Source organism: Carassius carassius, chromosome 29 (assembly GCF_963082965.1).
Source record: "Carassius carassius chromosome 29, fCarCar2.1, whole genome shotgun sequence".
Classification (NCBI taxonomy): Eukaryota; Metazoa; Chordata; class Actinopteri; order Cypriniformes; family Cyprinidae; genus Carassius; species Carassius carassius.
The window spans coordinates 20,628,634-20,700,722 of record NC_081783.1 but is presented as its reverse complement, the minus strand read 5'-3'; the positions used below and the strand labels follow the sequence as shown (position 1 = coordinate 20,700,722).

The window sequence follows — 72,089 nt, the reverse complement described above, 5'->3', positions numbered from 1 at the left end:
GTGCCAAATGGTGCCCCATCTCTGAGTCAGTAGATCCTTCGTCAGAGGAATTGGCCAAGGAGGGGCTGTCGCAAGGAGCACTAGTTCGGGGAACCAGGTCCGCGTGGGCCAATACAGCGCTACTAGCAAGACTTGCTCCTCTTCCTCCCGGACTTTGCACAGTGTCTGTGCGAGAAGGCTCACTGGGGTAAACGCATACTTGCGTAGGTCCCGCGGCCAGCTGTGTGCCAGTACGTCCATGCCGAGAGTTCCCTCGGTCAGGGAGTAGAACAACTGGCAGTGAGAGGTCTCTGGAGAAGCAAACAGGTCTACCTGAGCGGCTCTGAACCGCCTCCAAATCAGCTCGACCATCAGGGGATGGAGTCGCCATTCTCCCGGGAGCATTGCTCGAGTCAGCTCGTCGGCTGTACGACTGAGCAGGCCTGGAATGTGAACGGCACCAAGTGACCTCAGAACCTTCTGACTCCAAAGGAGGAGGTGGTGGGCGAGTTGCGACATGCGACGAGAGCGCAGACCACCTTGTCAGTTGATGTACGCAACAGTCGCAGTGTTGTCCATTCGGACCAGCACATGCTTGCCTCGTAAGAGACCTTTGAGATGGTTTAAGGCAAGGTGCGCTGCTAACAACTCTAGGCAATTGATGTGCCACTGCAGCTGCGGGCCTATCCAAACCCCTGAGACTGCATGCCCATTGTACGTGGCCCCCCAGCCGGTGGTGGAGGCATTCGGTAAACCACAGAATGCCTGGAGATCTGCTCTAGGGGCACCCCTGCCCAGAGAAATGCAAGATCTGACCACGGAGTGAGGGTTTGGCGACAGGCCGGTGTAACTTGGACCCGGTGAGTGCTGCGCTTCCACGCCCACCTCGGGACTCGGCCATAAAGCCAGTGCTGGAGCGGTCTCATATGTAATAGGCCGAGCGGTGTAAGTGCCGCCGCAGCCGCCATATGCCCCAGGAGCCTCTGAAAGATTTTCAGTGGGACCGCTGTCCTGCACTTGAACATATTCAAGCAGGCTAGCACCGACTGCGCAGAGAGTTTGCTCTTTTCCCAGCTGACCTGAAGGCCCAACAGGCTCAGGTGCCGGAGCACCACATCCCTGTGCTCGCACTCGAGCCCTACCCTCTCGGCTGCCCGAGAAAGCATAGCTGCCACTTTGGGATCCGACTCAGGCTTTGCCACCGTCCCAGAGGGCGGTAGCGCTGCCGAATCGTCATCCGACTGCTCTCCCTCCGATGCTGAGATCGACATCTGGTCGGGGGGAGTCCCACTGGATACCGCTGGTATGCTCCTTGAAGAGGGCCCAGCGCTGGATCAGAGGTGCAAAAGGAGTGGTGGTCCCCAGAGGGTTGGTTCCCTGCGGGGTTTGCCACCACTGTGACCCTCACACCACCCGCGCTACTGCCGGCTCACCGACGTGGCGTCGAGAGTGACCGAATGAAAGGGGAACACATTTATGAAATACAATCATGGCTGTCCTATTAAGGATTTTTTTTTGTCAATGACAAGATTTGTTTAAAATGCTTTGTATTGAGGAAAGTGATTTGTTGACTTTCCTGATCAGCATCAGCATCTGTGGCTAAAACTTAAAATTACATGTTTTATACAAAGCAGTTGTTCAGCACTACTGTTATTATTATAGTTATCACAATTTATACCATTCAAAAAAAATAAATACTAATAATACAAATGACAAAATCACACAACAAAATTATACAGACTTCACACTAAATGCAAACAGAACATATTTGTTTTAAATCAAATAAAAAATATTAATAAAAACTATAATAATGTCTACATGCATCACTTGCTAAATGATACTAAAGTAACTCTTTAGTATCGCTCTCTAAAGTCTGATGATTTAAGCAATTTCAAATGAAAAAAAAGTATTCTTTTTTTTAAATAACCAATGCTTAACAGATGAATATTTGAAGAATATCATATATATATATTTAAACTAAGATTTGTTTAAAAAGTATTCTTTTTTTTAAATAACCAATGCTTAACAGATGAATATGGTGATTTGAGAAATATCATATATATTTTTTTTTAACTAAAATTTGTTAATTTAATAAAATTACTCTGCTTCACAAATGAATAAGACGATTTGAGGAATTTAATTTGTTTTAAAAATCTATACATTTTATTTTATAAAAAAGAGCTTTTTTTGCACAATTAATTATGTCTTTAAGTAGCCTACTTTGTTTCTCCACATTAAAGAATTGCTGTTTTATTTAATTTTATTTTACCAAGTAGAAAACACTATAGCCTGATAAAAAATTATTATTGCAATTCTTCTGCTAAGTGACATGACCTTTAAACATATCATCTCTTAAAAGTAATGATATTGCACAGAGAGAGGAAAAATTGCACTTAAACTGTCCAGAGTCATTACAGATGTCTGACCTACCATTGCAAACACATTCAGGCCATGCGGCATGACCTATAAACAACAATTGTTGCCACGGAAATCTCTTATTCCATCATTCGTTGCTTTGTTTATCCTTGTTTACCGTGAGTGTTACATTACCTTACCTAATTACATCTGATGCTCACACATGAGTGACTGACTCAATATGCTAGAACTAATGTTCTGTCATTCTCATCCAGCAGATAAAACAACACACATTCCTCAACAGTCCCACATTCCTTAGAGTGCGGTTAACTTTGTTCAGGGTCAGGTACTCTGAAAAGCGATAACATAATGTCTAATTTCCTCCCTCATGTCTTGAAGATGTCCTCTAAATGCCTCCCTCAGAATGCTCTTTTGAACCTTTATATATACCATGATGATCTGGTAAATTGCATTGCAGTAAATGTCCAGGGAATACAAAGTATACAGCAGTAACATTTAAATATTTATTGACATCAGTAATAGGGCAGAAAAAAATAAGTGTTTGTGAATAAGTGTCTGAATCTTCTGAAAGTGTAACTTTGGCAAGTTAACTTCTGGTCAGGGTTAGAAGAAAATACTCCTCTCTCTTATCCTGTGTGAAAATTGCCTATTATAATGGTCCTTTGAATCGGCTTCTGAATTATTTATAAAATCTGCATAAAATCTTTTAGTACAGCCTATATTCTGATGATTTGCAAAATTGTTCCATGATGTAGTAACTACTTTCTTCTTTGACCTCTGCCCCAACTCTTAGACATTATAATATCTATAGAAAATGTTCATGCATGGTCGAATCTCCAATCATCTCCAGATGCTTAATTATGTTTAATTTTCTACAAAAAACAAAAACAAATAAGCACATATTTGCAAAGACCATTTTTTTTTTTCAAGTTTTAGGGGGTTTGTTTTCTGAAATCAGCATGCTAACGGGTGCATTATCCCTCTTATTGTTGTGCTATACTTACCAAATAAATGGCATGACATTGATTTGAGCTGCAATTATTTGACATGATCACGCAGAAAGTCTTCCTGCTTGTTCAAGTTGTGAGCGTGCATGTTTGTGCATGTGTTAATTTTTTCAGTCTTCAAACATCCTCAGACACTCAGTTCTCTGTGGGCCCCGCCATGATGCCAACTGCACAAATCTCACATCACTGCCAGACTGATGAATCACAGTCCCTTCTTGCAGATTTACATGTTCATACATACACAAACAGATGCAAGAATTATGCAAACACACAGAAACAATTACAGAGGCTGCTTTATTTACTTTGGAAACCTGCTTTTCCATATACAAAAAATCGAGTCAGCTATTCTGCATCCTTTTTCACACAGAAAAGAGCTGCGTTCCAGATGTTGTCGAGTCTTGTTTATTTTCTATAATGGAGAAATTATAATAATAATGAATTTTGCCGTAGCTGTGATAAGCTCTCGGTGCCTTGCTCAAGGGCACCTCAGTCATGGTATTGCTAGCCCGAGACTCAAACCCACAACCTTAGGAGTCATACTCTAACCATTAGGTCACGACTTCTCCAGTGTAAGTTACTTTGGATAAAAGTGCCTGCTAAATGCATAAATGTAAAATTCTAATATTCTGATTTGCTCCTTAAGAAACATTTCTGATTATTATCAATGTTGAAAACAGTTTTGCTGCTTAATATTATTTTTTTATTATTAATAGAAAAGTAAAAAGAATAAATACTTTTGAACGATACAGTATAAAATATAGGCCTTTTTCTGTTTTCTGATTCTCTATTAGATAAATATTTTATGTCCTTATGAACTTGTCTTGTATCTTCTGTGTCCTTCATGGCATAGGAGTCTTTTTTAAATATTTCTTTTTAAATTCCCCATAGAGAAACATGGATCTAAGACCACTTTAAATGTCACTTATGTGTGCTTTTGGACTCAAAGGACTTAAACATAAAACAGTTGTTTGTGCCTTGACGTTTGTCTAAACAGATGCTATATTTCTGCAGGAAACTGAGCTGCAGTTGCAGGCTCTTGACTGGAGATCTGAGACGGAGATGTGCTTGAGAACTGCCTGTAGTTCTGGACAGGTTTAGCTCCATCTGTTACCCATCAGACCACCAAACAAAACCAGCCGAGCCAGTCAGAGGAAGAGTCTGACGGCTAGTCATCTAAACCAGCAGTAAGGTGAGAGACTGTGCTATACTGGGAGTATGATCATGGTAAAAGCTGCTAAGTCATGGAATTAATTGCTTTAATAAATGACTACACATTAAAAAAAATCACCAGAACCATCCACTTGTAATGTTTTCAAACCAGGTTGTCTGACATGCATGTGGAGGATGGAAAGTGTAATAATAATAATAATAATAATAATAATAATAATAATAATATATATATATATATATATATATATATATATATATATATATATATATATATATATATATATATATATATATATATATATATATATATATATATATATATATATATATATATACAGTACAGACCAAAAGTTTGGAAACATTACTATTTTTAATGTTTTTGAAAGAAGTTTCTTCTGCTCATCAAGCCTGCATTTATTTGATCAAAAATACAGAAAAAACAGTAATATTGTGAAATATTATTACAACTTAAAGTAATAGTTTTCTATTTGAATATACTTTAAAAAATAATTTATTCCTGTGATGCAAAGCTGAATTTTCAGCATCATTACTCCAGCCTTCAGTGTCACATGTAACATCCAGTCTATCACATGATCCTTTAGAAATCATTCTAATATTCTGATTTATTATGAGTGTTGGAAACAGTTCTGCTGTCTAATATATTTGATGAATAAAAGGTTAAAAAGAACTGCATTTATTCAAAATAAAAAAAAATCTAATAATATATTTTTTCTTTACTATCACTTTTTATCAATTTAACACATCCTTGCTGAATAAAAGTATTGATTTTATTTAAAAAAAGAAAGAAAAAACAATTATTTTAAATTGTAATAATATATCACAATATTACATTTTTTTCTGTATTTTTGATCAAATAAATGCAGGCTTGATGAGCAGAAGAAACTTCTTTCAAAAACATTAAAAATAGTAATGTTTCCAAACTTTTGGTCTGTACTATATATATATATATATATATACATATATATATAATATAATAATTTTTAAGAGAAGTTCAGTTCTTTATTTGTGAAACAAAATGTCTAGTTGTTATTTTCTTCCCTGATGGCTAGACTGAGGGATTTAATAATTTTTTACTTGAAAACAAAAGTATATTTTTTCTGTGAACGATTTTAGATAGTTGGCCATGAGTCAGAAACCGTGTTTTGCGAACCAAAAAAAAAAAAAAAGAAATCCAATAAATTGATTCCAAAAGTCAGTTGTTAATTCATCACAGCTAGTGTTCTGGAATCTGATGATCCTGTGTGCAGCAGTCTGTAACTTTCACAAGTATTGGGTTACACTCTGATTATGTCACATTTATGGCTTTTTATTTAAACTAATGCATTAGTAGTTATATAAATTAAAGTTGTGAATGTCAATGCAGTAGAAAATCAAATTTAAAAGCAATTTGGCAGTAACAAAGCTTTACTCTTCCCCGACTTTTTTTTTTGATGATGTTTTTGAAAACTTTGTATTGCTAGCATTTTTTTATGTCATTGTCTTCTTAAGATGAATCACTTATATCGCTCTGGATAAAAGCGTCTGCCAAATGAACAAATGTAAATGTTCTGCATTATTGTTTTTCAGTGTTTTTTAATCAACAGGTTTAAAACTCTTTTGTGAATTTTTTGGGCTTTGAAAGTGTTTTTCTTTTTTAAATGCCACTTTCTTTCTGCTTTCTGATTTATTACATATATTATAATATTTGTAAAATGCGAGATCATCTTGAAGGCCATTTAATTTTACAAGAAAATAATATTTTAGCTTCTTTTTTTTAAGTTTGATGTGTAATTCAACACACGCTAGATTTTCAAACTGCTTGAAATACTGGTTAAACTGTATGATTTATTCCTTGAAATTTGGTAAATATTTTTCCTTTAGAGTTATAAATGTGCATGACATATATGTGTGTTTTGAAAAGGCTGTACAAAAATTGTTAGGACTTTTGTGTTGGGGTCATATTGACTTCCCAATTGATTTCAGACTTAATATAAGACTCAAAGTTTACTTGAAAGTGAGACTCATAACCCTAATGCAACAGAAGAAATACAACAAATTTCTCATATATATTTCTGACATGCTACAGTAGAGGTTTTCTGTTTTTGCATGAATCTTAAGTAGGTTTCATTGTGTTGATTTTTGGTAAATTGCAGCTGTACCCAGTTTTTGAACACAACAGGAGGGTTTTATTTCGATCTGTTACTTGCTGTGTAATTGTTTGTGAAATTTACCAGCAATATCTGAGAGAAAACCTATAACCTATAAATCCTACACCATTTGTTCAATGTATTTTCAGACATTTTCAGAAATGAAATGAATATCTAACCCCAAAATTACATTTCTGTCATTATTTCCAAAGTCATTGCAAACCAGTTTTACTTTGGAGCATAAAAGGAGACACAGTACATTGAAAACCAATGTTTGGTTCCTTTTTGTCTTCAAAATATCTTGTTTTTTTTTCAGCAGAAGAAATAAAACATGAGAGTGAGTAAAGGGAGTTTGTGTGGACTAGCACTAGCACAATTAAGTTTTTTTTTTTATATTGTTACCATTATCTGCAGGGATCTCCAGTCACACGGTATATTTTTGTCACATCGCCCACACCTACTTCTGCTTCAAGCACTTCCTGTTGTTAAAGTTGATCTTCCTGTGTCAACTGAAATCCCCAGCTATCCCTCATCTGCATTTTATATCTTGATGTTTTTTTTTCACCATACAAACAAGTGTGTGTCTTTCCTTTGTTTATGGTAGCCCTTTATTTTTGGCGTCTGGAATTCTTTTACTCCTTTTCCTTTTACGTCTGGATCTCTCATTAGTTGTATGAGAGTGAGAAGGACAGACGGGTTAAGGGTGAACACAACTGGTCCCAATTCCCTCTCTCTTTGTTTACAGCTGATATGAGAATGACTTTTAAGACCGAGGCTCTTGAGAAAGTGAAATGAATCACGCCGGCCGAGGCCAAAAGCTCAATGGGTTTTGGGAGAGATTGAGAAAAAACCCACGAGATGCGAACAATGTGAACACGCACTGGATGATTGATCTCCATATAAGAGAACAAAGCTAAATCACAAAACCTAATTGAAAGTGTTGTATCTCTTTTCAAGGCAATGAAGCAGCTGATTAGAAAGATAATTGAGCTGGGAGACGAGATCTGGCGGGGGACTTTGGCGCTCGCAGTGCATTTGACAGTATCGAAAACCATAGAGCTGGCATGACACGCAAACAGATTGCATGAGAGGACTTCATTAGGGACTTCAGCGTAAGATTCTGAGCTGTCCATGTGAATTTGCATATTCTTCCTTAGCTGGAAGCACATTCTGCTGTCTTGCATGCCATTTCAATGATCCGACACATGACTCTTTGTGTCAAAGAACAGTGCTCCATAAAGCATCTTCCAAGATCTACGCAGTCTTTAATTAGTTTCTAGCATCCTTTGAGAGCTTTATAAGTCACGTGTTGATTAATGAGCTGTTTTATGCATCATTCCATCTATATAATATGGCTTATTTGAAACTTGATTAATTATGGAAGCTTATTTTCACCAATGAATTTAAAGAATATAATTGGGACTTTTTGTCTTTAATTGTTTTTCTTGTAATTCCTAGTTTATATCTCACAATTCATTTTGAGATGTTAATTCGCAGTTTCTGAGAAGACAAGTTGAATTGTGAAATTTAAACTGGCAATTGTCAGAATAATGAGGTAAAAAGATGCAATTATTATTTATTTATTCATACTTAGTTGGGGGGGGGGATCCATGAATTCCATGAAAAATGTTGGAATTCCATAAATTTTGGAGGAAAGAAAGTCTATATTGAAAGATATAAGGTCATTCACAATTACCTTTAGTTAATAATTTTCACACTAAAACTAATAACAGATTTTTGACTGGTAGAGAACGAATGGTGTTTTTAAAGAATTAGTCACTGCTGATTCAAACGTGAGTTTTAAGGTTGGCGGTGTGATATGCAACACAACACGTAAAAAGACAGTATAAGTCATTATAATCAGTAATTATTACCCCACTGGATGCAACAAATGCCTCATTTGTAATGGGTTTTTATAGTTTTTGTCCTGTCGCACTAGGACACACATCACAGTATTGTGAGGGGCGTATCATTTCCGTCACACGCTTGAGGTATTTGGCCAATCACAATGTGCTGGATAGCTGGCCAATGAGCTATGTAAAAAATGATGCGTTTCAGAAAGGTGGGGCATAGAGGAGATAAAGTTATGTACATTATGTGGAAAATTATGTGTTTTTGTAACTTTAGCATAAACAAATTTCATTACACCAAATACACAAAATAATGTTCTTTTTAGCAATGTCATATGACCCCTTTAAATGTCAATGAAATCAAACTTATGGCAGTCTGTAAATATTAGCTACATTTCAAGAAACTGTGATAATTATCAGTACACAAACTCCTCCACAGTGTTACATAGATGCAGAAGTATTGTAGCAGTAAATGATGTCAAATTCTGGCTGCATTTCAGAGACAATCAGATCGGAATCATAAGGGTGCATGAGGAAACCACAAGCATTTAGAGGTCCTGTTTTTCTCATGCATTGAACTGTGTGGTGTGGGATTTCTAGCCCAGCACGGCTGGATCTGGGCCAAATCCATCCACAGAAGAAGGACATTAGACAAATTCCACAGCAGATAAAAATAGAGCATTAATTGTAAGCCCGCTGCCAGGTCTCAGACAATAGTCCTCATTACAGTCTCTGCCTTGACCTCTGAACTCTGTTTCCAGCCCTGACCTTCACCAGAGGACTTCCAGACACCATGCTGTGGCTTCTATTTGTGATTCGCTGATCATGGGAAATAGGAGAATCAGAATATTCTTTGGGATTTTTGCTTGTTTGTTTATTTATTTACTTGCTTATTAATTCATTAGCATTTGTGTGAAATTAATTTTCTTTCTTTCTTTCTTTCTTTCTTTCTTTCTTTCTCGTTGATTAACTCATTAGTGTTTGGGTGAATCTGATGTTGCATTCACAGTTTATGACTTTCATTTTTTTTATTTGCTTGTTTATTTATTTGTATTTAATTATTGACCTTAATGTGATTCATTCATTCATATCTTGCATTTTTATATGTATTTTTGTCTACATTAAATTTATTTATCCATCCTTTAATGGTAAGATGAATCTCATGAAAACATTTTATTTATTTAGTTAGTTTTATTTTTTTTATTGATTGCATTTTTATGTTTATTTTAAATTTCATTACATTTATATTTTATGTTTTATTCATATTTTATATTTTTAAAATATTAATTATTATTATTAAGCTTTTTTACTCTTTTTTTTGGGCTCATTAAAATTTTTATTTGACAATTTTAATTACAATTTTAATAATTAATTTAATTTTATATACAGAAAATTGTTCAATAATTAAAAAATGTTGTGTGTGTATATATATATATATATGTATGTGTGTATATATATATATATATATATATATATATATATATATATATATATATATATATATATATATATATATATATATATATATATATATATATATATATGGTAATAAAGTAATGATCATTTTAGGGAAATCTCTTTTTTCTTTTTTAAGGATGAAATCCTTAAAATCCCAATGTAAAAGCTGCAGTCCATCTGTTTGAGAGACTGGTGTAACAAAATAGATTCAGGCTTCCCCTGTTTCTGAGGCTTGAGTGGGCAGAACAAGTGTTTAAGAGCGCAGACGTGATGTGGATGAAGCCTGGCTGCTTCACCTCACCTGCAGGAAACTGCTCCTGTTTGCTTCACATTGCCATTATAGCCGGATATCTGTCACACATGAAATGCCTGTGCAGAATGTCTCAGAAATTCAGTTCCACTAAAAAACGGAATAAAATAATAACAGTAAAATAAATGCAAAGCAGAATATGAAGAGTTGGATTACAAAATTATAAACACAACACGTTTGTTTTTGCCCCCATTTTTCATGAGGTGAACTCAAAGATCTAAGATTTTTTTCTATGTACACAAAGGCCTATTTCTCTCAAATATTGTTCACAAATCTGTCTAAATCTGTGTTTATGAGCACTTCTCCTTTGCAGAGATAATCCATCCACAGGTGTGGCATATCAAGATCATGATTATTGCACAGGTGTGCCTTAGGCTGGCCAAAATAAAAGGCCACACTAAAATGTGCAGCTTTACTGTATTGGGAAATACAGTTAGTCATGCAGTGCAACACATCTCCTTCACATAGGTTGTTGATTGTGGCCTGTGTTGGTCCACTCCTCTTCAATGGCTTTGTGAATTTGCTGGTTATTGGCAAGAACTGGGACAACTGTCGTATACGCCGATCCAGAGCATCCCAAACATGCTCAATGGGTAACATGACCCGTGAGTATGCTGCCCATGCAAGAACTAGGATGTTTTCAGCTTCCAGGAATTGTGTACAGATCCTTGCAGCATGGGGCCATGCATTATCATGCTGCAACATGAGGTGATGGTTGTGGATGAATGGCCCAACAATGGGCCTCAGGATCTCATCATAAAAAAAGTAAGTTTTGACTTTTCTTTAACCTTTTCTAGGCAGTATGTACCATGCTGTTTGGTTTGTGAAGGGCTCTAGATCATGATAACAGTGGATTCAGGAAAGCAGTGTATTGCATCTCTTTTTTGACAGCGTTTTTAAGATAAAACCTCTTATGCAGCCGCTCCCGCCTGAATGCAGGAATATTCTGTCTGACTTTAGATTAAGATACAAAATATGATGTATTACAGTGTGCATGAATCAGATAATATGTCTTCCTGAATTAGACACCAGCCTTCTTTGTGTCTGTGTGTGTTACCAACAAGTCATGTAGGTTTCAATAAGAGCTTTTAATAGAGTTATGGCAAAGATGATTTTTTTTTCAGCACATAGAGAATCAGAAGCTGAGACCCTTGAGCCCTTAGAAAAGCTGCTTTTCCCCACAGATTGAAAAGACCGGGCTTAGTTATATTTCTGTATAGTTTAATGTGTTTTTGGGTAGGTTTAAGTCCATATAGGCACAAACCTTAAAGTATGGAGTACTAAAGGATAAGTCGTACACCATTAAATAGCCTTTTAAGGCTTTTCAGCCTAAGGTAAACAGTAAACAATTCATGATAAAGCAAAATGTGCTAGGTAATATACAAAATTATATAATTTTGGGTAACTTAGATTGTGACAACTTGCCTTAACCTCCAACTTTTGATTTGAAAACACAATTCACACCTGGTTTTATTGTTAAATTTAAATGTATACTAATTTAAGACAGATTTTTAGAATCAACATACAAAGTATGGTCAGCCTTTTGGCACAGAATATCACAGACAGTGAGATATAGCCCTTGTGACAACTAGCCCCGGTCTCTTTAACAACAATATTTTCTAAATAGGAGTCATGTTACAATCACCACATATTCTGAACAGAAACAATTCCACAAATGTATTAATATTCTTTCCACTTTTTACTAGTGAGTTAATTGTCAGATACTACCATTTAATAAACACTGCACCAGCTTTATTCCCAAGAACTAGGATTCTGTCATTTGGTGTTTATACTCTGCATATGTAAAGTAAGTTGTATGAAAAATATACAGTACAATATACAATAGAATATTTAATGTAATTTTTGTTCACATTTATACATTATATGTATTTACAGGGAGTGTTGATACTGTGGTGATGTAAGTCAAATATTCCTCATTTAATATATACAAACAATATGTACATCAGAGGCACCAAGAATTATTTGAACACTAGAGTCACATTATATATATATATATATATATATATATATATATATATATATATATATATATATACATACATATATATATATATATACATATATATAATGTGACTCTAGTGTGTGTATATATATATATATATTAGGTTTAGTTGATAAAACAATGGAAAAATTTATATCTGACTATTCATTTAAAAACACCAATTATACGTGTAAAAAAAAGTTAATAAAATAATGATTATTGAAGTATGTTTTACAAGAAAATACTAATAAGTCTAAAAAATTTCACATTTATGTCAATTTGTTACTTGCCCATTTCTGAACGAAAATTGTTTCAAAGTAAATCCTATCATTTATTTTCAGTGCAGTTGATTAAAGAAGAGTGTTTCTTCAACTAAACACGTTTGGCTATGTTGCCTTTTTAGATAATAAACTCAATCTTTTAAGATTTCCATTAACAACATGTGCATCACAGCAGAATTCTGTTATATTTATATAGCATTTTAATGGTGAAAATTTGTTCCTTTTTTAACATTTTGAATAAATATGTCTCACTGATAGTTTGTGCAAATTGACCATAATTTCAAATAATAATAATTGTTAGCTCATTATAGTTTTAAAAATGCACTGTTTGTTGCTTTGTTATTTTTTATTAAGTATTATGTAAACTTATTACATATCTATATTTAACATACATTAAAAGGCATTTGAAAAGTAGCAAAAATAAATTTGGACATTAAAAACTGTTATAATGCGAGTCCCAATGGTTGAAGAAGCAAGTTAGAATTATGTCATAATTGGTTTGCAGATTCCTCTTGGTTTGATTTCTGATGACATTCAAAAATGCATTTTAATCGCGCCTAGCGTGCCCAAACACAAGTCTCTCAGGTGCGCTGCGCAGTCAAGCAAACGATTTTCTTAAAAGCCTTTCTGAAGTCCCCGTTGAAAATCGTGTAAATGATGGGATTCACTGAGCTGTTGCAGTAACCAATCCAAAAGAAGAGCTTGAAAAGCGCCTCGGGCGGCTCGCAGCTCTCCCCGCAGATGGCATGGAGACTGTAAGTGAAAAAAAAAGGGAACCAGCAGAGGACAAACACCCCCATGACCACTGCCAGAACGAAGGTGAAGCGTTTCTCCCGCATCTGAGCCACTTTGGTTTTCGACGCCACCGCGAGCTGTTTGCTGCTCTGCTCCTGACTGGAAACCCAGGAGATCCGGCAGGTCCTCTGAGGGCAGCAGCGCGCGCCGTCCACCCGCCTGCGGTTGGAGAAGCGCGAGCTCTTGGGTTTGTTGTCGGACGTCGCGCTCTCCTCCAGGTCGATATCATCCAGCTCTTCCTGTCTCTGGTTGCTTTCCGAGCTGTTGCTGCTCGGGGACTCCTTCTCAAACTTATCCTTCCTCACAAAGCACGTCTCGGACTGGGAAGGCTGCCTTTCCAGCCCGTTCTTGGCCACAAACACAGTGGACGAACGCTGTTTGGCGACGCGGTAGATTTTGCAGTACACCGTGATCATGATGAACCCCGGCGCGAAGAACGACACCAGGCACGAGGAGAGGATGTACCAGGTCTCGTCGTTTATTAAACACTCCTTCTCGTCGTGCTTGGTCATGATGAGAGGTGGGAATGAGATGACGGCTGAGATGACCCACACCACCGCGATCATAGACTTGATGCGCTTCGGGGTTCGCTTCAAGTTGTAGCTCACTGCTTTGGTGACGGACCAGTACCTATCCAAACTGATGGCGCACAGATGCACGATGGACGACGTGCAGAACAAAACATCCAAAGCCAGGTAAAACGCGCACCAGGTGCTGCCAAAGAACCAGTATCCCATGATCTCGTTGGCGAGGGAGAACGGGATCACTAGTGTGGCCACGAGGATATCCGCGCACGCGAGCGACACGAGGAAGAGGTTCTGCGGCGCGCGGAGAGCGCGGCTGGTCAGCACCGCCACGATGACCAGAACGTTCCCAACGATGGTGACCAGAATGATGACGGAAACCACCAGGATGATGAACGCGGCGGCCGTCTCCGTGTACGGCCACGGGGTGACGGTGATGTTGGCATCCTCCTTCGTTGCATTGGACTGAGTTACATCCATTCTGATTCCATCTTTCTGACAGCCAGGTAAGCGCTTCAGACTTCACGCGTTAGGTTGTGTCACCGAGGCAATGAAACACTAGAGCTGTCAGTGCGCTCTTGTGACGCGATCTTCTCATGCTTGAATGGTAAGAGCTGTTCATCGTGCTCGCAAATACTCCTAAAATCCCAAACTGTTTCGATTCGGACAAACTGCCGCGCGAAAAGAATCCCAGAACAGTGTCGCTGCGCGCGCTCCGGGGAGGCACACGCAGCTCTCCACACACGCGCTCCACATCAGACTGAATGTGTGGAGATGTGTGAGCTCGAGCTGGAGATTTTCACATGACGTCATGCTCTAGTCCGACCCATCGCTAATCACACACACACAGAGAGTATGTTGCGAGTTTATATATTTTTCATGACAACTATAATCACAAAGAAATTTCAAAGCGTAATGGTAAAATGTTACATACATTTACTATAAAAATGGAATTGCTGCATAAATCTCTAATACTCATTATTATCAAAAAGAGAGGACCTTTTATGGAGTTATTAACATTAAACAGGGTTTCTGCAGGTTTTTCTCAAGATAAATGTAAGATTTTTAAGAGCAAGTTAAGACATTTTAGCAATAAATTCAAGGGAAGGCGTTTCTAAATGTAAATATCAATGGAGCACAATATGAGTTATTTTAGTAACACTTCAGAGTTTTAAAGTACAATCTCTATCATTTTTTATTTATTCATTTTACAAAAGAGGCTTAAGGTTTGAATAGCTCTGCTTTCAAGCTAGAATTTGGAAACAACTTATCTGATCACACAGCAACAAAAGACAATGTTTGTCTTCATTATTTTTGTCTTGTTTTTTTTTTCAGTACAAAAGTTGCTTAAATCAAGATACATTTATTGGAGAAGCAAAATGCCACAAGATAAGTAGTCTTGTTTTCTGAGGAACTGATCAAAATGAACTAAGTTCAATAAACAAGAACAACCATCTGCCAGTGAGAATTGTGTTGTTTCAATGCAACTGAAAACAAGGTTTTGTTCACAAATGACACATATATAAGAATAAACTTTAATTTTTTTTCAGTTTCTTAGAAAACAAGACAAATTTACAGAGGAACATATTCGTTGACAGTGTATGAAACATTTAATGCCCTGACTTTATGAATTTAAGACTCTCTGCTCTGTTTCAAGACCTATTTAAGGTTTTTATTCATGGAAGAGGGAATTAAGATATTTGAAGTCCTTTTGTAGACCCACAGAAATGCTGAAAATAATGCCCTCTGCCCCCTAATTATTATGGATTTTAAATTTGCTTTTGGAAAAAGAAAGATAATTATGTTTTTCTCTTTCCTTTCTATTTAGAACATGTTGTATAATACACAGAGGAAGCAAAAGAGATTAATTTTATGTTTGTCAAAGCTTTCCGAGTTTGGACCTCTTGTAGTTTCTCAGCATCAGTGGTAACCTCATCCTCGGCGGTGTTGTCTTAGATCATCCCATGTGATTTTTCTTATGTTTGTTTTGATTTCTGGGTCATTCTATGAGACTGGTGCTATTTGTGTGTAAAAATAACTTGAACAATGACTCGCTGATGCAGCTTTGAATGTGTCAGTATAGACAACACATCAAAAATCCTGTTCTTTTACTTTCATCATGAGGAAGCCTTTTTTGCCCTGTCTCGCTCCCTGAGTTTTCAGATTTAGAAAATTCTGATAAAAGCAAAATATATCTGTATTTTTAGATTTTAGTTTACATAATGTATCGTTAAAAATACATTAGGTTGTGACTCAACCCAGGAGCATTATTGTTCTTTTATTTATGTAATGAACTTTTTTAAGTGGATATTTTTAGAAATATCAACTTTACATTCAAAATGGTCTGATACCTTTCCGAAGACTATCATTTATTAAAATGTTATTAATTTAGTTGAATGCAATGTAGTAATACATAAAGGCATACATAAATATTTATCTGATTGAATGCTTAAAATTCACAATTTCCAACTGGAAAAGGCTAAATGACCTCTATTCTAAATCTAAACACTGACTGGCCTTTAAAATCAGGCCACAGTTCTGCTGAGCTCAGACATTTAATGACCTGAGTAGAAAACAACAATTGTCCTGGTTATGAATACTATGGTAAGTCTTTGATTAAATCTGAGTATTCAAACAATACATGAGTGTTTTCACCACACCTCTGTTATTTTATTAAATTATAATGTTCATCTGCACTTCATTTTATTTTCACAATGCTATACATAAATGTGTTAACTCAGTTTTATACTGCTTTTGTTTTTCAATTGAATATTAATGCTCTTCTTGACATTCTGTATAAATCAGTCCCGTCAGACTTCCTCAGAAATAACAAAATCCATGGCATAATCAGACAGAAACAGATTTGCATTTTGAAAAGCATGCACAGAGTTTAAAAAAACCCGTCAAGAGCTGTCCAGGTCACATTTCACCAAATAATCAAAAGAAAGAAATAAGAAATGGTATTTTGCTGAAAGATAATGAAGCCTATTTTTGACCATAAGGATGTTTTGGACTGACATGTTGTCTTAGTTAACCACAATTTAGTTAATAACACCAAAAGAAAAATTACCATATATTATTATTAGCAGTAGTAGTAATTTGGGAAATAAAATTTGCTCAGCTGTCATGAAAGTAATGTCGTAATTCAAGTTAATTGTTAATCTTAATGGTTTAAAAATTATATTTGTTTGCTACATGACAAATTATAATAATAAAAAAAAATATTTATAACATTTTGTATATTATTATTATTATTATATAAAATGTTTATACTTATTAATAAAATATTGTTAATAATAATGATTGTAATCACTTCATACACAAACACACACACGCATAAACAGTACAATATATATATATATATATATATATATATATATATATATATATATATATATATATATATATATATATATATATATATATATATATATGGTTGTGTGTGTGTGTGTGTGTGTGTGTGTGTGTGTGTTACAGATCACTCGGGAGGCTGAGGAGTAACAGACAGAAGGGTTTATTAATAGACACAAGCAGAGGAGCAGGTAGTGTTGGGTAGAGTGATGAATGGATCCGTGAGAGCTGGGTGAAGACGTCAGAGGAGGGAGGTGGACCACACACACGCACACTGGGGATCTTGATCTTCGGAGAATCGCTGGAGAGAGGTAAGTAGAGGAAGAGTTAGTCCTTTGAGTTAGCATACAGGTAAGACCTTGTCCCGAACGAGACCGGACGCTGATTGAGTGCGTGTATGTGGTATTTATGGTGCCGAGGTGATTGGGTAATGATGAGGGTCAGGTGGAAGTGCTCAGTACTCAGGTGAGGGAGTGTGCGTTGTGAATGAGTGGAGGTGGAACCTGGCGTAACAATAATAATAATAATAATAATTCATTACATTTATATAGCGCTTTTCTAGGCACTCAAAGCGCTTTACATAGTCTGGGGGTATCTCCTCATCCACCACCAGTGTGCAGCATCCACCTGAATGATGCGACGGCAGCCATAGTGCGCCAGAACGCCCACCACACACCAGCTTACTGGTGGAGAGGAGACAGAGTGATGAAGCCAATCAGCAGATATGGGGATTGTTAGGAGGCCATGATGGTCAGAGGCCAATGGGCGAATTTAGCCAGGATACCGAGGTCACACCTCTACTCTTTTCGAAAGACATCCTGGGATTTTTAATGACCACAGAGAGTCAGGACCTCGGTTTAACGTCTCATCCGAAGGACGGTGCTTGTTGACAGTATAGTGTCCCCATCACTACACTGGGGCGCTAGGACCCACACAGACCACAGGGTGAGCACCCCCTGCTGGCCTCACTAGCACCTCTTCCAGCAGCAACCTAGTTTTCTCAGGAGGTCTCCCATCCAGGTACTGACCAGGCTCAGCCCTGCTTAGCTTCAGTGGGAAACCAGTCTTGGGCTCCAGGGTGATATGGCTGCCGGTAACAATACTGTAACAGTACCAATATTCCCACGGCCCGCTCCTGAGGGCCGAGGACCCCGACGACGTGGTGGACGTCCTCTTCCCCTGGGAGCTGGTCGGTCAGGATGATTGGAAGGTGTCGAGTAAGTTAGGATCCAGGATATCGTTGCGTGGGACCCAGGAACGTTCTTCTGGACCGTATCCTTCCCAGTCCACTAGATATTCCAGTTGTCCACCATGCCCCCGGGAGTCCAGGATGACACTAACTTCATAGGCCACGCCGTCGTCTAGGAGGAGTGAAGGGGGGGCCTCGGTTTCGCCAGGTTCTGTGGAGGGAGAGACAGAAGGATGGTGAAGTTTAAGGAGAGACACATTGAAGGTGGGGTGAATCCGGTACTCAGGGGGTAATTGGAGTTTGTAAGTGACCGGATTAATCTGCTGGAGGATGGTAAATGGGCCAATGAATCTGGGACTTAGCTTGCGGCAGGGCAGGCGCAGGCGGATGTCCCGGGTGGACAGCCAGACCTTCTGACCGGGTTGGTACGTTGGGGCCTCAGATCGGCGAAGGTCGTCTGTCATTCTGCCTCTGTGTAAGGCCCGCTGGAGTTGGTGGTGTGCCGTGTCCCAGACCCTCTCGCTCTCCCGGAACCAGTAGTCGTTGGCGGGGACATCCGAGGGTTCAACTGACCAGGGGAAGAGTGGAGGTTGGTAGCCGATTATGGCGATTATTCTGGTGGTCGTGACAGAAGGTACGGAGGAAGTGTCCAATCTCCTGGACCTTGCTCTCCGTCTGCCCGTTCGATTGGGGATGGTATCCGGAGGACAGGCTGATGGCCACACCTAAGAGTGATTGGAAAGCCTTCCATACCCGGGAGATGAACTGGGGACCTCGGTCCGAGACGATATCCTCTGGGATGCCGAAGTACCTGAAGACATGGTTAAATAACAGCTCGGCCGTTTCCATGGCCTTGGGCAGACCCTTCAGGGGGAGAAGACGACAGGATTTAGAAAATCTATCCACTATGACAAGAATGCAGGTATTATTATCTGAAGGAGGAAGATTGGTGATGAAATCCACCCCTAGGTGTGACCACGGGCGATTGGGAACGGGCAGAGGATGGAGCTTGCCTGATGGAAGATGGCGAGGGCTCTTGGATATGGTGCAGCTTGTGCATCCGTTCATGTACCTCCTGACATTCGAGGCCATGTTGGGCCACCAGAAGCGTTCCTTAAGCAACGAGAGGGTTTCATTGACCCCCGGGTGACCAGTGCCAAGAGATGTGTGAGCGGAGTGAATGAGTGGAGTGCGGCGTGTCCTGGGAATATACTGATGTCCCGGTAGGCAACCCGGCGGGGTGTTCGTAGTAGGATTGGTAGGAGGAAGGGTCTCTGCGGACCAGGTAATAGGACAGACGATGACCTTTTCTGGAAGAATGGTTTGTGGTTCTTCGAGATTCTTCTACGTTTTTCACCCCTGGGCGATATGAGACCCACACTATGACGCACGCATCATCTACTTAACGGTTTGCCGGTGATAGTGTGGACTTGGTAGGCTGACGGCGTTGCCATGGTAGCAAGCTTGAGCTGACGGCAGAGGGTGCCGGAGATGAAATTGAGAAGGTCTCGGCTGACCCATAATCGAGGAGGGCGGAAACTGGAAGAGATATGTCAGCGGCAGTAAGTATCACAACAGTGGTGAGTGGTTTCATTTGGTATCTTGAAGGGAGAATGGCACTCACCATGGGACAAGGAGGATGGACGGGGCATACAGCGATGGCATGCCCCGGGGCTGCACAGTACAGGCACAGATTCTGGGCCAGCCGTCTTTGTCTTTCAGCCATAGAGAGACGATATGAGTCCACTAGCATGGTTTCACTGGCTGGTTCTGGGGAGCTGACGGCCTCTGGTCGGCAGAGTGGCGTAGAGGAATACGCCTGGCCCTGGTGCTCTTCTAAGCATGACTGCATACGGGTGGCGAAGCAGATGGACAGCTGGATGAATTGTTCAAGCCCGATGGTGTTCTCGTATGTAGCGAGATGCAACCGCACTCGAGGTTCCAATCCCTGATGGTAGTTAGTCAGTAAAGCCTGTTTGTTCCATCCACTGGAGGCCGCTAGAGTCCTAAACTGAAGGGCAAATTCATTGACAGACATTTTTCCCTGTTTGAGATTATACAGCTTCTCACCAATGGAAGTGTCCCAAGCTGGTCTGCGAAAAACTTATCGGAAATGGTCGATGAAGCTGGAATAAGACTGGATAACTGGGTTATTTTGAGTCCATATTGAATCTGCCCAGAGTAGTGCTTTACCTTGCAGTTGAGAAATTACAAAGGCTACCTTGGATCTCTCGGTGGGGTACAAGTGCGGTTGCATCTTCAGGACCAGCGAGCATTGTAGGAGGAAACCGCTGCACTCCTCCGCCAAACCAGAGTAGGGCACCGGCCAGGCCATGGGACTGGCGTGAACGGAAGGTGAGGAAGTGCTGGCATCGTTGACGAAAGTGCTCGCTGGTGTTGGGGATGCAGGTGTAGCCGTGAGTGTTCTTCGGAGTGCATCGACCAGATCTTGAAAGGGGTCCGTGAGGCTCATGCTTGTGCCTAGCGGTGTGGGTCGGGTCTTCTGTTACAGATCACTCGGGAGGCTGAGGAGTAACAGACAGAAGGGTTTATTAATAGACACAAGCAGAGGAGCAGGTATTGTTGGGTAGAGTGATGAATTGATCCGTGAGAGCTGGGTGAAGACGTCAGAGGAGGGAGGTGAACCACACACACGCACAGGGGCGTCGCACCCGTGGGGGATGTGGGTGTTTTAATGCACAAACGCATTACTACAGTCGCTCCACCGTTTCTCTGGCCGCTCTGTGTCTGGGCTCGCTGCGGCTGCCTCCTCCCCCCTCCCTCTCAAACATGACACCGGCTTTGAGTGTGACTGGCTGATGATTGGCTGTTCTGCCTTAAGTCCCGCCTCTCTTGGGGTGTTATCGGTCAGCTCGTGCTGAGGAGGCGGGAACTTATGGTTATGGTTATTTACATCTCCCTTTTCCAGGTACTTTGAATGAATGTTTATGTTTTCGAGGCTTTTAAATAAGCTTGATATGTGTTTGGGAAGATGTTCTGTTATCGTTTTGTCGACATGTCAAGTGTTTTCGGTATTATATTTCGTTTTTTAGACTAATGCTAATTGATATTATTGGGATATTGTTCAGCAGCTAGCTAAATTCGGTTATGTAACGTTATTTGGCATGCAATGTATAACATAACTGTGATGAAGAAGGCACGGAATTGACGAGGAGGGGGTGCAAACTGCCATTGTTAAGCAGTGTATTTATCATGGGTTCATTGCCAGTGCAACTGATTTTGATATTTTGAGCATTGTTTGTTGATTAGCTGAATACTTTAGTAATACTTTACTTACCTGTTGTGTTTGATTGTAACGTTACCTGTTGAGGAGAAAAAAGTGAGAAATGATGACATTGTTTGCATACCTGTTGAAGAACTGTGAAAGAAAAGTGTATATTATTTTAATGTTTAAAAACAGTAAATTGTTACATTATTTATACCACCAGAGAAAAAGCTTTGTGTGGGCATTTTTTTCTCCCCTTTTCTGATTTTTTTTTTTTTTTTAAATGTAGGATTTAAATGTAGGAAATCCGGCACAGTGCCGGAGAACTTTAAGCCCTGCATTTTGTACCCCTCTGTCACTGTATTCATCGTTTTTATTGTTTATAAACAAACCACATCCATCCCCCACACTTTTGAAAAGCTTGCTACGCCCCTGCACACGCACACTGGGGATCTTGATCTTCAGAGAATCGCTGGAGAGAGATAAGTAGAGGAAAAGTTAGTCCTTTTGAGTTAGCATACAGGTAAGACCTTGTCTCGCGAACGAGACCGGATGCTGATTGAGTGCGTGTGTGGTATTTTGGTGCCGAGGTGATTGGGTAATGATGAGGGTCAGGTGGAAGTGCTCAGTATTCAGGTGAGGGAGTGCGTTGTGAATGAGTGGAGGTACTGGCGTGTTTGTAACAGTGTGTGTGTGTGTGTGTGTGTGTGTGTGTGTGTGTGTGTGCGATTAAAATAATTTAGAATAATGTTAAAACAATAATAATTATTATTATAAATATAATAATACTTAAGTTTGATTGATTGGTTGATTGACTGAAAAGTGAATTGGACATGTGAGATTCATCCAGTTCATAATTTCAGACTCATCTAGATCTGACATATCTCATTATACCAGACATGATCTTTCTGAGCCTTGTCTTTCATTTTAATATTTTTTGCCTACTTTCCAGTGAAAAAAAAAATCTAATCATGAAGAAATCTAATTATGCAGTGCGCCAGGCAAGCCGATTAGTGTGTGTGGTCTGAAGACTCAAATGAACCAGCGGTTGAGTCACCACAAAAATCAACTCTTCAAATCTGCTCAAAGCTTTCACAGCTGCAGAAGAGTCTTCTAGATCTTTAAGAATTCCTCTGATTCCCCAGCTGTGTGTGCGGCGTCTAAACACAGACTTAAAGCCCTTAGATGTAAAAGAAATACCTGCTGCACATCCTTCTGGAACAGATGTGCTTTAGAGGGCTTTCAGATGTGTGTGTTGTGAGGCAGACAGAGGTGGATCTGTTTATGACAGGGAACAGCCGAGGAGCATGACTGAGACTGAGTGTCCGACCAATTTCAGGGTGAGACAGAGAATCGTGGTGACTTCCCTTCATACAGTCAGGAAAACAGCGGTATATGGTGTTGATCTGGTAAAATTCCACAAAGAGATTTTGAGCATGATGAAGAGAGAGAGAGAGAACTTCGATGACAAACGGAGAAAATGGCGAGTTCAACTGTTCATATTTCATCACCACCATCAGTGCTCTTAGCTTTGCTTGAATTAGTTTTTGCTTTAATTTTCCTGTCATTAGGAATAAATTATGTATGTCTCTATTCAGACACTAACAATGTGTTGGTCTCTATCCACAGGTTTGATCTGATCGGATAATAAAATGCTATTAAACATTAAAATCATGCATCATTAGGATAAAAAGGGGCTTTTAGTAATGTTTGATTTGTGCAAGTTAACCACAAACATTTGACTGTTTTAAAGAGTTGTTGAGATTCTTGGTGAGATAAAAATAATAGTAGATCATATGCAGTAGACATGCAGTTCTGAAACCTTAATACACCTTCAATAAGACATGTGTTACAATTATGGGTGTGTATGTATGCTAAACGAAAGGATAAAAGTGCTCGAGGAGGATCGGGATCAGATGAGGAGTTTACTAAAGGAAGAAGGAGAATACAGACAATATACTACATTACATTCAGCATTAACATAGATATTCACAAATAACTTCACATACAATCATGGACCCGGAGGAACTAAACAGACAGGGTATTTAAGCACACAGGTGATGAGGGAACTGGAGACAGGTGGGGATCAATCAATTAACACAACAAGAAAAGGAAGATGACCAAATAAGGAAACAGAAAGTTCATAAACGTAACAACATGATGGGGTCACTGCAGATGCATGCAGTGTCACTGGTTGCAAGTGTTTAGTTTTAATAACATGCTGTTAATTGAAGCAAACATTCATTGGAATAGGTGCGGAAGAACATTTCCACCATAGAATAACAAAAATAAATAAACGAGATAATTACAACTCTTTTTTTTTCATAATTGTGAGACATAAACTTAAAAGTGCAGGATATTAATTAAAAGCTGCTTGATATGAATTCAAAATTCTAAGATATACATTTTAAATTGTGATATAATCTGAAAATTGTAAGATACAAAGTCAAAATTGCAAGATACAAGTCAGAATTGTAAGATATAAAGTCAGAATTGTGACATAAGCTCAAAATTGGGAAATATGATGTCAGAATTGCAAGATATAAACTCAAAATTCCAGGATATAAACTCAGAATTATGAGATATAATCCCAAAATCATTTAAAAAAATATTTATTATTAATAAAACAATTATTGTGACATAAGCTCAAATTTTGGGACATATGGAGTCAGAATTACAAGAAATAAAATCAATATTGTAAGATACAAAGTCAAAATTAAATAAAAAATTAAACTCAAAATGGCAATATATGAAGTCAGAATTGTGAGATATAAAGTTAGAATTGTAACAAGATGAAAATGGCGAGATATGAAGTCAGAATTGCAAAATATAAACTCAAAATTGTGAGATATAAACTCTGGAGTTGTGAGATAAAAAGTCAAAATTTCATATAAACTGAATTGTGAGACAAAAATTAAACAATTTTTATTAATAACGTTCCCAACACAAGGCTAGCCTCGATTCAAGCCTCATTTGCGGACCGCAAACCAAATTTGTTTACCATTATCAGGAAGAGCAGAATGATCAGGTATAAACTCTTGAATTATTATTGTTTTAATAGTGTGGTGAAAAATCTTCCTTAAAAATTATGAGCACTGAGTATTGAAATGTGCATACTTTTTTGAGTACTGGAGGCTTCAATGCACTTCCAGACTTCCCAGAATTATGATAATGTGGGTGAGCTCTGTGCAGATCTCTGGTACCCGTGGACATGCTGTTCCTGTTGTTTTTGCTTTTTTCAGTTTTTTTATTCCAGCCCACTGGCGGATACACATACACCTCTGACAGGAGGTGGGTGTAAAGAAATCTCTCTGGAACAGCTTCCTAACTCCAAAACCACGAAACAATGCACAACTTCCTGAGCGACACCACATTACTTCCTTGTAATGCCTAATCGACACCACAGTCTGTCAGTTTGATGTTAGCCGCCATGTTCATGTTTGTATCATTAAGTCTTTACTTTTAGTAAAACTATGAACTGTAAAAAGTAAATGCAATAAGTGCATTTGATGTAGTCCATATTAATCGCAGTGACAGATAAATAAATAAAATATCAACTCAATGTACTTCGTTCTCATTACGCAGTAATTTAAGGAAGCAATCAAGTGCTCGGTTGAACTTGACAGGTCACTTCATTCCTTCATCTGTCACAGTCAGGCTCAGGATTTTGTAGGTCAGTGAGTAAATGTGTGCATCAGCAATTAAACATTCATCGGGATTCATTGGCGTAGTGCTAATGCTTTTGTTTTGTGTGTTCTGGGTTCTTTCTGAGTCACTTGAATATCTTTTTTTTTTATAAATCTAAATTGCAGCTTTACATAAATGGATCAGGAGTGGGGAGACATTTGTTTGCATTCATGTTGCATTTATTTTTATATTTACATTTTAGTTTTGATATATTATATTATATTATTATAGACATGTATTATTATTTCAGAATGTATTTCTTATTCATTTAACTGTAACAATTTTTTTATTTTATTTTAAATGTTTAAATGTTATTATATTAGCCAATTTCAATCTTATTTATTTAACTTCATAACTATTATAGTGTTTCAACTACATTTTGAATATCTGATTTTCTGATTTCAGTGTAGAATTTTTATATAGTATTTGCGCAGGTGTGCATGTCTGTTTGTTGAAGTTCCGTCATAATTTTTTGATGGGCTAATTGCTTTTATTGAACTTCAACCACAGTTTTAAATTAGAAATGACGAGAAGCCCTTCTTTACAGCTGTAGCGAATTGTCTTGTGTGAGAGGATGTTAAAAGTCAGTACTGAGATGAAACAGTCTTTTTGACTTGATTCTCAGAAGGAACATCCAGCTCACATACGTAGAGGGAATAATTTGAGCACAGTTTCAAAAATCCACTCTGATGCAGTCTGAATCTCTCTCTCTCTCTCTCTCTCACTCTCTCTCCGTCTGCCTCCGCTTGTTCTTTCAGTCTGGCCAGGCCTCGGGTAGAAAAATGTAGCATGGCTTTGACAGCTCTCCCTGATAGTTATTTTTGGATTCCAGGAGAAACTAGCACTAAATGTTGTAAGAGAGATAGAGAGAGCAAATGATGCTCCTGTAACGCAGTTTGAGCTTGATGTTCCTTTATCATCTGATTTTCCAGGAATCATTCTCAAGAAATGCTTTAAATTTTTCTCAAAAAATGTGTGTCAGAGATATGGAAGCTGCTTTGAAACCAAAGCCTGCCAAGATACATCATTTGAAGGAGATAAACAGTCCATTTGCAAAAGCACTGTTTTCATTTAATTCATTAATTAATTAATATATTCATTCATTTACTCATTCAGAATGTGGCATTTTTTACCCCCTCACATGTAAAATGTATGTAATTTTGCGTAAAAATGACTCAACTTTTGTCAGTCCGATCAGTCACGACAAAAACAAAATTGTGGCTTATATTACATTATTTCTGGTTTATTTATCACACTGGAAATTAAAAGAAGGGGCGCTGTTTGGAAACTACCCTATACAGTTTTTTTACAATCATTTTTGCTCAAATAATAGAAACTTTATGTCATTTTTCAAATCTCTAGACACAGCGCTCAAAACAGTCATTGTGTTAACACAGGCTGTCCAATGTTCAAAACTTTGGTTCAACTAATTTATTATGAAATATCATAGGAACATTACTTTAGATCACACACACACAAGACACCCAGTTTCACTGTTTAGCTTTTAGTATAATCAATAAATATAAATGTTCAAAACACATAATGAATGTAATGAATGAAAATGTGCCTTTTGATCATCGGTTGTGAATTATGTCTAGAGTTTTGAGAAATTACATGAAGGTTCTGTTATTAGTTCAAAAATTATTTCAGCATTGTGCATCTATCTATCTATCTATCTATCTATCTATCTATCTATCTATCTATCTATCTATCTATCTATCTATCTATCTATCTATCTATCTATCTATCTATCTATCTATCTATCTATCTATCTATCTATGCTCTAGTTGAGTTCATGTTGTCATTATACTGAACGTTTAGTTACAGTTAGTTGGTCGTGTCACTACTATTAGTTTGTTCATCCTCAGCTCTGTTTTTTGGATGTCAGAGTGGGAGTGATGGAGGGAGAGAGTGAGAAAGAGAAACATCATCATTTGTTCATTTGTGTTGCTTTGCTCGTCAGTGTGTGTGTGTGTGTGTGTGTGTGTGTGTGTGTGTGTGTGTGTGTGTGTGTGTGTGTGTGTGTGTGTGTGTGTGTGTGTGTGTGTGTGTGTTTGTGTTTTCTCTTTGACAGCGTCATGTCACAGAGTCACGCCCCCTTCCTCTTCTTCCTCCCTTTGCAGTGAATGTTTCTGTCCATGTTCATCTAGACTCTCGGGTATTTCCCAATTCATCTGACTCGCGGCTATCAATCTTTAATGAATTCATAGACAAGCACAGAAACTCTTATGAGAAATATATAACAGAGAAACTAAAAGACTCAAGTACCATAGGTTACCCACAGTTCCTCCAAAAACAAGGTCATTATTAGTCACATATATATTAAAACAGTTAGGTGCCAAAGGAAACTTTTTTTTATTTTTAATACTGCTTAACTTTCCAAACCCGTAAGACCTCCGTTTATCTTTGGAACACAGTTTAAGATATTTTAGATTTAGTCCGAGAGATCAGTCCTTCCATTGAAACTGTACGGTATACTGTCCATGTCCAGAAAGGTAAGAAAAACATCATCAAAGTAGTTCATGTGACATCAGAGGGTCAGTTAGAATTTTTTGAAGCATCGAAAATACATTTTGGTCCAAAAATAGCAAAAACTAGGACTCAGTGTTCATCTTCAGTTCTCTCTTCACAGCAGTTCAGTCAGTGTACTGTTTGAGTAAATGAATTACTCCGGGATATTGGTTTGTTTGAACTCAGAGGGAGTGTCAGCCACACTAAAAAAGTTAACAGCTTAAGTCATTTGTGGATTAATGCGTATTGGAGACGCGAACCGTTTAAAATGATTCAGTTCGATTTGGTGAACTGGTTCAAAAAGATCCGGTTACATCGAATGATTCGTTCGCGAACCGGATATGACAAACTGATTTGTTTTGAACTCTCTCACAACAGACACGGAAGAGAAGACAATGCTGAATAAAGTCGTAGTTTTTGCTATTTTTGGACCAAAATGTATTTTCGATGCTTCAAAAATATTCTAACTGACCCTCTGATGTCACATGGACTACTTTGATGATGTTTTTCTTACCTTTCTGGACATGGACAGTATACTGTACACACAGCTTCAATGGAGGGACTGATCTCTCGGACTAAATCTCAGCATTGTGCATCTATCTATCTATCTATCTATCTATCTATCTATCTATCTATCTATCTATCTATCTATCTATCTATCTATCTATCTATCTATCTATCTATCTATCTATCTATCTATCTATCTATCTATCTATCTATCTATCTATCTATCTATCTATCTATCTATCTATCTATCTATCTATCTATCTATCTATCTATCTATCTATCTATCTATCTATCTATCTATCTATCTATCTATCTATCTATCTATCTATCTATCTATCTATCTATCTATCTATCTATCTATCTATCTATCTATCTATCTATCTATCTATCTATCTATCTATCTATCTATCTATCTATCTATCTATCTATCTATCTATCTATCTATCTATCTATCTATCTATCTATCTATCTATCTATCTATCTATCTATCTATCTATCTATCTATCTATCTATCTATCCATCCATCCATCCATCCATCCATCCATCCATCCATCCATCCATCCATCCATCCATCCATCCATCCATCCATCCATCCATCCATCCATCCATCCATCCATCCATCCATCCATCCATCCATCCATCCATCCATCCATCCATCCATCCATCCATCCATCCATCCATCCATCCATCCATCCATCCATCTATCTATCTATCTATCTATGCTCTAGTCTAGTTCATGTTGGTATTCGAGCTTGTTCCTACAAAAGCTGCAGCACTGAGTTACTGTCATTATACTGAACGTTTAGTTACAGTTAGTTGGTCGTGTCACTACTATTAGTTTGTTCATCCTCAGCACTGTTTTTTGGATGTCAGAGTGGGAGTGATGGAGGGAGAGAGTGAGAAAGAGAAACATCATCAGTTGTTCATTTGTGTTGCTTTGCTCGTCAGTGTGTGTGTGTGTGTGTGTGTGTGTGTGTGTGTGTGTGTGTGTGTGTGTGTGTGTGTGTGTGTGTGTTGTGTTTTCTCTTTGACAGCGTCATGTCACAGAGTCACGCCCCCTTCCTCTTCTTCCTCCCTTTGCAGTGAATGTTTCTGTCCATGTTCATCTAGACTCTCGGGTATTTCCCAATTCATCTGACTCGCGGCTATCAATCTTTAATGAATTCATAGACAAGCACAGAAACTCTTATGAGAAATATATAACAGAGAAACTAAAAGACTCAAGTACCATAGGTTACCCACAGTTCCTCCAAAAACAAGGTCATTATTAGTCACATATATATATATATATATATATATATATATATATATATATATATATATAAACTTTTAGATATTTTTTATATTAAAACAGTTAGGTGCCAAAGGAAACTTTTTTTTATTTTTAATACTGCTTAACTTTGTTAAATACTTAATAAATAAATAAATAAATAAATAATAAAATGGAAACTGTAATAATTAATAAAACTAGACATATGGGGGAAGAACAACAACAAAAACTACTAGAAATGACAAAAACACAACTTTGACTAAAATTTAAACGAAAACAGAAGAAAAATAGATAAAAACATAGGCCTGTCTGAATAATACTATAAACATTGTTGGTTCATCAGCACACATACAGTATATATTGCACATTTCAGGCAGAACATATTAGATTCTTGCTAAATTTTATGATATCTTTTCCATATGCCTAGATAAAAAAAAAAGCTACAGTATATGTTAAGAGCTATAAGCTTTTATGGAACACTTTTTGACAGTTATGCAGGCCTCTAATTTCTTGACCTGAGCCGAGGCACAGGGACAGTCATTAGCATGAACTGGGGTTAAATGTCTTGCTTGGGGCAACAATGACTGACCACTGACGTCACATTTAAATACCGTTTAAGCATATCAAATCATAAAATGTGTGTTATTCTGTGTGAACTGTCTGTCTGAGTAATGTTGATTTCCTCTCTTTTCGTGGCTTATATCCTTCAGCAAATGTGTAATTGTTAATTACCAGATTTCACTGATGTATTCTGACTTAAGAGACTTCTTTTAAAAAATCCTACAAGCTTCAGACGTTTGAACTGAAGTGCACATATTTGATTGAATTTAATTCATTATTTTAAAAACGTTCAGCTGTTGCATCAAAGCAGGCCGTGATGTTTCATGTCTCTTAATGAGGCTGTAACCTGGCTGATCTCCAAGGAGTAAATTGCATCTCAGAAGGAAACAATCTCAGGAATCATTAGTTCACTAAACACGTGGATCGGTCTGCTGGATTTGGGGGTGAAATGAGTCACTCAACTCCAGAATGATCTGCAGTAACTTGCTCCACCTCTGAAACAACTTTCATTTTACTGACAGAAGCAACAGTTTAAAATTGAAGAGCTATTATTATGGGTTTGTTTCTTGGACTAGATGGACTAATATAGATTATTTTGATGTTTTTATCAGCTGTTTGGACTCTCATTCTGACGGCACCCATTCACTGCAGAGGATCCATTGGTGAGCAAGTGATGTTTCCAAATCTGTTCCATTGAAGAAACAAACTCTACATCTTGGATAACCTGTGGGTGAGTAAATTATCAGCAAATTTTCATCTCTAGGTGAACTATTTGCTTTAGACCTGCTATTATTTCTCAGGCTTAAACTTAAACCCCATGAGATCCAGCTGGTCTCACACAGTAAATCACCTCCAGTCTTGCATGCAGCTGTAAAATCACTGTGTGAATGTTTGTCATGGGGGTTTGAAATCCCGCAGCCTGCGTTCAGTTCAGTTAGCAGGTCAGTGGAATGCCCGGCCACGTTTCAGATTCAGACCCATGCCAGTGTGAGTTTGCTAACCTTCTCTCCGGCTCCCAATGAAATGCAAGACTATCATCCAAGCTGGGAAATTGGCTGGACTCCCTGTTCTTCTAGCTTCAGTAATGCATATAATGGCTTTGATCACCGCTGTAAACTCTGAACAATTACTCTGGATGTATATTTAGATGGGCTTTTATTCAAAGTCTTTTTATTCAAGTGCATCTTTTGAAGAAAAAAAAATCACTTAGCTGTTTTATCAGCTTTGTTTGATTTCTGTTTGTTTAAAGTATGATTCATGTTCAACCTTCTGGAATTTTAAATTCGGAACAGATTTAATAACGATAGCATGTTCTTTCTCATAAATAAATCAACTTTAGGGTTAAGCCCACAGCCAAAAGCTTATATAAAATTGTTCTGTTTTAGTTTAGAGATTTCATTAATATTTAGTTGCACCTTCTGAAGATATTAAATAATAAAGGCTCTAGCCAAGAATAGTTGTCTATTTAACACCTATTTAGACATCTAAACTTTTATGAAATGAAAAATAAAACCTGCAAGATAACTGCCTCTGAATTGCCGTTGCTACACTCTTTACAAATGTCAACCAATGCAAAACAATTATGTAGTAGGCTAATTTGATGCAACGCAGAGGTGGGTAGTAACGAGTTACATTTACTTCGTTACATTTACTTGAGTAATTTTTTGGGGTAACTAATACTTTTCGGAGTATATTTAAAGATGGGTACTTTATACTCTTACTTGAGTAAATTTTGGGGGGAAAATCTGTACTTTTACTTCGTTACTGTGGGCGACGCTCCTCTCGTTACTTTATCTTAATGCAATAAATGTTATAAATGCTCCAGTTTATTCCAAACGCGCCGTCTACTTTTCTCTGGGCAATGAGCGATGCCCATTCGCGAATTATTCATTCTTTTGAGTCAATTCTCTTCAAAGGCTTGATCAAACCAATTGGCAAACGAGTGAATTGGTTCATGAATCAGTTTGAATGAGTCATTCAGTTCCCTGCCGCACTCGCTGAGCGTCTGAAGCGGTTCACTCAGAGTTGTAACGTTTAACATCAGCAGCGTTGAAAACGTGGCTGGAACTGCATTGAATTGAAATCAAATCTGCAAAGGCTATTATTTGCTAGCGATGGAGATCCTTATTAGATGAACACCGCGTGTGCTGTCTACTGTTCAACAGGTAATAACTTGGGCTACATTCGATTACAGTTCACCACTGTGACATTATTTTATTGTACGTGTGTGGCTTATAACAGAGGGGAGTCAAGTTGAATGCTGCTTCCAAAAGACAGAAAATAGCCGATTAAGATTTTATTAATTTTAATACAAGCACACCGGTGCGAATACGTTCAGCAAGTCCAGCTGCTAAATTCAGATCTGTGATTGTTTGCTGGTGCTGAGCCAGAGACAGACGCGTTTTACAGCACTGCGCATTATAACTAATCACACATGATTCTTTTGAGCTGATTAAAGCATTGGCCAATCAGAGGCGTTCCGATGGGTCATCGCTAAAATGCCGGTGCTTCCTTCACTCGCTCACTGACTGAATACCTCTTTCTGGCGAATTCTCTCCTCAGAAACAACAAAGTGCAGATGTGTGTACGAATCTTTAATTAAGATATTGATTTCACAGTGTTAACAGTTTCAGTGATTTTAATGGGAGTTTCTGAGAGTGATTGAAATCTAGACTGTCAGTGAAAATGATCTTTGATATTGTAAATGTTATTTGCTCTCTTTCTGAACAATTAAAGATTAGTAGCAATATTTATATCACATTAACTTTCAATGTTAAATTCATATTTAATATAAAGTCAGTCGTATTAAAAATATGTTATGGCATGACACCTATATCTGTTACTTAAGTAAACAGACAGGGTTTTATAATAAATTACATAAATTGGAGTAAAGGCTGATGAAATATATAAATTTATACACGCACACATACATTACATACATTTTATCTATATATCTAAATAAAAATAGGCTCAGTATATATGACCCAAAGTAACTAGTAACTAACTACTTGAGTAGATTTTTTATCCGATACTCTTTTACTCTAACTCAAGTAACTATTCAAGACTAGTACTTTTACTTTTACTTGAGTAAATATTTCTAGAAGTACTTTTACTTTTACTTGAGTAAATATTTCTAGAAGTACTTTTACTTTTACTTGAGTACAGTTTTTGGGTACTCTACCCACCTCTGATGCAACGTTGAAATTTTTATTTAAGTTATAACAGCCATATAACAGCCATAATCACAATTTTATTTATGTATTTGTTTATTTTTTATTAATTGTGCAGTCAGTTTCATGGGTAAATGATGACAGCATTGTCATTTTTGGGTGAACTATCATCTTTTTTGTTTTTGCCTCGGTTGTGTCTTGCATATGATATTCCTCCTCTGACTGCTGATTGATGTGCATGCAGGGCCAGCGAGAGAAAGAGGGTTTCAGTGGAGGAAATCCCGCCCCCATCTGAGTCCCAGTCTCCCATGAGAAATTATTCCTGGCACACTTGCTGTGAGCAGAGGCTGGAGATATACGCTCATACTGTAATTACAGGATGCATGGAGCATGACCTGTCAGACGAGAGAAGCTATGAATGAATTGTATGACAGAATGTGAGGGAGGGAAAATGAGTTCTAGTGAGTTAAAGAAAAGTATGGGTTTGCATAACAGGTGTAAGTGTGTGTGTGTGTGTGTGTGTGTGTGTGTGTGTGTGTGTGTGGGTTTTTGTGATTTACGAGGACATTTTATATGAATACACGCCACACTACGAGGACATTTTGGATTATGAGGACAGTGTCAGTGTCCTCATAATTCAGACAACGTAGAAGTGCTTCTACATGTGGGAGGAGCTCAAATTCAAATTTTCTCCAAAAGTCCTTATAGTTCACAATCATCGGACTTTGTGTTAAGAGTGTGTATCGGAACTGCGCTCCTGCAGGTGGGTCTTGGTACTGCACCTCCTCATTAATATTCACACTTGTGAATGGAATCGCGGGTTTTGATTGGCTGAAAGGTGAGAAGTCCTTGTAAATTCGGGTTTTGTCTAACCACTGTGTTTTAGCCATTCACACAAAGGACAATAACGATAAAGATATGTTTGTAAAATAGATCTAAATATAAAGGAATAACAAAGTCCACACCACAACTATAAAAATAAAAACACAGAGAAGCAATATCATTGGAATCATTTTCCTACCCTCCCCCACCTCCGACCGAGTCTCTTCCGGCTGAGATAATCAGCAAGTCACCCTGAAGACACTTAAGGTAAGATTGATGATAAAACTCAATAAACAATAAAACAGTATATTATATTAGTTAACGTTATAAAACAGACAAACAGCTTTGGTCACGTTTGTAAGCTTTTATCTAGCGTTTCCTCACAAAATATAAGGAGTATAAGGATATATAAGGAATTAACTATTGACTTTCTAACGTTAGTCTGACAAATAAACAAGCAATAACTAAACCGCTTGTATTATGTATGTTTTGGGTTTAAAAGTTAATGGCTAATGGTTAAATAACTCATGATGCCAGATTGAGATCATATTTATTTTGCTATCTGGGCAGTTCAGTGTTGTGATAATGGGGTTAATCTATGAAAGGCCTAATGGACAAATATTGTAGTGTTTGATGTAGTAAATTGGAGTTTACTGCAGTATGTTAGTATAATAGTGATTACTACACTTTGTTAATGCACTTCAGTATCCTGTAATATTAGTGAATTGATAAACCATAGTATTATTTAATTTTTACTATGGTAAGTTTAAAAAAACCTATTGTATCTAGGATTATTACTCTAGTTTACTATAGTACAGAAGTCTACTACATGTATTTTTCATATGGGAATGGTGAACTTGAGGTTTTTCAGGGCACACAGCTGTTTAGTTGTAAACTATTTGTGTGTCTGATCAGATCCTTTTAATAGAGCTCCGGGGGCTGACGTCATGCAATCTAAACTCCGCCATTTTGGCAGTCAACCAGGAGAGCACCAGAGCGGCTTTTGCGTTATCGATAGCGGTCGGGTCGAATAATAATTCAAAACAATTACTATTTCAACATGGTGGACAGCTGCTGTGTGCCTGGATTCCAGAACAGGTGGAGGAAAGCATTTAAAAGCATTTTAAATGCTTATGGAAAGTGTATGAAATTATTTTTTTTTATGTTCAGTCACAATTGTGACCGGTGGGATAATGTGTAAACTAATATCAGTTTATATATATATATATATATATATATATATATATATATATATATATATATATATATATATAATATATCAATCAGATACATTATCCCACCGGTTTATGATTGGACATAAACTCACATTTTCACACACTGTCCATAAACATAAAAAAAAAACAGGCTTTTGTAGGCCTTTAAAGAGTCTCCGGAATAGGCCGAGGAAAAGTTAATGAAGTAACGTTAGTTATATAACGTTATATCAGGATACTGCAGTTCAGGAAAGCTATAAGTTCCTTTATCAATACACATGAAAAGCACCCCGGGGGCATTATAGGGATCTGTTATGTTTAATCTATTAAGTTTTGCTATGTACAGGTCTATATCTTTTTAATTAAAGTGCGCAGTGAACTCTGTTGCCTTAAAACTCATGCTGCCGTCATCCGTTCACGCTCGTCTCGTACGGCCTCTTTACTGCCAAAATGGCGGTGTAAACAGAATAGGTCACGTGGCGTCCGGAGCTCTATTGTTTACAGTTCTTTGTGAAGGTTATTCCTGTAATAGTACAGTAAGGGTAATCGGTGTTGTTTTATCAGACCTGCTGTTAGTTTTAACCTTGCTGTAGGTGTCTGTAGAGGTTTCATATACTGTATACAGGTCATTCTCAAAAAATTAGCATATTGTGATAAAGTTCATTATTTTCCATAATGTAATGATAAAAATTACACTTTCATATATTTGATTTATTGCACACCAACTGAAATATTTCAGGTTTTTTATTGTTTTAATACTGATGATTTTGGCATACAGCTCATGAAAACCCAAAATTCCTATCTCAAAAAATTAGCATATTTCATCCGACCAATAAAAGAAAAGTGTTTTTAATAAAAAAAAAAAGTCAACCTTCAAATAATTATGTTCAGTTATGCACTCAATACTTGGTCGGGAATCCTTTTGCAGAAATGACTGCTTCAATGCGGCGTGGCATGGAGGCAATCAGCCTGTGGCACTGCTGAGGTGTTATGGAGGCCCAGGATGCTTCGATAGCGGCCTTAAGCTCATCCAGAGTGTTGGGTTTTGCGTCTCTCAACTTTCTCTTCACAATATCCCACAGATTCTCTATGGGGTTCAGGTCAGGAGAGTTGGCAGGCCAATTGAGCACAGTAATACCATGGTCAGTAAACCATTTACCAGTGGTTTTGGCACTGTGAGCAGGTGCCAGGTCGTGCTGAAAAACAAAATCTTCATCTCCATAAAGCTTTTCAGCAGATGGAAGCATGAAGTGCTCCAAAATCTCCTGATAGCTAGCTGCATTGACCCTGCCCTTGATAAAACACAGTGGACCAACACCAGCAGCTGACATAGCACCCCAGACCATCACTGACTCTGGGTACTTGACACTGGACTTCAGGCATTTTGGCATTTGCTTCTCCCCAGTCTTCCTCCAGACTCTGGCACCTTGATTTCCGAATGACATGCAAAATTTGAGCAACAGTCCAGTGCTGCTTCTCTGTAGCCCAGGTCAGGCGCTTCTGCCGCAGTTTCTGGTTCAAAAGTGGCTTGACCAGGGGAATGCGGCACCTGTAGCCCAGTTCCTGCACACGCCTGTGCACGGTGGCTCTGGATGTTTCTACTCCAGACTCAGTCCACTGCTTCCGCAGGTCCCCCAAGGTCTGGAATCGGTCCTTCTCCACAATCTTCCTCAGGGTCCGGTCACCTCTTCTCGTTGTGCAGCGTTTTTTGCCACACTTTTTCCTTCCCACAGACTTCCCACTGAGGTGCCTTGATACAGCACTCTGGGAACAGCCTGTTCGTTCAGAAATTTCTTTCTGTGTCTTACCCTCTTGCTTGAGGGTGTCAATGATGGCCTTCTGGAGAGCAGTCAGGTCGGCAGTCTTACCCATGATTGCGGTTTTGAGTAATGAACCAGGCTCAGAGTTTTTAAATGCCTCAGGAATCTTTTGCAGGTGTTTAGAGTTAATTAGTTGATTCAGATGATTAGGTTAATAGCTCGTTTAGAGAACCTTTTCATGAAATGCAAATTTTTTGAGATAGGAATTTTGGTTTTCATGAGCTGTATGCCAAAATCATCAGTATTAAAACAATAAAAGACCTGAAATATTTCAGTTGGTGTGCAATGAATCTAAAATATATGAAAGTTTAATTTTTATCATTACATTATGGAAAATAATGAACTTTATCACAATATGCTAATTTTTTGAGAAGGACCTGTAAAAGTCTGATAGCCATAATCATAATGTTTCTCTTTAGTGACAGTCACAGTGTAGTTGAGAAGGAGAAAAGCAGCATGTTTCAGATTGTTAAAAATACTAAACACATTTGTAAGGTCTAAGATGCTTTCCTGTTTCACTGACCTGCAAGTAGTACATAATGATCCCTATTGTTTATATTTAAGCCCTCTACAGCAAATAAAAGTATAAACTCATTGTTGATTAGGTCAGTGATGTCTAAAAAAAACATATAATTATTATAATTTCATCAAGTGACCAAATACATCATCTGGCTTTTGCAGGAAATGGCAGGAACAAGGTCCCGGAGGGCCAAACTAAAACCAAAGGATGAAGCTGCATATTTTTCATCCATGCTCAAAGATAAGGATGGATTTGAAATAAAATACATAAATTCATTTAAAGGTGAGTAACACAATTGTCTATGTTTTAAGTATTGTTTTAACTTCTACCCTGACTGATCTGCTCTTGGTTAGGTCGAGGAGTGTTCAGCTGTCGCCACTTTCAAAAGGGAGATTTCCTCATTGAATATCGAGGGGAAATCATATCTAAAAAAGAATATGAAAGAAGGCACAGAGTATACCATGCTGCACTTGAAGTTTTTTTATTTGAATTTCGTTGTGATGGAAAACAGTTGTGGTATGTATAAACTTTGCATTTCCTGATGCAGCAGTGGTAAACTAGAATTAACTTTTTATTATTATTATTATTATTCTGTGAAACTTTCCTATTGTATGATTCAGTCAATATTACACCGTGGAGATAGCACTATGTTCTTGCTGTTTCAGGGTTGATGCTGCCAGAGAAGATGCTTCTTTAGGGAGAATCGTCAATGATGATCATGTGAACCCCAACAGCAAAATGAAAACAATCAGAGTGGACGGAAAGCCCCATCTGTGCTTATTTGCAGTAAAGGACATAAGTCCTGGGGAAGAGATAACGTATAACTATGGAGATTCTGACTGGCCATGGAGAACAAAGGTATTAACAGATTGAAATAATCCTTTTACTTTAATTTAAAGACACAGTTTACAGTTACATGTGGAGAAGTGTTAGTATTTGATTTTGAACCCACACAGGTTTGTTCTGAGGTTGTACAAATTGATTTCTTTAAAATTTTCATAAAAAGTGTTTTATAACGTAGTATAGTTGACCTTTTGTCAATCTGATTACACAAATCTTTCATATTTCACAGGTTTGTTCTGAGACCGAACAACAGGTGCATGCTTTGGTCAGCTGTGCAGCAGGAGATGGGTCAAAGGAGGTAAGTGTGTGTTTCTAATGCTCAACAGGTAGTTAAATCTCCATTAACTTTGGTAAGATGATGCAAAATCCTTATAAACTATTGATGTCTTTAAAATTTCCATAAAAAGTGTTTTATAACGTAGTATAGTTGACCTTTTGTCAATCTGATTACACAAATCTTTCATATTTCACAGGTTTGTTCTGAGATTGAACAACAGGTGCATGCTTTGGTCAGCTGTGCAGCAGGAGATGGGTCAAAGGAGGTAAGTGTGTGTTTCTAATGCTCAACAGGTAGTTAAATCTCCATTAACTTTGGTAAGATGATGCAAAATCCTTATAAACTATTGATTTCTTTAAAATTTCCATAAAAAGTGTTTTATAGCATAGTATAGTTGACCTTTTGTCAATCTGATTACACAAATCTTTCATATTTCACAGGTTTGTTCTGAGATTGAACAACAGGTGCATGCTTTGGTCAGCTGTGCAGCAAGAGATGGGTCAAAGGAGGTAAGTGTGTGTTTCTAATGCTCAACAGGTAGTTAAATCTCCATTAACTTTGGTAAGATGATGCAAAATCCTTATAAACTATTGATGTCTTTAAAATTTCCATAAAAAGTGTTTTATAACGTAGTATAGTTGACCTTTTGTCAATCTGATTACACAAATCTTTCATATTTCACAGGTTTGTTCTGAGATTGAACAACAGGTGCATGCTTTGGTCAGCTGTGCAGCAGGAGATGGGTCAAAGGAGGTAAGTGTGTGTTTCTAATGCTCAACAGGTAGTTAAATCTCCATTAACTTTGGTAAGATGATGCAAAATCCTTATAAACTATTGATTTCTTTAAAATTTCCATAAAAAGTGTTTTATAGCATAGTATAGTTGACCTTTTGTCAATCTGATTACACAAATCTTTCATATTTCACAGGTTTGTTCTGAGATTGAACAACAGGTGCATGCTTTGGTCAGCTGTGCAGCAAGAGATGGGTCAAAGGAGGTAAGTGTGTGTTTCTAATGCTCAACAGGTAGTTAAATCTCCATTAACTTTGGTAAGATGATGCAAAATCCTTATAAACTATTGATGTCTTTAAAATTTCCATAAAAAGTGTTTTATAACGTAGTATAGTTGACCTTTTGTCAATCTGATTACACAAATCTTTCATATTTCACAGGTTTGTTCTGAGATTGAACAACAGGTGCATGCTTTGGTCAGCTGTGCAGCAAGAGATGGGTCAAAGGAGGTAAGTGTGTGTTTCTAATGCTCAACAGGTAGTTAAATCTCCATTAACTTTGGTAAGATGATGCAAAATCCTTATAAACTATTGATTTCTTTAAAATTTCCATAAAAAGTGTTTTATAGCATAGTATAGTTGACCTTTTGTCAATCTGATTACACAAATCTTTCATATTTCACAGGTTTGTTCTGAGATTGAACAACAGGTGCATGCTTTGGTCAGCTGTGCAGCAAGAGATGGGTCAAAGGAGGTAAGTGTGTGTTTCTAATGCTCAACAGGTAGTTAAATCTCCATTAACTTTGGTAAGATGATGCAAAATCCTTATAAACTATTGATTTCTTTAAAATTTCCATAAAAAGTGTTTTATAGCATAGTATAGTTGACCTTTTGTCAATCTGATTACACAAATCTTTCATATTTCACAGGTTTGTTCTGAGATTGAACAACAGGTGCATGCTTTGGTCAGCTGTGCAGCAAGAGATGGGTCAAAGGAGGTAAGTGTGTGTTTCTAATGCTCAACAGGTAGTTAAATCTCCATCAACTTTGGTAAGATGATGTAGAATCATTACCTTAGCATTACAGACGATTAGGACTGTGTGCTGCAATGAATTCTCACATGCCCTGATTGTTTGATCTAAGAATTCACTTGTATTATGTCATTTTCACATTAGTTGTTTTGGATACTCAAAGCATCACCATGTACTGCCGTGTTATCCAAATTTAATGTTCAGTACTCAAACCTTTTCAGATCTCAACAACGTCTGATTCTCAGCTGACATGTCATGACAACACTCAACAGGTAATGTACTTTCCATTAAAAATGAGCATTTAATAAGCATTTATTTCTTAAATGTTCTTTAGTTGGCAACAACAGTGATTTTTAATTACAAACTTAAAGAATTAAAAAAGATAGTGATAGGCTGATGATACACAGGACAACATTCTGAGCAATCTTGCCAGGCAACTTTTTTTGAACAATGTTGCTTGGGCACTTTCCCAACTGAGAATGGGTAAAAAAAAAAATTTTCAGACTTTAAATCAGTCATGGAACCTGTGTCTCTTCTGGTTGCCCACTGATGCCAACATTAACCCAAGTTGCCCCGCAACGTTGCTCATAAAGTTGCCCCATGTATCATCAGTCATAGGAATTGTTTAATTTACAATGGTATATGGATGATGGTTCATTCTAAACTAGCATGTGTATCATATGTTGTATGTCCCCATACTTACTGCTTTTGTCATTTTGTGGGGGATGGGTAGAAGTTCAGGGTGTGTTTTGTCAAACTGCACAATGGTTTGTGTGTCGTATGTCCCCCATACTTACTGCTTTTGTCATGTTGTGGGGGATGGGTATAAGTTCAGTGTGTGTTTTGTCAAACTGCACCATGGTTTGTGTATCGTAAGTCCCCCATACTTACTGCTTTTGTCATGTTGTGGGGGATGGGTAGAAGTTCAGGGTGTGTTTTGTCAAACTGCACAATGGTTTGTGTATCATATGTCCCCCATACTTACTGCTTTTGTCGTATGTCCCCATACTTACTGCTTTTGTCATGTTGTGGGGGATGGGTAGAAGTTCAGTGTGTGTTTTGTCAAACTGCACCATGGTTTGTGTATCGTATGTCCCCCATACTTACTGCTTTTGTCGTATGTCCCCATACTTACTGCTTTTGTCATGTTGTGGGGGATGGGTAGAAGTTCAGGGTGTGTTTTGTCAAACTGCACCATGGTTTGTGTATCGTATGTCCCCCATACTTACTGCTTTTGTCGTATGTCCCCATACTTACTGCTTTTGTCATGTTGTGGGGGATGGGTAGAAGTTCAGTGTGTGTTTTGTCAAACTGCACAATGGTTTGTGTATCGTATGTCCCCCATACTTACTGCTTTTGTCGTATGTCCCCATACTTACTGCTTTTGTCATGTTGTGGGGGATGGGTAGAAGTTCAGGGTGTGTTTTGTCAAACTGCACCATGGTTTGTGTATCGTATGTCCCCCATACTTACTGCTTTTGTCGTATGTCCCCATACTTACTGCTTTTGTCATGTTGTGGGGGATGGGTAGAAGTTCAGTGTGTGTTTTGTCAAACTGCACCATGGTTTGTGTATCGTATGTCCCCCATACTTACTGCTTTTGTCGTATGTCCCCATACTTACTGCTTTTGTCATGTTGTGGGGGATGGGTAGAAGTTCAGGGTGTGTTTTGTCAAACTGCACCATGGTTTGTGAATCGTATGTCCCCCATACTTACTGCTTTTGTCATGTTGTGGGGGATGGGTAGAAGTTCAGGGTGTGTTTTGTCAAACTGCACCATGGTTTGTGAATCGTATGTCCCCCATACTTACTGCTTTTGTCGTATGTCCCCATACTTACTGCTTTTGTCATGTTGTGGGGGATGGGTAGAAGTTCAGGGTGTGTTTTGTCAAACTGCACCATGGTTTGTGTATCGTAAGTCCCCCATACTTACTGCTTTTGTCATACTACAGTGCAGTACATTTGTGATATACATTTTGTTATTTGTGAAATTAAAATAACTTGTTCAAACCTTAGCCCTATGTCTTAAAGGTGCCATATAATGAAAAACCTTGAAATTTACCTTGGCATTGTTGAATAATATGGAAAGATAAAACTGTTTCTAAATCATTTTTGCCCTTACCTAAGCCACATACCTTCTGTATAGATATCAGAGACCAATTTAAATATTGTATTAATGCATTATATTGTGCCTTTAACACCTAACTATAGTAATACAGTATAATTTCCTCTAATCAATTATAACTTTTTTTTTTCAACAGAACTGTAAACATGTCATAATATCTACAGTACTATCAAGCTTGAATAAATGTGATTGCTGTAGTGGTCCTTATTCCGCTTTTAAGTGGGCTGGTGTGAGATGTAAGGGTAAGTATTTTGTTCAGACAATTTTAATACTTTTAAAAATGCTTTACCATTGAAACCCTAAAACTGTGTAATCTTGACGTTCTAAATGCATCTTTAAATTAGCTTGAAAAAGTTAACTTTTCATTCTTTCTTTCTGTCTTGCTCAGTCTGTCTGCCTGTGTAATTGTGTAATCGATTCATATTTATATTAGTCTTCTCCTTTCTCTGTTCTCTTCCATCTTATAGCCACACTTTCAAACACACTGATCATCTATCACTGCTTTATCTATCACTTTTTAAAGCATCTTTTCTTAAATCACCTTTTATTCAAATGAAACCAACCTTGTTTATTATATGCTCAATCTAGTTTGTTCCCGCTTCTGGCATAAAACTTGCTACGAGAAAAATGTGAAGCCCAAACCTGACCCCTCAACATCCGTAAGTATGATTTATTAAATAGTCAGATATGTTTTATTTTTCAGCAATTTTCTTCCTTAGAACTAAACTTTCTGAGTATGTACAAAAGATATGTTTACTATTTCAGGATTCCGAAGTAGAATTTTCCAGTGAGAACATGTCGGATGAGGACTATGTACCTAATTCTGTCTCAGAAGGTTCAGACGTAAGCATAGCGCCTCCAGAAAAACTCTTAAACATTAAAAATACTGAAGTGTTCTGCATCAAATCTACTGCAGAAATTCAAAATGGCAGACCATGCCAAGAAAGTGTCATAGGTTCACTCCCAAAAGTTCCAGTCTGCACAGCACAGCTTGAAATGCCTAGTAGGAAAGCCATACAAGTACAAATATCGAAAGTTCACAGCGATGGCAATACTGAAAGCACTGTTGAGGATATCACAGGCACAGGGGAAGATCCATCTTTACAATCTTCAAATATATCCTCTTCAGTAAGCAAGAAGAATTACTGCTACATTTGTGGAAAACCGCAGTCAAAATTTACACGCCACTTAAAAGTCCATGAGAATTCAAACGTCGATGTTGCTCGGGCTTTGGCTCTACCAAAACATTCCAAAGAGCGTCAAAAACTTCTGAACAAACTGCGGAACAAAGGAAACTATGAACACAATGCAGATGTTTTAGCGAATGGGACTGGATTGTTAAAACTCAGACGTAAGCCAAAGAAAAGATATGATTCAAAAGATTATGTGCACTGTATGTATTGCCATGCAATGTTTCTCCGAAGGGATCTCTGGAGACACGTTCGAAATTGTCTTTCCAAACCAGTGGAAGATCAGGCAGAGCCAGGAAGAACTAGGGTCTTGTCTTTGGCAACAATGTCTAATGCAGCCCTCTGCCAACAAATATCACAAGGTGTTTGGAAACTGCTAACTGTGATGAAAGACGATGACATCTCTGCTGCTGTGCGGAGTGACTTTTGCATTCTTCAGCTGGCCCAGTCATTTTACAATAAACATGGGCAAGATCCCACTAAATTTGACTATATTCGACAGAAGCTCCGGGAAGTTGGAAGACTTCTGCTGATTCTGAGAAAGGAATTTTCTGTACAGACTCTTGAAGATGCTGTGAGACCTGAAAATTTCAATGTGGTTATCCAGGCTGTCAAAAAGGTATCTGGGTTTGATGATGTAAAACACTCATTCCAGACTCCAAGCCTTGCCCTTAAGTTGGGCCACTCACTGAATAAGATATGTGACATTGTACATTGCCGAGCTCTAATGGCAGAAGATGGTGAGGGGATAAAGTCAACCCAAGCATTCAAAAAGCTGTATGATGCTAAATGGTCTGAACTCGTTTCCCACACAGCTTTGACCACCTTGAATGAGGGGCGCTTTAACAAGCCGTCTACCCTCCCTTTCACAGAGGATGTACAACTTCTTCACCAGCATCTTGAAAAGGTTGTTGATTTAGGTTCTGAGAACTTGAAACAGATGCCATCAGCACAAGTCTATGGCGACCTATGCAAAGCAACTCTTGCAAAAATAATTGTGTTCAACCGGCGACGTGGAGGAGAGGTTGCAAAAATGCAACTCAAAGGTTTTCTAGAGAGGGATACAGCTCCCCTACACAAAGATGTTGCTGTTGGGCTAACAAAGTTTGAACAAAAACTTTGTACACATTTTAGTCGGGTGGAACTTAGGGGTAAAAGAGGGCGAAAAGTGGCAGTTTTGCTGTCACCAGACATGGTTGATGCCTTAACCCTCCTCATAAGCAGAAGAAGGGAATGTGGAGTCCCTGAGGAAAACCAATTCCTGTTTGCTCGACCAAGCTGTTTGAGTTGTTATAGAGGACAAGACTGTCTGAGGATCTATGCACACGAGTGTGGTGCACAAAACCCGGAACTCCTCCGGTCGACCCAACTGCGCAAACATGTGGCAACTTTGTCGCAGGTGCTTAACCTGAAAAACCACGAGTTGGACCAAGTTGCGGACTTCTTGGGCCACGATATTCGTGTGCACAGAGAATATTATCGACTTCCGGAGGCTACAACCCAGCTGGCCAAGATTTCAAAGTTACTCCTCGCTATGGAGAAAGATTCTCTTTCAAATCTCCACGGCAAAACCCTAGAAGAAATTGAAATTGAAGGTAATGCTACTAAAGTTGTTACAAATGACATTTTGAAGTTAACTAAGTATATTCATATCCTAAAGATAATCCCTAACGTAGATCTTAATGTAATGTTCACCAGATATTAGAGTTATCACTATGTCTTCTATTTTTACTCTAACATTAGCAATGTTAAGCTTACTTGATACTCAATTTTTTTTTTAGACAAGTTAGACTTTTCTGATTCGGAACATAGTGAAGACAGTGATGCTGAGGAGGCGCATCCACAGACACAAACAGAAACAGGTAAAAGCACATAAACATACAAACATCAAATCAGTAAAGTCAGTGTAAGAAGTGCACCATATGATGCACCAAAACATTATACAGTAGTTCAGAGATGTCACAGAAGCATAATTCATATAGACCAAGCGCCGCTGCTGTTTGTTATAGCATTTTATTTTTCTATTCACAGATACTGATCCTGCCTTAGGAGGCCCATCTAAAGGTATGACAATACTAAAACTTTAACTTCAAACCCACATGTGTATATATACTTTTGAAACCAAAATGACTGTTAGAAATGTTTAAAATGCAGTTTAGGTTGCTTTTGATTGCTTAAATTATAACATTGTGTAAATGATGCAAGTTTTTGGGGAGCACTTTACAGTAGGGGTACATGAATTACCATGAATTAATGCATAAATTAATGAAGAATTATGAATTACTTCATCCATTAATATCTCAATTATCAGGAACTAGCATGAGTTCAAAATCTTTTATTCATGACCTCATAGATGAAAAACACCTTAAGACATTCACTAAGATGAGTACATCATCATGATTAATAGGTTATTATGCATGATCTTGATGTTTTCTTTTTCACAGAAAACAAGATTTTTAATATCCATTATGGATAAAGCTATGCTTTTGGTACATGTACTAAAACATTTGTTTTCTCAAATAAGATTACTTGAATTATTATAATAATATATACAAAAATCTGCATTGCCTCATGCATGCATACAGGTTAGAACAGTATATCAGTAACAGTAATTAATGTGAGAACTAATGTTTTTCATTAATTATGATGAGTTATCAAGCACGTATACAGTATGTCTTCTTCATAGCAGCCTGCATGTAAATGGACAGACCCCCAACACTGGCCAATCACAGCACAGAGTATGTGAATTCTGTTGACATCCAAATACAGTAGTCATCATTAACTAAGCATTAATTTCTTATGACCTCATCGTGTGTGAACCCTCAAGTAAAGTGGTAACTTGGTCTTCTGGAAATACTGATAAACAGTGTGTTATTAAAGCGATAGTTCACCCAGAAATGAAAATGTGAGGTTCAACTGCTAATCCCTAGGAGTCAGTGATGTAGATGACTTTGTTTCTTCAGTAGAACTCAAAGATTTTTAACTCAAACCGCTGCAGTCTTTCAGTCATATCCCTGATAGCGCACGTACATCTAGAAGATGTCTATTTGACGTCTGCATTTACATCTGCAAGATGTATTATTTAGGTTATTTGCTCATCTGCAATACGTCTATTGGATGTCTCTTTTTAGATGTCACATAGACGTCTGTTAGATGTCTTTAAGATGTTTATAATTTAGAATGTATGTAAAACTGACATCTGAAAGAAAGTTTTTAGACAGCGGATGTTTCCAGATCAAGAGATCTTTAACAGACATCTTGCAGACTTGCGTGTGTCATCTGGGATATAATGGCAGTCAATGGGTCCCAAACATGCACAGACTAAACCAAATACATGCTCTGGCATAGTAGTATTCTATCTTGTGTATAGGTCACTTATTTGTTTATACAGTGCAGAGTGATTGTGGTCACTACAGCTAATCAGAATGGTAATTACTTGTGCTTATCCTGATTGTTGCAACCGAATTTTGTTTAACCGTTGTATTCACAATCTCTGCACTGTGTAAACAATGAGTGACATATACAGTCTGTATTTGGATGTAAGACTACTGTATTTGGATTTACATTTACATTTAGTAATTTGAAAGGAAAAGTAGAGAGGTAGGTCTGTAGTTCTCTACAAGTGATGTGTTAAGTGTTGATTTTTTCAGCAGTTGAGTTACCAGAGCCTGCTTGAATGCAGTAGGAAAAGTGCCAGTATGGAGGGATGAGTTGATGATGTGTGTGAGAGCTGGTAGAAGTGTGTGAGATATGGCTTGTAGAAGGTGTGAGGGGATGGGGTCAAGAGGGCAGGTGGTAGGATGACTGGAGAGGAGAAGTGTAGATACTTTTTCCTCGGTTAGCGGAGAGAAGGAGGGGAGAGGGTGATTGGCTGTGAAAGGGGTCGGTCTGTGCTCCTGTGTGTGAGGAGCTGAGAACTGACTGCTGATAGTTGTTGTCTTGTTGGTGAAGAAGTTCGCAAAATCGTCAGCAGTTAAAGAGGAGGTGGGTGGTGGTGGTGGAGGAGGACAGAATAGAGAGTTGAATGTCTTGAAGAGTGATCGTGTGTTGGAGGAGCTGTTGATCTTGTTGTGGAAGTAGGAAGATTTTGCAGCATGAACATCAACGGAAAAGGAAGAGAGGAGAGATTGATACATACTCAGGTCAGATGTGTCTTTTGATTTGCGCCATTTCCTCTCCATTGCCCTGAGTTCGGTCCGGTGTTCACGAAGAACCTCAGACAACCAGGGGTTAGAGGGAGTAGCGTGTGCTGGCCTGGAGGAAAGAGGGCAGATATTGTCTAGAGAAGAGGTTAGAGTGGAGCATAAGGTGTCCGTTGCGGTATTCACATCCAGAGATGAGAATTGTGGGGGTGAGGGAAGAGAAAATGACACGGCAGATGAAAGATGGGCGAGAGAAAGTGAGCGCAGGTTTCGCCTGAAAGTGACTGGTGGTGGGGTTGGTGGTGCAGGGGCAGAGAGTTGTAGACTGAAAGTGATGAGGAAATGATCTGAAACATGGAGAGGTCTCACCAAGATGTTGTCTGTGATGCAGTTGCGTGTGTAAACCAGATCCAGTTGGTTGCCTGATTTGTGAGTGCCTGTGGTGATGAATTGTTTGAGATGTCAACAAATTTTGCACACTGTGCTGTGATTGGCCAGTGTTGCGCTCTGTCCATATTCCTACAGGCTACTATGAAGAAGACATGAACATGCTTGATACCTCATCTTTAATGAAAAACATGAGTTCTGACATTAATTGATATACTCTTCTAGCCTGTATGCATGCATGAGGTAATATTTATTATTTTTCTATATTCCTTTTAATAATTCAAGTAGTCTTACATGCACAAAATGTTTTTTTGTATTTTGAATCATGTGCCATGACTATAGGTTTATCTACAATGTATAGTAAATACCTTGTTTTTTGTGAACAATGAAAACATCATGATCATGCATAATAAACATAAATCATGATGATGTACTTGTCTTAATGTCTTAGGCTATGTTCACACTTAGTGTCTTTTTTGACAAGAAAAAGTTGACAATGCCGTTTTTTTAGCAAAAAAGAAAACGCTGGCAGCGTTCGGTTCTTTTGTTGCTATAACAACAGCTGCAACAGTAGCCTAGTGCTGTGTGATGCAAAAAATGTCGAGAAAGAGAAAGTTGGCTCTTGCGTTGGCTTTTGAAGTTACCGGGGAGGAGAATGTCGGTTCACAAAGACGTTTGTGGGTGCACGACATTATACGGGAAAGGAAACGCGAAAGGAAAAAGACGCCGGCGGTGGCGTCTAAAAAAGCGCTCAGGACTTTTTTGAAAAAACGGTTTACTCCATAGGGTTATAATGTAGAACAGACGCTGGTAGTTCGAAAAAAGACGCTAAGTGTGAACATAACCTTAAGGTGTTTTTCATCCATGAAGTCATGAATGAAAGACTTTGAGCTTGTGTTAGTTCCTGATAATTCATGAGATTCACACTTGCCATAAAGTGTTACCATGTTTTGAATATGTATTTATTTATTTATTTTTAAAGCTCATTGCATGAAGGACAAATATCACAGCAGGAGGGAGGAGCATGAACAACCTGGTAAAAGCACACAATCATATAAAGAAAGAACACTGTACTAGGGAATTCTCTAGATCAATCATTTTAGCTGGTTTTATAGTAAAGGAGGATTTTTTGCTAGAGATTTACAGTTTCCACTTAAATGTGTAGAATAATTTATGAAATGTTTGAGTATGTTCCATCAGAACCTTTATTCTGAGCCATTCTATTCATACCACAGGAATGAAGAAAGCTAGGCGGCCTGTTGTGAACCCTACAGGCACCTCAGATGGTATGAGCATCTACCTCACTCAGCCAGCATATCCATTAAGGTTTGATTCAATTCATGCAGACCAAGCAATACTACTGTTTGTTATAGTGTTTTATTTGTCTATTCACAGATATTGAGACTTCCTTTGGAGGCTCATCTCAAGGTATGATGAGAATACTACTAGTATAATGAGAACTACTTATCTATATTGGCCTGTCATGATAACTTTTTGTTGGTCGATATATTGCCCCTTAAAATAATTGTGATAAGTGATATTATTGTCATTTTAAGACCATTTTATGCCAGTGAATGTAAAATAATAATATAACAGCATAATAATGCAAGAAGGCCACACACTTTCAATTAATAAACAAACATTTAATTCATAAATGATTTAGATCATGAAAATTAAGTGTCCAAATATTAGATACCTTAAAAAACTTGAATAATAGTAAAAAAAATTAATAATAATAGTAAATCCACATTTTCTTACAAATAGAAAAAAGACAAATGGACGAAGAACTGTTATGGAGATTTTTCCATCTACAGATTTTTCCTTTTTTTATGTTTTATGTTATGTTTTATGTTATTGTGTTTTTTATGTAAATATAAATGGTGATGTATTGCATTGGCAAAAATTGAGATCATGTACATTTATTGTGCGATAAGTCGATATATTGATTATCGTGACAGGGTGGGATGCAGCGATTATAGATTTTGGCTGTACGATTATAGTCTGAGGAATAATCACGGTTTCACAGTTATCACAGTAATTATTATTCATTAATTCATTTCAAAACACTATTAGTTAAAACAAATAATAGTCCATTTCCAGTCCTGTAATAATTTTACACTGAAAATATATAACAGAATAATGAATAAATAAATAAAAATAAGAATAAAAAATAATAGTATTTGTCTATATAAAATCTTAGCTAAATATTAGCTAAGTATTTCCCTATTAAAGAGGACAAATGTAGTTAAATGCACTTTAAGTTGTGATCAACTATATTACAAAATTGTTTGGTATTTTCATTTTTTTTGGACCAGAGTAGAAACATTGAAAATAAAAAAGCTCTAACTGGCTTTTGACTTAACAATATAGCCTCCTTTTGAAAATGAATAATGCAGTACAGTGAAAATAAATAAAAAGAAACACATCTCTGGTATTGAATATTAGCAAGCTATACATATCCTTTTGGAACAAAACAAGGAGTCAAAAGCTGCAGGACCCACATACAACATGGCCCTCAAATTGCACACTTATCTTCAGTCCTTTCTGTTCATATTATAGTGCAGAAATGTAAGCATGTTCACATTCTCAGTGCTCAGTCTTGACCTCTGAACTTTAAGCTAGCGCACAGTTGGAAAAACTTTTAGTTGCAGCAGTTTTATTCCGTGCAGAAGAAACGCTGTGTTGAGAAGCCTTAACGATTAATTAACCGTGACGAATTAAAGCACGGTTAATAGTGAAATCAGTTTATCGTTGCATCCCTAGTGACAGGCCTAAATCTATATTAGGAAATAAGCAACCATGTAGTCAGGTCTTTAATTTTATTCTTTTATTTACAATTTGATATTTGATGTATGAGGAATGTAACATTGGGCCAACAGTTAAAACCAATTTTACTCTTACGGATTAGTGACCTATACAACAAGACTTGACTAAAGACAAGGGTTGGTAAGAGTGTGGCTGGTTGGGAGAAGAGGGAGAGGAGCTCTGGCCATCATAGTGTTCAACCCAGGGTTCAGGAACCTGTTTTCCTCTTTTGTAGGGAATCATGAAAATTCTGCTGAAAAAAATCTGGATGATGCTAAAAGGAAGCAGAAACAAGCCTGGTCTCCAACTGAAATTGCAGCAGTACAGAGGCATTTCCGCGACCACATAGCAAGGGGTAAACTCGCCACTAAAATTGAATGCCAGCAGTGCAAGAATGCTGAGCATCCAGCTTTGGCTACTCGCACGCTCCAAAACATTAGGGATTTTGTCAGGAATCGCGGCTTAACCCTAAAAAAGAAACAGTCTCATTAGGTGTTTTTGTTTTTTACTTTTTGTTTATATGTAAGCAGAATATTCTTCTGCTGTTAAAGTTTGTTCATGGATTCAGTATGCTTTCAGCAATGTTTAGTTTAGCTGTTATGCTTAGGAACAGTTAAAATATTTAAGTTGTTCTCTTTACACTTACAGTAAGAGCGTTTGTTTTTTCATTACACACAGTACACACAGGATGTTTCTTGATACACAAAATGATCTTGTGATGTAAAATATTAAGGGCAACTACAGTAATTTTGCTGTAAACAAGAACAAAATAAACTTTGCTCTTTGTTCACAGAATGTGCATACTGTTATGTCTGCACCGCTTGTTTGAATGTTGTTTCTTCGCTTAAATATGATCACCCACTCTCGGTTTTTCTGCAAACAACCGGCTAGATTTACATTATGTGTATAGATAGACAGACAGACAGACAGACAGACAGACAATCCCTTATGTCACTCCCAAATAGTACATCCTTGAATACACACTATAAAAGGTAAGGTAGCATATTTACAGCACTATACAAAAATATTTTACACACTTGCAAAATGCGTGCACCATGTTCTGAGTCTGATCATTGGTCCTCAAATATCAGGTATGTCCCTTTAATACACAGTATTTACTATTGTGTATGTGTTAAACCATTAGTCCTCATATATCAGGTATGTCCCTTTAATACACAGTCTTTACTATTGTGTATGTGTTAAGCCATTAGTCCTCATATATCAGGTATGTCCCTTTAATACACAGTCTTTACTATTGTGTATGTGTTAAACCATTAGTCCTCATATATCAGGTATGTCCCTTTAATACACAGTCTTTACTATTGTGTATGTGTTAAGCCATTAGTCCTCATATATCAGGTATGTCCCTTTAATACACAGTCTTTACTATTGTGTATGTGTTAAACCATTAGTCCTCATATATCAGGTATGTCCCTTTAATACACAGTCTTTACTATTGTGTATGTGTTAAGCCATTAGTCCTCATATATCAGGTATGTCCCTTTAATACACAGTCTTTACTATTGTGTATGTGTTAAGCCATTAGTCCTCATATATCAGGTATGTCCCTTTAATACACAGTCTTTACTATTGTGTATGTGTTAAACCATTAGTCCTCATATATCAGGTATGTCCCTTTAATACACTCAAATGACACTTTTGTGTGTTGTATATCTAGTGTCCTCAGAAATCACTTTAGTCCTTATAATAACGTTTTGTGTCATAGGTGGGGCTTGTGTATCAAATTATAAATTGTCCTCATAATTGTGTATATTTTCAGGTTGTTACATTATAGATTGTGTTTTGTGTAAACAAACTTTAAAGTGAAATCTGTGTTGTATGGGTCAAAATAGATTTTTTGATCTTCACCACATCTCTGTACAGCAAGTGGAAAGGGGTGTCCCCCTAATACACCAACACACCTGTTTGGGCTGCAGTGTCCTGGTAATTCACAAAAACCAGTATGTGTGTGTGTGTGTGTGTGTGTGTGTGTGTGTGTGTGTGTGTGTGTGTGTGTGTGTGTGTGTGTGTGTGTGTGTGTGTGTGTGTGTGTGTGTGTGTGTGTGTGTGTGTGTGTGTGTGTGTGTGTGTGTGTGTGTGTGTGTGTGTGTGTGTGTGTGTGTGTGTGTGTGTGTGTGTGTGTGTGTGTGTGGTTGTTTGGTGCTCATATGTGTCTGTGTACCTACTTAACCATATTTTAGAGACAAATTGTATCCAAAACCTATCTGGGTAAATAACACGTAGCACGTCATTAGCCTTTATATATATATATATATATATATATATATATATATATATATATATATATATATATATATATATCAAGCTTGTATGTCTAATTAACATAAAATAAACATATTTCTACCTTCACTGGTTTAATGTTAACCCTATAGTGCAATAAGTGAATCTTAAATAGGCAAGACAAGCACATTTCATACATGATGGTAATTCAAAATGCTTTGTAAACAAAAGGGGGTCTTTAACTCTATATGTGATTCCTGATATGTCATGTTGCTACCAACCACTTAGAACAATGAAGCAAGTGCATAGCAAGCCTGACTACCCACAACACACTCTGGCGCATACAAAGAACCACTCACTTTTACTTTTTGGCCTCAGGAAGAGTAAAAACAGTTGTAGCTTCTTTGTGAAATCTCCCTAATCTTCTGTTCTTCTTTCTTCCAGTGCCACGGTCGCTCCTTCATCCTTCTCTCTTTCTCTCCGCACTGATGTGTGTACACAGCCCACTCTGACTCTCGCTGTGGGTCACTGTCAGAGAGGCAGCAGGTGTTACACAGATTCTCCAGCCAGAGGGATCCACATTCTCATGCCTGTTTACTCATTTGATCAGTATTCATGGTTAATTCAATTAGAAATTCTGAATATTAAAATCAGGCTTTAAAAAGTCATAGGTCATAATGTGTGTGTGTGTGTGTGTGTGTGTGTGTTCTAATATAAATTATATAAATTTTCGGAGTCATTAAAAATTCTAAAAATGAAAACCACTTATAATGTTAATCAGTAATTCGCAATGCAATAATTTGCACTCTTTCTCTGCCCCTTACATTTAAATTGGCCTTTTTTTGGCTGCTGTGCCTTTTAGACTTCTATATAAATGCCCCTTTCACATGTGAAATGAGCAACCACACTCTGCTGTCGGATCCAATATAGTATTTAACTGCTCCATCCTTCAATAACAAGCTCTTTGCAGAGCCTGAAATTACATTGTGACGCTCGAACTGTTAAGGTCACACAGATGTGATTATTTCAGGGCTAAATTTAAAAATACTCTTTTGTTTCAAAACATCAGGGAATTAGAATTAGATAATGACCCCTTTGACCCTACTGTATTATATTAGATACACATTTCTAAGGCCTCTAAATGATGGACACGATAATTTCTTCAAAGATGCTTTCTGTCGTCTTATTGATAGTTTAGACATTTTTAATAAGTAAAAAGCCTTGTAGTATAATTGTACAAATGTGTATCCTCAGCTCATGCTCAATGTGTCTTTGTTACTGACTTTTATCAAGTAAATATAAGAATAACTTTGATATTGTTAGCAGTATTTCAAGAACTTTCAACACTGGGTTTAAGAGACTCAGCTATTGCTTATTCAGTCATATTTTTGGGGGGAAAATCATATTCAATTATGATCATTCAGGCTTTTGTGGAACGTCTGTTTGTTCATCTCTCAATATGTTTTCATTATAAAACTAAGCATTTCAATATTATCTTACTAAGACTAAGATATAGAGTGACATTTTATATTTATGTCAGTAAGGTATCTGCTATACTGTTATTAAGATCTCATTGGCTTACATCACAATCTATCAATATTTTACCCTGCTTTTTGTCTATATACATATCAGTATCTGCACCAAACTGCAAGTTTTGCTCAGTTTGGGCCTCTGAATAAAACTGAGCTGTTTTGCATGCATATTCTCACTATATCATGAGCCATAAAAGCCTGGTGTATCAAAAATGATACTCAACAAAAATCACATATGCTTATTTTATATATATATAATCCATTCCCACAGTGAACCTTTAAATTAATGCATTCAATACCAAAGAAACTGTTCTGATCTGAAGTGTAATCAACTCTACTAACCTTTGTAACCATAAATCTATAAATCAAATCAATATGATTCATGACTGTTCGCTTTGGATCGTGTTTGGAAAGGTTTTTGAAACAGTCTATACATTAGTACAGAGAGAGAGAACTCAGACAGGCTCGTGAAAAAATATTATGCACAATTGAACAGGTTATGCTTTTTATATACACTAGTGTGATTGCCAAGAAAAATGATTTTGTATTTGACAATGATAAATTACATTTAGTCTGATTAGTGCAGCACAAGCTGCATATTTTGTCCATGTATGGGACAGTGTAACTGCAGAATCGAAGAGCCTTTAAGATTCATTTGTGTGTGTGTGTGTGTGGGGGGGGGGGGTATTTCTTTTTTAGTGAGCAGTCAGCTTGTTAAAACTTTTTTAATAAACTTATAAATAAACTTATAAATAAACTTTTGTTGTAAACATGCAACTTCTGTGTACTTGATTATCCGGACATCACTTTTTAGAAAAATCATCTTCAAATGGGAGTCACAAATACATGATCATCAAGCTTTTGAAGAATTTTTATGTGTTCATCTATTATTCATCATTGTTTTGCATTGAGTTTTTACGTTTTGCCTAATTAAGTCAAACTTTCTTGCTTGAAATATCCAAGTCTGAGGCCATGGTTCTCAGACGGAAAAGGGTGGTTTCTCCCCTTCAGGTTGGAGGAGAGCTCCTGCCTCAAGTAGAGGAGTTCAAGTATCTTGGGGTCTTGTTCACGAGTGAGGGAAGGATGGAGCGGGAGATTGACAGGCGGATAGGTTCGGATAGTATTACATGTACAGTATACTGACTTACACATGCATTTACATGCTATTTATTTATGATATTTGTTGTTATGATTTCACTCAGTTTTATTAGTTTGATTTATAAGTTTACAAGTCTTTGTAGGCCTATGTTAATTAAATATAGCCTACTCTAAACATGTTTTTATACAAGTTACTTAATTATACTTACTTCAATAATTTATTCAAAACATGTTCAAATATTGTCCCAACTTTCCAAATTGAGTCATCTGACCAAATGGATGTGTGTGTGTTGAAAGTTAGTCAAACAAATGTGTTTATTGAAATGTAGCTAAAATAAATTGAGTGCAACCACTCACCTTAAAATTTTTTTAGTAAATGTGCAGTTTTTGAAAATTCCTAAATGGTTCATATCTTGAAAACGTAAGAAGAAACTTGAGGTATTGCTAAAAAGACGATTACTTGAATTGTAGTGCTGTTAGTCATGAAAGGTTAGATATTAGTTTATTTTTATTAATAGTTTGAATGTATTTTTATTTTTATATTTTCTGTTTTAATTCAAATATTTGTTGAAGTTTTACTAATTTTGTTTTGTGTTTTTGGTATTTTTTACTATTATTTTAAATATGTCTACATTTTTTCATTTTTATTTCAAGTTTCAGGTTTTTTACCAATGTAAACCTATATCCGGGGCTCACCCCTGGATGCCCTGTCAGTTCACCCCAAAATCTTTAAAGAAAATAAGAAATACAGTTTGCAATTATTATAATTAAAAAGCATCCTGTAAAAACAAAAACTATGACAGGTAACTTTAAATGACAACAAGACAGACTCGGTTGTTAACCAGAAAAAGCTTGTTGTGAAAATAAGACTTTATAGTTTAGTCAAAGTTCTGGCTACACGAGAGCAATGAGCTGTAAGTGTTTCTAGCACCCAGCCACAAATAAAACAGCACTTCTTTTCTCAGCATGAACACAAGAGTGACAGGCATGTATTAAGATAGGAAACAGCTTTCAAGTTCAGGGAAGCATCACTGGTGTCAATGTTACAAGGGGCTGAAATAACAGAGCTCTCTGGAGTGCCATTAATTACATCTGTTTCCTGTTTCCTCTGCCAGTGCCATCACGCCCAGGAGGATAAATGTCACTGATAATTGGTTTCTTTTACATCACATCAGTTGATAATACACTTTGAGGTCCTGAAAAGTATGCAACTTGGTGCATGCTTAATATTTTATAGCTATTTGATGAAGAAGTTCTGGACGTTTAGTCCTACAATACACAGCTGTCACAGAGACAGTGTTCATCCATTCAGATGCCTAAACGAGAACACGTCAGTCTCTAGCTAATGCAATGGCTCTCTCTAGTGGACAATGGAGTTAAAATCTTTATGATTTATTTTGATTGTTTATGGCGTGTGCTAAGGTTGAACGTGCGAGGATTCCGGTGTTATTCGCATACAGTTATTTTTTGCTGTACATTGAAAACTGATATTTATTATCAGATTATTTGAATGGATTGTCTTAATTATAAACACACTGTTTTTAGAGCATTCATTTTTAGCGTTTAGTGCACCTGGTATTGTTCTTGTTATTTTCTAGCGGCTAATGAACCAGAAGTCTCGCACATTCACCACAAAAAATACATTAATTAAATAAAATATTAATAATAGCTCACATTTGCGCTGCATAATAATAAGAATATTAGAAAAAAAAACAGTCCTGAATTTGCTTTCAGAAGAATCTTGAAGCATTATTTGTCCCTTTAAAACCAATTCCAAACAGATGTATAACCCATATAAAGGTTGGAACGTTTTGTGAAATGCCATAAAATGAAGAATATGTTATTTGTCATTCTGTTTAGCCTTTGTTCAACTGGCTAAAGGATAAAGAAGAAAAAAAAAAAAATAAAGAAGTTGGTTTTCACTCGCCAACTTAATTTTATTTTGCAAATATAAACAAATTTTGATTTTTGATGAAGTTTAACACTCTGTCACATTAACTTTCTTTTTAATTACAATGTTCAGTTGTTTGGGATTTGAGGATAGTAATTAGTTTTAATTAGCATCATGTCTGGAGGAAACCATGTACCATCCCTACAGTGAAGCAAGGTAGTGGCTCATCATGTTGTCGGGATGTTTTTCAGCAGTGTGATCAGATGAATGCAACAATGTACAGAGACATCCTAGATGAAAACCTGCTCCAGAGCACTCTGGACCAAAGGTTCATCTTCCAACAGGACAATGACCCTTAGCACACAGCCAAGATAAAGACTCTGTGAATATCCTTGAATAGCCAAGTCAGAGCCCAGTCTTGAAACCCATTGAACATCTCTGGAGAGATCTGAAAATGGCTGTGCACCCCATCCAAGCTGATGGAGCATGAGAGGTCCTCCAAAGAAGAATGGGAGAAACTGCCCAAAAATAGGTGTGCCAAGCTTGTAGCATCATACTCAAAAACACTTGAGGCTGTAATCGGTGCCAAAGGTGCTTCAACAAAGCATTGAACAAAGGCTGTGAATACATATGTACATGTTTGTTTGTTTGTTTGTTTTAAATTTGAAAAGGTTTAAAAAAAGAAAAAAAAACGTACTTGTCATTATGGGGTAATGTTTGTAGAATTTTGAGGAACATAATGAAATTTTAATCCATTTTGGAATAAGGCTGTAACATAACAAAATGTGAAGCACTGTATAAATACGTTCTGGATGCACTGTATGCTGTTCTGATTTATATTCAGCTGGAAAGAACAAGTGGTTAATCATTTTCAGATATTTATCCAAAGTGATTTACAATGTGACAACAACCTGAGGCTATAGACACCTACACACAATGAAATATTATACTGCATTTTACATACAGCCTATACTCTGGCGGACAACTTAGCATAGTTTTCTAATGTTAAGATTAATTTGCATTAAGCTCCTGTAATGTCAGTTCACTCCCTACAAACACACACACACTTTAAGGTCATGTACATTCATAATATATGGAGATATATTGTATTTTTTGTCACCTAAACTCATAGTTTCCGGTTTCCCCTCAGGCATCAAATTACAGTATTTACAGAGTGTCACAGTTACACAGATAGAGACTAACCAAGAAAGTCTTTCTATCATCTGGGAATGTTTAACCTAAATATACTCAGTAATTCAAAATGAAACCAGGAAAAGGTTCTGATTCGTCTGTAGGTCATGCTGTTCCAGATAAGACAAATAAGGGAGCAAAAGGTAAACAGAAAACTAATTCTTAGGAATTCTTAATGTCTATTTTTCCAAGGAAAGACAACAACAGTGCAGACTGGCGCTCACACAGATTCATTCTGCTATTCTTTGGAAACCTCATGCACTGGCATAACTCGTTTTTTTTTTTTTTTTCATTGACATCACAGCCCTGCTGTATTTGAATCTCTCCTCCACACTCCAGTGAAGAGAAAAGCAGGTTCTCACCAGCTAAAACACTACGAAATGGCAACTCAGACGTCTCACTTTGAGGAGAACCTCCTGTGCCCTGTTTGCCGTGACATCTTCAGAGATCCCGTTCTCCTGCTGTGTTCTCATAGCTTTTGCTGGGCCTGTCTGGATCAGTACTGGGAGCTCAGCAGCTCACAGATATGCCCTGTATGCCGGACAGACTTCTGCATGGACCGTCCTCCATGCAACCGCGCTCTAAAGAACCTGTGTGAGATCTTCCTTCAGGAGAGAAGCAAGACTGTGTCAGCGGAGCCTGAGTTATTCTGCAGTATGCATGGAGAGAAACTTCAGCTCTTCTGTGTGGAGGACCAGCATCTCTTGTGCAGTGTGTGTGTGGCTGATGACATGCATGTTAAACACACATTCAGACCTGTGGATGAAGCTGCTGTGGCTCTCAAGGTACATTATCCAACTGCTTTTTTAGAAAAGTATTACTTTACATTTACTTTTTAGTTTAAGATATTTTACTTTAACTTACAAATAATCATAAGCAGTTAGAAAATACTTATTTTTTAGAAAAAAAATTGTATTTCCGTCTTACTTTTCAGGAGGTGTTCAAAACAAGCCTGAAGCCTTTGCAAGAGAAGCACAAACTCTTGAAATTAGAAAAATTCATCTGTAATCAACGAGTGAAACGCATCAAGGTAAAATCAGCAGCTGAAAAACCTCAATGTTCTACAAAAATGAGTAACATTTACGGAACTTTTATCTTTGTAATGTGTTACAGAATCAAGCTGAGCAAACAGAGGCACATATTAAGAAGGAGTTTGAGCAGCTTCATCAGTTTTTGCGTGATGAAGAGGCGGCCAGGATAACAGCTCTGAAGGAGGAAGAGGAGCAGAAGAGGAAGCTGTTAGAGGAGCAGATGATAAGAATTAACAGTGAACTCTCTTCTCTGGTAGAAAGAATTCGGATCACTGAGGAAGAGATAGAGACCGACAATATCTCATTCCTGCTGGTACGACCAATTGTTTATTATTCTTTCTAACCAGGATCCATTTTTATTATTATTATTATTATATAAATGTAATATATTTGAATATTTATTTATCAGATGTATTTATTTGATTAATAGTCAAATATGAATCATTTAGTTATTTGAACAAAAGCACAATAAAGACAGTATTATAATGAAAAATTATTTCAATTTAAAATGAATGTTTTCTATTTGAATATACTATTCTTGTGATCAAAGCTGATTTTTTCAGCATCATTACTCCAGTCATCAGCGTCACATGATCCTTCAGAAATCATTCTAATGCTAATTTGAATTCTGATTTTTCTTTAGCATTTATCAATTTATAATTATAAACTTTTATGATTATTTCATTATAAGATTTGTTTTTAATTACAATGTCTCTTGGTCATTTCCATGTAAATCCATCTGAAGAAGTACAAAGGCCCACCTGAAAGGTAAGTGTTTGCTTTTTTTTAAACCCTGTTTTGATTGTGACCCAAAATAACATTGAGCACTGACTGAGGGTGTTCTTCCAGCACTCAGTGCACCAGTCCCTGTCCAGAGAAGCTCCCAGAAGTGCTGATCAATATGGCAAAGCACCTGGGAAATCTGAAGTTCAGCGTGTGGCAGAAAATGAAGTCTGCTGCTCAATACAGTGAGTCTCATTAATCAATGGTTCCATGAAGAACCTTTAACATCCATGCAACCTTTCCATTCAACAATGTTCTTCATTGTGGAAAAGGTTCTTTAGATTTTTTAAACACCATTCTCACTAAGAAAAATAATATTTTATTTGTTCCACCATGGGATAAAAATAAATAAATATAAGAGGTAATTAGGGCTTTCGCTCTCTCTCTCTCTCAATTTTAGGTTTACTCCTCACAGTAACCCCCCCCCCCCCCTAATTTTTGTAATTATAGTATATTATAATAAAATTATCATAAATAATTTTACATCTCGCAATTCTAAAAAAAAAAAAAATGTCAGAATTGTGAGACAAAAAGTCACAATTGTATTATTATTATTATTATTATTATTATTTATTTATTTTATTTTTTTCTGTGGTGGAAACATGCTTTTCAAAACGATATTCACCGGTTGGCCCTTGGGAAACCAAAAAATGGTTCTTATATTGCATTAGTATGAAAACCCCCTTTTGCAACCATATTTTTTTAAAGTGTAGTCTAAAATATGTCATAAACCTTTTTAATTTATGTGGAAAGCAAATGTCATGAAATCCTCTTCAATCTGTAGTTCCTGTTGTCCTCGACCCGAACACCGCTCACCCATGCCTGCATCTATCTGACAGTCTGAGTGATGTGAGGTTTGGTCAGTGGAGTCGACAGGCCTTGGGTTACTCAGACAAACCTGAGGGCTATACGAGCGTCCTGGGCTCTGAGGGCTTCAGCTCTGGGACTCACTACTGGGATGTCGAGGTTGGTGACAACACCACCTGGGCCTTAGGAGTGATTTCAGAGTCTGCCATCCGGACTCGAGACAATCTGCCCAGTTCTGGTCTGTGGCGCCTGGGCTTTCACAATGGCAAATACGGACAAGGCCTTTCAGGGGAGTTCCTCACGCCGCTCGTCGTGAATCAGAAGGTCCAGCGTGTCAGAGTCCTGCTGGACTGGGACGGAGGGCGCGTGTCGTTCTTCAATCCTCTCACCAGCACGCATCTCCACACCTTCACACACGCTTTTAGCGAGAAAGTGTTTCCGTACTTCTGTAACGTGTGTTCGTCTCAAGCTCTGCGGATCTTGCCGGCAGAAATGGCTCCAGCAGGACTGGAGGTACAGAGATTTTCAGCATTAACCAGCAAAATAGAGAAGTAAAAATCCTGCTCATTTTCTATGCAGAAAGAGAAAATGAATGGAAATTTTAAATATAATTTTTTTCCATTGCATCACTGTGAAAGGACATCACTGTGAAAGCTGCTGTGATAGGCAGAGCTTATATACTTTATATTCAAAAGATGTAACTGTGAAATCTGCTGTGATAATTAGTTTCATTTTTACTTTTACTGACAAGAAGTAAACATAGTACATTCACACACACACACAATCATAAGACAGCACTCTTTTATATTATAAATTATAGAAATTATATTAATTATGTGATGTAGGATTTTCACGTTAGTTGTCCAGTGCAGTTTCATATTGTCTTGTCATTTTTTGGCTTTTATCTATTATTATTTTAGATATTTATGCATATCTGTGAAGTGTTTATTTTTGAGTGTGTGTGTGTGGGCTTGCGTGACAAACAACCCTGCTGTAAATTGCAACATATGATTTATCCATGTACTTATGTCTAAGACACATTGCATACATAGCTCTGTTTCAAAGAGCACACTCTTTTGGTTCTTTGTTCTGTATTTATATGGTTAGAGAAACAAAAGCATGATATGATGACAAAGTATGATAAACTGGAAAATTGGATGATTCAGACATATAGTATTATAGAAGTGTAAAAATATACTGCTAGGTGTCTAATTAATGGGACTCTGTTTTTAGTTTTGCAACTCATCAGCTGATTGATATATTCTCAGTGCAAAAGAATTGAATGTCCAATAGTAATGTAGATCACAATTAGTCCTTTACTTTAAATACATATTAGAAATAAAGAATAAAAAGACAAAGGAAAAGCTGTTTAGTGATATTAATAAGTGTTTAGCTGTTAACCAAGTTTAAGCAATAATATTATTTGGGATCTCAATTTAAACTATCAATTAGTCGAAGTGTGTTAACAGCCTACATATATAAAATAGTTTTGCATATGTAGTTTGTTGAGTATCATATTTCATAATCAATTTATGCCTCATATAGGAGAATATGGACACCATACTAAAGGAAAAACACCTCCGTTTTATTCAGAAGCTCAATTAGAGGCTAATATTTATTTGGATTAAAAAAAAAAAAAAAGGATAAGGTTTTGATAGCATGAAATGTAAAACCAACAAGATCTAATAAGAGTATAACCCACTACTTACATTAAGTGATAGAAATATCAGTCATCACACTCATCTCCAATAATATGTTTCAGTAAGATTAAGAATTAAATGCTTAGTTTATTACCAAAGCTCTGTCGTTTGTGTTTATTGACCTAAAAAAAGACATTTTGAATGACATTAAAAGGCGTTTTACTAAAATATCGTATAAGCTATAAATCTGATTGACAGAAATAATGTAGATTGTGTGCTAATGTCCTTCAGCAAAGGTTTTATCATGTGGATCATTTAGATACTTTAGAAAAAACGGAGTATGTTTAAAGGGTTATAGTAATACTGTTGACACATATTAATTATTCTAATAGCAAATGATAATGGGTAGACATAGGCTTTGAGACATGAAGGAAAATGCACAAATGTGTTACAATCATCCCATCAGCCGCTCTAGGAGATGAGAGAGTCATCACTTTAATTGCGAGCACCTTTTCGGTGCCAGATTTGCATGAACTGGATTCCTCTGTTTATACTAAAATGCCCAGGAGATTTTTAATTTGTGTGTGCTAAACTGTTCTTAAGCAATGTTTAAACTGTGAAGTCTTCCTCGTGGTTTCAGCTATACATATTAAAATCTTCCTAGTAGTCCAGGTCACTGATTATTCACTGGCTCTTCTATTGAAAACCACAGTCTTTGGCATTCAGCTTCTATATAATGGTGCACTGCATTCAAACGTGGCTACAATGACAGTAATTACAGCAGGACTCCTTACATGTTATCTCAGCTCCTGTGATGGTCTCTAATTGATTTCCTCCTACGAAGCAGACAAAAATGTTGTTTAAACGCCAGATAGACATTCTTCTGAGCTACTGCTCACATTTGTAACACTGCTGCAGTAACAGCCATATTCAAAACAATAGCTGTAAATGTTTGAGCATCATGCAAAACAGGACCTACAAAACCGGTATTGCTGGAAATTTCAAATAACACTACTGAAAAACAATAATTTAAAATTTGTTTTTATCAGTCCTATAACATTTCTAGATGATTACAAAGTTTTTGTTTGTTTGTTTGTTTGTTTGTTTGTTTAATAATTAAATTTGATTACACAATGCCTTCGATTAGGTGTATGAACTAATTCCTTTAACTTGAAAATAAATCTTAATAAAATAGAATTTATCCACAATTATGCCAGAGATGTATTATCTGTTAATTAATCCAAAAATAAGTTTTACTGTGGCACACAATAGATTTCCAGGCTATGAGTTTTGAGCCTGCGAAATATTAATTATTGCTTTTATGAAACAAAACTATATACAAGGTTTGTGCAGGTCTTAAAAAGTCTTAATTTACCCTTCCACAAATTCATAGTCATGGCATTAAATATTAAATACACTGCAAAATAATAATAATAATAATTATTAAACTAACTTAGTGTTTTGCCTTGTTTTCCAGTATAAATGTCTAAGCATTTTTAAGTCATGATATATTTGTAACAAAATTAAGTGATACATTTTTCTGAGTCCATTGGCAGATATTTGTTCTTGTTATAATTATAAACTTGATTCATTTTGATCGGTTTCTTATAAAAAAATAATAATTATAATAAAAAGTTCTGTCATTTTGCTTCTCACGTTATGATTCTATCATCTTTTTACATTTGCACTGGAAAACAGACAAAAATAGGCTACTGATGAAGAACATTGCCATGTGATAAGACTGTACATGTAAAAGACTGTACTGTAAAATTCCATATTCAAGTGGGTGGGAGTAAAGGTGTTTTCTGTACTTGGTTATCTTGTATAGACTATATATTTTCCAGAAGCTCTTGTAAAAAAAAACAAGTTTCCAAAGCAACACGCACACTGCTAGGTCTGGCGGCGTTCACGTTTTTGTCAGTTATGCAAAATCACAATACTGTGTTATCAACCCTTAAATCGACAAACGAACAGGGCAACTTCGCAGTAAAATTCCTGGGAAATGGTGTGTTTATCTTCATGTCCTTTATGGCGTACAATATAGGTCTCTGGCTCCCTCTAGAGATCACAACTGACAACTTGATCAAATAACTAGAAGCAGTGCTTTTATTCCGAGGCTCAAACTGAGCAAAAACACGCAACTTCATGTAGCTGAAGTAAGAGAAGATTCTGATAGCTTGTAATGTATTTCAAATATATAATTGTTAACAGCATCGGCAGAATGCATCTACTAATAAAAAGCATTGGCTATAAATAGGCCATCAGTCGCCACTCATGGGCCTATCTCCCAATAATGTCTTAATAAGATTATATCAAAGATCTGTCGTTTCAAAACATAATGCAATGCAATACAGAGATGACTGAAATATATATAAAAAAATATATTCCTAAAAAACCTGATAATATTTGATACATTTGAACATTTGAACATAAAAAATAATAATAATCAACCTTGGTTTTCAGTGTTCACGTTTAAATATTGCTAATAATATAAAAGTTATGCTTACTTTATAAAGATTATTAAAGTTTTCACAACCTGAAGGTGATATTTTAACAAATGCACCAAGAGGCCTTTAATTTGCTAAAGAGGAAAATAAAAAAAGCTAAGTTTTGATCATGTTGATAATATAGAAGCCTTAGAAATCTGTGTATGATCCCATCCCAAAGACAAATCCCACCTTCTCTTTCAAAAGTGAGAGGGTCTTGCTTCTTTTGGTATTTGTTTGGCAATTTCAGTGTTTTGTGCTCATAATCTCAGTTTTAGTGTAAATAAATGCACAATCGCTTATGAGGCAATGATCCATTTTTATTAGACACAGGATTTGGTCACAAGGTGTTATACAGTAGGCTAGGACTATTCTTCACATTTAAACTGTTATGATGATGTACTGTAAGTCATTTTGAATTAAAAGCATCTGCTAAATAATAAATGTTTACATTTAGCAATAGACAATGATTGTTTTCTTTCCTTATAGGATTTATCAATCATTATTTATTTTTAGGAAGAACATTTTTCTCAAAGTAACCAGCATTGGTCATATTTCCAGCAGGTTTGTATTGACCAACAACAAAAACTGTGTTTCCATCGGTAGCCAGCCCTACTCCGAGCTCTGTGGATGACTTCCACACAACCTGGGTGAAATGACCTGCAAGTATATTCAGTTATATATAAGACAGTAATAAGAAATGTCCATTTTTGAACAATTTACAACATCTATGTAATACCATGTATTCACGTGAAATGATTATTACCTGTGTTGGACTGAAATCCTGGTGAGCTGAAGTTGTAATCCTTGATCTCACTGTACCAACTGTCTACAGCCTCCTTCCCTAAAATATACAAAACAATAATACAAATGTTTAATAAAATCAGCGTGATGTGCTCAGTGCTGTGCTGGATCCACATTTTTTTTCTTTTCTCTTTTTTTTCACAGCTAAAATGTTTTTTTATCATTATTTGAACGTGTAAAATTAAATTTTCATTTCAGTTTACTCGGTCTAATTCACTATGGCAGTAATTGGTGAGTAAAATCTGCATATATGAACAAATCATGATTCTCTAATACTTTTATCTTTGGCAGCGTCTGCCGCGAAGCGCCGTGCCCATGAAACCGGTAAGATTTTGTTAACAGCATCGGCAGAATGCATCTACTAATAAACTCTTGCGCTTACCACATGTCTCCAATTGAAAATTAATTGCTCATCTACATTAGAAATAACGATAATGATCGCGCAAAAGACGCGATTAAGTGAACGGCCCTTTAGACGACAGTCGTGTTGAGAGTGTGATATAGTGACGGGATGCTATGCGGAAACCCCTTATATGGAATGTATGCAAATTACTAGCCTTGAGCAACTGCCCACTTATTTAAAATACCACTGAGTCAATCACTCTGCGTCAGTTTGAAGACGCTGTATGTAATTACTAAGCTGCAGATATTACCTTTGGGTGTCTTCTTGACAGAGCTGAAGGAAAAAAACACATTCTCCCCGTTTTTCGTGTCACTGTGGGCCAGTTTTTTGATGTTCAGCAGGTGGTCTGCCCACTTCTGAGCAGCGCTGCACAGCTCGACACTGTACTTCAGCTCTGGGGCCTGATGTTGCTTCCTGTACTGGTTATGAGCCTCCAGAAACTCCTTCTTAAAGCTCTCATCTGTGGAGAATCATGCAAACACCAGCCCTTTATTCATAGACTAAAACTAGAAAATAAATACATTTGTAACACAAACTTTTCAGTATATTTACAGAAGCTCAAATCAATACACATTTATTTACAGTAATAGTGAAGAAAATATAAAGTGTTGTAAAGTTCATTCAATTATGAAAGAAATACACATAATTGCTTTCATAAATTGTGTTACATTTTAGAATTCAGAATTTAGAATTAAATTTAGTTCCATTTTGATTACAATGTTGCTAAATTCATTAGTTATTATTTAACTCTATATAAGCTCTATGGAAGATAACAGCATCATTATTCAGCTCAAGTCAGTTCAGCATTGATTCTGTTTAGTTTTATAATATTGCAAAGTTCAATACATTATAAAACAAGACTAATTCAGCCATGAACAGCTCTAGCGAATACAATAGTGTTATTCAGCTTAGCACTGATCAGCTCAGTTTCTGGTTCTGTTGTTATCTAATAGTGTCAGCATAGTCAAATTGATATCACTGAATATTAACGGTCTTTTAAACCCCAAGATGACTGAATAAAGATATCCAGAATATAGAATTATCATATTGATTTTATCAGAAGTATATAATAGTTTTGGCCTTAAGTCAGCATTTGGAAAACATTCAATATTAAAATTCCTGCTTAAAATTAGCTACTTTTTTTTTCAACTGTTTACACACAACTTCAAGAATTGCACACACAAAATGCAAAATTCCTTACATCTCTTGCTAAATAAAGTACTGAATTCAAAATATGTGATACAGAAATACATATTTTAGATAAGTACATGTGACTCACCTGCCATTGTTTCCAAAGTAAGCTATAAAGAACAAAGATAATATTTGTTAATTATATTCACATTATAGCAGCTATAAACTATATGTGGCTCTTTGTCATTTCATATTACCTTCTCTTAGAGCTGTAAGCTGTAAGTTGTTTTCTCAGTCGGTCTTCAGCTAGTAGTTTAAAGCTCTGCATACAGATGAAGTATATATACTGTTGTCTCTATCTCCTCCTCCGCCTCCTTTTTTCCATAGACATTCCTCAACTCCATCTCTTTAATTCAATCTGAGAGTGAAACTGGACTGAAAGCAATGTGTGTGTGTGAGAGAGAGAGAGAGAGAGAGAGAGAGTTAGAACTTAAGGAGAGAGAGTATAGGGTACCTGTTGATTCCAGAGAAATGTGAAAAACTTAGGTCGGTACATTGTTGACAAGCACAATTCATTTGAATTATACTTTAATGATGAATACTATAATGATTATAAAAACATAATAATAAAAAAAATTATATATATGTAGGCTAATTACATAAAATGTAGGATACAGTGAAATGCAGTATTCAGAATTTAGTGTGTGTGTGTGTGTGTGTGTGTGTGTGTGTGTGTGTGTGTGTGTGTGTGTGTGTGTCAAAAAAACTATAGAAATTAATATTTTTTGTTGTTGTTACAGTATGAATCTCAAACTAGACATAAACTTATTTTTACAGTTATTTATATACATGCATTTGGTAGATAAATATATATGCTTTTAATTTGAACATTCTTCTTGAACAGTTCATTTTTATGGGGAAGTCGTTGCTTAATGGTTAGAGATTTGGATTTGTAATCCAAAGGTTGTGAGTTTGAGTCTCGGTCTGGCACGAATTGTAAGTGGGGGGAGTGAATGTATGCAGTGTTCTCCCAACCTTCAGTATCATGATGAGGTGCCCTTGAGCAAGGCACTGAACCCCCAACTGCTCCCCGAGCGCTGCAATGTATATGGCTGCCCACTGCACCGTGTGTGTGTTCACTGCTGTGTGTGTGTGTGTGTACTTTGGATGGGTTAAATGCAGAGCATGAATTCTGAGTATGGGTCACCATACTTGGCTGTATGTCACGTCACTTTCACTTTTTTTTTTTGTCACTTTCATATTTTATTTATGAATTTAGCAGATGGCTTAAGCATTAATGTCAGCATCATGCTGTTAGAGCTACATTAACCCTTGTGCGACCTTTTGGACATTTTTAGTTAAGCTTTTTTGATTATTTTTGCCTGTTATTGCCAACTGCATAATTTTCTGTGCATTTTGGCACAGGTGTGTATTTTTATTGGAATTTTACTATCTCACCCTCATTTCCTTAAAGAAATCTATTTTGCACTAGGTACACAAAATATTTCCTCTCAGGACCCGTTTCAGGTTTGCTCTCATCACAGTTTTAAAAAAAGATAAAGAAGTGGGTGTGGTGCGCTGAGGAGCAGATGAGGGGGAAGAAGGGAGACAGACAGCTTCGGTATCAGACAGTTTCGTGCCTTTCCAATCAAGTTAAAAACACAAAATTATTCTCAGCCATTTGCACTCTGCATCGAAAACATATATGAATGCGCGGTTGCACCTCTGAGAATCTAAGGCTTATTCTGCGGCGGTTATATGAGACATTTGACAGGTGGAGTCTCAGAGCTGTAAAAACTGTTACACTCACTAAGTTACTTCACCCAGCGGTCATCTTTGAAATGCCTCTCGGGCATACATCTTCTATCTTCCGCCTGCACGACTTCCGGTTCCCAACAGTCAGCAGAAGTGAGAGAAAAAAAAAGTGTTAATTACATTTGAAATCTGGATATTTATCTTACAAAAATATATAGATTTGCTACAGGGGGCCTTTATTCATTCATTCCCCAGAGCCATGTGAGGATGTTTTATTACAGATGCATGCACTTTATTTCACGTTTTCAGAACTGTTGACAACAAACACCCGCTTACCCCCATTGAAAGGCTTGGAAGTGCAAGGACAATTTTTTTTTTATATAACTCCGATTGGATTATTCTGAGAAAAGAAAGTCACATACGTCTAGGATTAGTGGTGTAGTGGTGCCTGGAGAAGAACATTTTGTCACATTTAGCTTCAAACAATGTAAAAAAAAAACGGTATGAATTTTTTGACGGTCACTTTTGGCACATTTACAACAATATTTGTCAACTTAGAGATATTTATATTTATATTTAAATAGTTAAATATAAATATTAAATGTTAAACCTAAATGTTAAATCTAAATGCTAAATCTAAATGTTAAATCTAAATCTAAAATCTAAATGTTAAATATAAATCTAAATGTTAAATCTAAATGTTAAATCTAAATGTTAAATATAAATCTAAATATAAATGTTAAATTGAAATCTAAATGTTAAATCTAAATGTTAAATCTAAATGTTAAATCTAAATGTTAAATCTAAATATTAAATCTAAATCTAAATCTAAATGTTAAATCTAAACCTAAATGTTAAATCTAAATGTTAAATCTAAATCTAAATGTTAAATCTAAATCTAAATGTTGAATCTAAATGTTTCGGGTGAAACTAAATATTTAGCTAATATGCAAATTCAAAATGCCGGAAGTGGCAAAATAAAAGGTCGATGAGGTCAGTGTGTGTTTATAGCATTGTGTTAAATAAGGAACGAATAAAAATCATCTCATCCGAGGAAATTGACTCTTGGACATGGATTATCGTGATAATGACTACCGTATTTTCCGGACTATAAGTCGCACTTTTTTCATAGTTTGGCTGGTCCTGCGACTTATCAAAATTAATTTGACATGAACCAAGAGAAAACATGACCGTCTACAGCCACGAGAGGGCGCTCTTTGCTGCTAAATGCTCCTGTAGTTTTTATATTTTTAACTCCAGTTTTTTTTTTTTTTTTTATAGAATTAGAAAACCCCAAATTGTTATCTCTATAATATTTTTTCAATTATTTTATGTGATTTTTTTTTTCTTGTATAGGATTTCATATGATGAACACGTTACATTTTTATTTACGTTTTATGGCGTTATGATTGTTATTGTTAAATACAACCGTCTTACCCTGATCTTTTATGTTATAAGTTTGGCAATAATAATAAAAAGAGGTACAGGTGCACTACCACTTCACAGCATCACTAACTCAACAGTCCAGTACAGTTTCTCTCAGCGACTCTGCAATGTCTGCACACGTCGAACAGCTGCTCGAAGATCTCACCTTTGGAGAAGACTGATGATTTTATACTCTAAAAATGTAAGTATTACTACTCAAAAATGAAGATTACCCCATAATGAACTGCATCCTTTGCCCACCCCAACACTTACAATCAATAATAATGATAAATGCCAACCAATAATTATATACATTTTTTCCCTTAAAATTACATTTTAGTAAAAGAAGCAAAATGTATTTTCTGTCGTGACATAGCTATACATGAATATACACCAATGCAGTTGATGTGAATGCATCAGTTTTCAGTCAAGCAATTAATACACGAATAGATAAAATATTTATCTTTTATTTACTGACAACAAGAAACATGTTTAAATGATTAAAAGAATGTATAAATGTTAGCATCACAATAAATGCATACATGTACAAGTCAACAACACATGAAACAAAGCTTCATTCAAACTTACTGTTC

At 36.8% G+C, this 72,089-nt stretch overlaps 3 protein-coding genes across 3 annotated transcripts; 1 reads left to right on the top strand and 2 right to left on the bottom strand.

The window, feature by feature from the left end:
• Window positions 1-12,469: 12,469 nt before the first annotated feature.
• Window positions 12,470-14,645, bottom strand: adra2da (adrenergic, alpha-2D-, receptor a). The gene has a single exon (XM_059516780.1). The coding sequence runs from the start codon at window positions 14,377-14,379 to the stop codon at window positions 13,162-13,164; it is 1,218 nt and encodes a 405-aa protein (XP_059372763.1). The 5' UTR covers window positions 14,380-14,645; the 3' UTR covers window positions 12,470-13,161.
• Window positions 14,646-59,516: 44,871 nt separating this feature from the next.
• On the top strand, window positions 59,517-62,891 carry trim35-27 (tripartite motif containing 35-27). The gene is made up of 6 exons (XM_059516779.1): window positions 59,517-60,016; window positions 60,166-60,261; window positions 60,345-60,575; window positions 61,008-61,030; window positions 61,112-61,230; window positions 61,830-62,891. The coding sequence occupies exons 1-6, from the start codon at window positions 59,612-59,614 to the stop codon at window positions 62,405-62,407; spliced, it is 1,452 nt and encodes a 483-aa protein (XP_059372762.1). The 5' UTR covers window positions 59,517-59,611; the 3' UTR covers window positions 62,408-62,891.
• Window positions 62,892-66,277: 3,386 nt separating this feature from the next.
• On the bottom strand, window positions 66,278-68,707 carry LOC132110179 (Golgi-associated plant pathogenesis-related protein 1-like). Its single transcript, XM_059516777.1, has 5 exons — window positions 68,574-68,707; window positions 68,465-68,486; window positions 67,436-67,645; window positions 66,745-66,822; window positions 66,278-66,638 (listed from the first exon to the last, which is right to left on the bottom strand). Exons 2-5 carry the CDS (start codon window positions 68,469-68,471, stop codon window positions 66,481-66,483), a joined length of 453 nt encoding a protein of 150 aa, XP_059372760.1. The 5' UTR covers window positions 68,472-68,486; window positions 68,574-68,707; the 3' UTR covers window positions 66,278-66,480.
• Window positions 68,708-72,089: the final 3,382 nt, after the last annotated feature.

Coding starts and splice junctions, on each gene's coding strand:
- adra2da (XM_059516780.1), bottom strand. CDS start 14,379: ATGGATGTAACTCAGTCCAATGCAACGAAGGAGGATGCCAACATCACC.
- trim35-27 (XM_059516779.1), top strand. CDS start 59,612: ATGGCAACTCAGACGTCTCACTTTGAGGAGAACCTCCTGTGCCCTGTT. Junction 60,576..61,007: donor ACAATATCTCATTCCTGCTG/GTACGACCAATT, acceptor ATCCATCTGAAG/AAGTACAAAGGCCCACCTGA. Junction 61,031..61,111: donor TACAAAGGCCCACCTGAAAG/GTAAGTGTTTGC, acceptor GTGTTCTTCCAG/CACTCAGTGCACCAGTCCCT.
- LOC132110179 (XM_059516777.1), bottom strand. Junction 66,823..67,435: donor TGTCAAGAAGACACCCAAAG/GTAATATCTGCA, acceptor TGTATATTTTAG/GGAAGGAGGCTGTAGACAGT. Junction 66,639..66,744: donor AGGATTTCAGTCCAACACAG/GTAATAATCATT, acceptor ATATACTTGCAG/GTCATTTCACCCAGGTTGTG.